The sequence below is a fragment of the Salvelinus sp. IW2-2015 genome, unplaced genomic scaffold, assembly GCF_002910315.2.
Source record: "Salvelinus sp. IW2-2015 unplaced genomic scaffold, ASM291031v2 Un_scaffold786, whole genome shotgun sequence".
Taxonomy (NCBI): Eukaryota; Metazoa; Chordata; class Actinopteri; order Salmoniformes; family Salmonidae; genus Salvelinus; species Salvelinus sp. IW2-2015.
The window spans coordinates 168,237-237,923 of NW_019942612.1; the positions used below are offsets into that span (position 1 = coordinate 168,237).

General features: G+C 43.6%; 2 protein-coding genes across 5 annotated transcripts; both read left to right on the forward strand.

Moving 5' to 3' along the window:
* The first annotated feature begins 10,333 nt into the window (after positions 1 to 10,333).
* On the forward strand, positions 10,334 to 30,710 carry LOC112068900 (scaffold protein ILK). The gene is made up of 13 exons (XM_024136122.2): positions 10,334 to 10,456; positions 12,412 to 12,705; positions 23,711 to 23,876; positions 24,552 to 24,647; positions 24,750 to 24,846; positions 24,965 to 25,048; positions 25,299 to 25,384; positions 25,563 to 25,672; positions 25,884 to 26,011; positions 29,166 to 29,287; positions 29,428 to 29,527; positions 29,801 to 29,931; positions 30,070 to 30,710. Exons 2-13 carry the CDS (start codon positions 12,617 to 12,619, stop codon positions 30,217 to 30,219), a joined length of 1,359 nt encoding a protein of 452 aa, XP_023991890.1. The 5' UTR covers positions 10,334 to 10,456; positions 12,412 to 12,616; the 3' UTR covers positions 30,220 to 30,710.
* A 1,646-nt stretch (positions 30,711 to 32,356) lies between these two features.
* On the forward strand, positions 32,357 to 47,354 carry LOC112068901 (amyloid beta precursor protein binding family B member 1). Of its 4 annotated transcripts, none has more exons than XM_070438329.1 (14): positions 32,357 to 32,492; positions 33,155 to 33,781; positions 33,927 to 34,135; positions 35,504 to 35,563; positions 35,953 to 36,029; positions 36,169 to 36,229; positions 36,417 to 36,563; positions 36,978 to 37,111; positions 41,342 to 41,456; positions 43,096 to 43,180; positions 43,270 to 43,365; positions 44,723 to 44,838; positions 44,953 to 45,129; positions 46,622 to 47,354. In XM_070438329.1, exons 2-14 carry the CDS (start codon positions 33,172 to 33,174, stop codon positions 46,775 to 46,777), a joined length of 2,043 nt encoding a protein of 680 aa, XP_070294430.1. In that variant the 5' UTR covers positions 32,357 to 32,492; positions 33,155 to 33,171; the 3' UTR covers positions 46,778 to 47,354. The 4 variants fall into 4 exon arrangements, with proteins under 4 accessions (XP_070294430.1, XP_070294431.1, XP_023991893.1 ...); XM_070438330.1 differs by having other exon boundaries at positions 43,270 to 43,350; XM_024136125.2 differs by having other exon boundaries at positions 36,978 to 37,105.
* Positions 47,355 to 69,687: the final 22,333 nt, after the last annotated feature.

Genomic DNA, 69,687 nt, shown 5'->3' on the forward strand with positions numbered 1-69,687 from the left:
AGAAAACCTGCAAAATCGGCAGAGTGTTTCAATACTTGTTCTCCCCACTATATGTAGGTAGAGTTAAAGTGACTATGCATAGATAACAGAGCCAGAGCAGCAGCAGCATAAAAGAGGGGGAGACACAATGCAAATAGTCTAGGTAGCCATTTGATTAATTGTTCAGCAGTCTTATGGCTTGGGGGTAGAAGCTGTTAAGAAGCCTTTTGGACCTAGACTTGGCCCTCCGGAACCGCTTGCCCTGCGGTAGCAGAGAAAACAGTCTATAATTAGGGTGGCTGGAGTCATTGACAATTTTTTGGGCCTTCCTCTAACACCGCCTGGTATAGAGGTCCTGGATGGCAGGCAGCTTGACACCAGTGATGTACTGGGCCGTACGCACTACCCTCTGTAGTGCCTTTGCTGTTGAGGCCGAGCAATTGCCATACCAGGCAGTGATGCAACCAGTAAGGATGCTCTCGATGTTGCAGCTGTAGAACTTTGAGGATCTGAGGACCCATGCCAAATCCTTTCAGTCTCCTGAGGGGGAATAGGCTTTGGCGTGCCCTCTTCATGACTGTCTTAGTGTGTTTGGAACATGATAGTTTGTTGGTGATGTGGACACCAAGGAACTTGATACTCTCGACCCGCTCCACTGCAGCCCCGTCGATGAGAATGGGGGSGTACTCAGTCCTCCTTTTCCTGTAGTCCACAATCATCTCCTTTGTCTTGATCACGTTGAGGGAGAGGTTGTTGTCCTGGCACCACACGGTCAGGTCTCTGACCTCCTCCTATAGGCTGTGTCATCGTTGTCGGTGATCAGGCCTACCACTGTTGTGTCATCGGCAAACTTATTGATGGTGTTGGAGTCGTGCAGTCATGAGTGAACAGGGAGTACAGGAGGGGACTGAGCACGCACCTCTGAGGGGCCCCTGTGTTGAGGATCAGCGTGGCGGATGTGTTGTTTCCTACCCTTACCACCTGCGGCCCGTCAGGAAGTCCAGGATCCAGTTGCAGAGGGAGGTGTTTAGTCCCAGGGTCCTTAGCTTATTGATGAGCTTTGAGGGCATTATGGTGTTGAACGCTGAGCTGTAATCAAGGAATAGGATTCTCACATAGGTGTTCCTTTTGCCGAGGTGGGAAAGGGCAGTGTGGAGTGCAAAAGAGATSGCATCATCTGTGGAYCTGTTGGGGCAGTATGCAAATTGAAGTGAGTCTAGGGTTTCTGGGATAATGGTGTTGATGTGAGCAATGACCAGCCTTTCAAAACACWTCATGGCTACAGACGTGAGTCCTAAGGGTCGGTAGTCATAGTCATTTAGGCAGGTTACCTTAGTGTTCTTGGGCACAGGGACTAAGATGGTATGCTTGAAACATGTTGGTATTACAGACTCAGTCAGTTACAGGTTGAAAATGTCAGTGAACACACTTGTTAGTTGGGCAGCGCATGCTCGGAATACACGTCCTGGTAATCCGTCTGGCCCTGCGYCCTTGGGAATGTTGACCTGTTTAAAAGGTCTTACATCGGCTACGGAGAGAGTGATCACACAGTCGTCCGGAACAGCTGATGCTCTCAAGCATCTACCAAGCACAATCCAAATTGCAGCTCATCATGTCACGGTGTGAATTTCAAGGAATCACAAGCAAAGTTGTTTCCGCTTTAGAGGATGAGCTTTTCCCTCCATCTACTAATTGGTCAGTCGTCTGTGGCGATCCTAAACATTCTGCTTCCCAGCTCCATAATTATGASAAGATGGCAGAAATAGCATAACATTATACATTTTAGTCATTTAGCAGACACGCTGATCCAGAGCAACTTACAGAAACAATTAAGGTTAAGTGCCTTGCTCAAGGGCACATCGGTAGATTTTTTGCCTTGGGGGTTCGAACCAGCGACCTTTGGTTACTGTCCCAAATCTCTTAAAGGAAAACTCCAACCAAAACCTATTAGTCCATTGTTGATATAGTCCCAACATGTTTTGCATGTCAGCAATCAAGTTCTCAACTTTCAAAATAGAGACTAATTTAAAATAAGTGATKGTTTTTGGGAGAACCATCAGTGCCTAGAAACATACAATGGACAACATGTTCTGCTACAGGCTAGGCTACATCAATCTAACCATATACTATTGGGTGATGGGAGAGTAGTTCAATGTTTATCTGTAACCACAATAAAATTACTAACAGTGGGAGGGGCCTGGCATTACACAGAAGTGACTGATGTGTCTGTTTAAACTGTATTGTTTGCAGAGATAAAATCCAATGGATCCCTTCCACTCAGTCAAATCCAAATATATTATTAAACTTATCAAGTGTAAATCTGTTGGCTATTTAATGGCTTAATTTTGATAATGGAATTCGGTACTAGTAAGCCACTTGAATTGATACAAATTCAGTTAGACTTGAAACAGCATCGGCTAGGTGGGTTGCTACTTTTAAAAGCAKAACTAGGTTTTGGGTGATATAACTTAGCTAAATAACGTTACTGAATGAAACAGAAATTGGGCTACTTCCACTGAAGCGGACAAGCCTAAAATGCCGGGCCTTTTCAGAGTAACGTTATGTCGAGCAGTGACCCTGGGTCGATATTAGCCGTCTCAACTCATCATAAATCGTGGAGTTGAGTTTAATCGGKTAGGTCGATATCTACACCTGCCCCCAGTCATAATGTTGTTGATAGATAAAACGAGACTACTGCATGGAGGTGTGGGTGAATGAACAGCAATGACACCTGYATAATGGTTAGTTAACACACTCTTCGAACTGAGTTTGTCTCGGTCAGACCTGCTGTGAACAATGGCCGGTTAAGTTTGCTAGCCATCTACTGTAGTACTGTTAGCTAGCGTACCTAGCTACCAATGACTGATGTTTACAAAATTAACTGACCTCTGCCAGTGATCACACTTCCTCCAAAAAACAACCAACGAATGCCCGCTGAGCTTGTTTTTCTTCCTACAACGGCGGCATGTTGTCGCAGGTTAGTTACCTACTAAGAAGATAGTAAAACGGATGGGTCGGGTGAACTCGCGAAATTGTACGTTAGTTGCGACTAGTCAACTTTTAAATAATTACAAATCTTTATGATTGAGTTACAGTTCATATCTATTCATTTTTCWAGTATTATTGATCTCCCTTTTACGTTATAAAAAATATTTGATTTTACCTTCAGTCCCTTGTTATTGCTGGTGCTTCAGTTATATCACAGATAGAACAAGGAGACAGATATTTCACTGGATGTATATATGTGAAGCATCCGGTTGACGTTTCCACTCACTACCAAATATGGTAGTGAAAGGAAGCCCACTGGAAGAATATGGAACGAGATGGATTTTGGCCGACATAAAGCATCAATTAAACATTTACTCTCAATACAGTTCTGTTCCCAAAACTAGAATATGTTATGAACAGAACGGACTAAGCTTTGTACACTTCAACATTTGCAAAAAAAAAAAAAAAAATCGCGCTGTTTAGAACTAGTGCAAAGAAGAATTGAGTTATTTCACACGCGCACTACCGAGTAGGCGTTCCTTAACGGAAATACGCAGATGCTTACGAGAACGCGCCAATAAGATATCGCTAGCGCATGCTTGGCTCTGCCCTCCTCCTTGCTTGTTCTACCCACTAAGACTAATTTGTTCACATTGGAAACGACAAGATGTGGTCTATCTTGGTTTACTTGGTTTAGTTATAAAACATCTTTGGTTACATCAGCAGGCCAGGCCCCGTCCAAACCAGACAGAACAGCAACRCTCCACACGCGCACAAATAGGATATGACATATTGAGAGGCCTCCCTACATGAAACAACTGGGAAAAACGATCTCTGACTGAAAAATCTTTTGAATGGTCATCCAATTTCATATTCGATGTCGGAAACTCGGGCTCCGACATTTCCGTCATGACTTCCACTCATCCTTTTTCCGAGTTCCCAGTTGATAAAACAAAAAAAATAGTTCCTAGTTGCACCATTAATTAGCACATGAAAGTGATCACTGACACTCAAGCATAGCATTTGAGTAGTAAGGCAAGCAATCGACTGTAGACGAAAGTCGAGAAATCAGGTAGGTGCTTTTAGATTCACTAGCGTAGCTTTCAAATGTATTGGGTTCCACAAAAACAGTCAGTGGTCAGCCAAAAGTTAAATACAATTCCATTTAAACTTACTGCGCTGGTGGGCAAGACAGTTCGTCATTATGAAGGGGAAATTTAAGACAAAATATGTAAAAGGAACGAATTATTAAACAGACTTTCCAAACATGGGTCTGTTCTAGACCAACTTCCCCCCTTCTTCTTCTTTAAAGTTTTATGGCAGACTACGCCACCTACTGTATGGGGTATTGAAACAAATAAAAAATAATATATTCCATTGCGGGGGATCTGAGATAATACAAAAATGAATCAAACAACCATCCCACTCTTTCAGTCACATTCAAATCACATCCCTATGAGGACAGAGCATTCATCAACAGGATTCCTTGTTAATGGCTCTGTAAAAATTCCCTGAGTCCCAAAAAACGCTGAGCCGCACTTACAATGATGGCTATTTTCTCTGATTTTCTCTCTGTTTGCACTGTGCAGTTGATAACCAAAGTAATAAACGCTACAAAGTCCATCTTCTTAACATGCGACATGTCAGGATCCCTCTGTTGACAAGGAACCTCTTGTGTCTCTACTCCTAATACCATTACTTATTCAACTTCACTCTTCTCACTGCCTCCGGATAGGAGACAGCCCTTACTCTTACCACCTCCGTCTCCTTCAGCCTAACAGGACACTTCAGAAATTCAGGTGCATGTTCACCACCACAATTGCAGCATTTAGGCTCAGCTGGCATATAATACTTCTCAGTCTACATACACATTACCAAATCTCATATAACCCAAAGACACCTGAGAAGGGAGAACTTCTTCWTTTTCAAGGTTTTATTGGCGGACTACATCTAAAAATGTAGTATTGCTGCCACCTACTGGCTGGGGTAAAAACTGAGATACTTAAATATATATATTTATTTGATATATGCAGTACCAGTCAAAAGTTTGGACACACCTACAGGTGCAGCTGGTTGAGAGAATGCCAAGAGTGTGCAAAGCTGTCATCAAGGCAAAGGATGCATACTTTGAAGAATCTCAAATATAAACTATATTTAGATTTGTTTAACACTTTTTTGGTTACTACATGATTCCATATGTGTTATTTCATATTTTGTATGTCTTCACTATTATTCCACAATGTAGAAAATATAAAAAATTAAGAAAAACCCTTGAATGAGTAGGTGTGTCCAAACTTTTGACTGGTACTGCATATATAAATAAAACAAACTCATATTATTCAGTCTGTAGATCCAATAAACTTTTAGCCACTTTCACAGTGATCTCCAGTTTGTTTGATGTTTTTGTTAGTTTGTCCTCTTCAATTAATCACCTGCGCAATAAATGCAACAAAATCAAACATCTTCATGATTAGTGTTTCAGGATCTCTCAACTAACTAACATCCAAAGACTCTTGGGTATTCACTGCCATAGCGTCATCATCTCTGCTGCTTTGACAGTTTTCACCGCCTCTGCATAGGATGCCTTCAACAGCCCTGATCCTTGCTGCTTTTACCTCCTTCACCCTAACAGGGCAGTCAGGGAACATGATTCCCATCACAATTGCAACACTGTGCATCCTCAGACTCTTCAACAATGCTATTCTGTTTGCAAACACTTGACACAGGGCCAAACTCTTTACATTTATGACATTGAAGTGGCTTTTGTACATATATAGGCTCACACTGCAAATCTCATATATTCCAGCTTTACATGGGTTCAGGAGAACTTCTTCATCAAACATCAATAATACATAAAGGCTTTTCTCCTTCTTTCCATTCACAGTGTGGGTTCAGCGACGTGAATCAACTATTCCTGGCATGTTCATCTTAAACCATGAAGACTCAAAGTATTGACACCAAATATGACACCTTTTATCAGTGCCCTACTCCAATAATCATAGCATTCCACTTCATGCGTCGAATACTTTGTACATCCACAGTGCTTTCTCCTTTTGTTCTTTTGACACACATGAAATCAACATCATGCCACTCCTCCACTCCAACTGCCTCCACTCCCAATGGAGTGCCCCACCATTTTTGTGCCCGCAAACAGGTTTCCCCAAAAAACATCATTGCTCATGAAATGCACTCCAACAAGGAGGCATTGTCATACCGAGGTTTATCTTGATTTACAACTTTAGCCCTTTTTAGCTCCATTCTTTGATGTTACAGTATTCCACTAATTTCTTCTATTGTCACTCGCGCCAACAGAATCAAGCAGCGCCATTGCTCTCAAACGTGTATCTCCCTAAAGCAGCCATGAAAGTATGGGTCCTCCTTCAACTTCCCCTGTGCACGTGTGTCAAATGTGGACAAAAAAGGGATAACTTGTGGGGGATGTTGCTAGTGTATGTAAATACACCCACGTTGCTAAAAGCACCTAGGGATGGTGCATTTGCGACAGCCGAAAGTAGGACACTCCAAAGGCAAGGCTCAGATCAACCTGGTAGTGTTTCCGTTGTTTCTAGAAGTTTGTCTTTATGATGTTGAAATAAACATGTCTCTAACCCCAGCCACCCTCACAAACTGAAATCATATGTGTGTAGATTGCACAATCAATTTGTGAGAGAAAGCCTCAAATATCACATTAATTTGTACATCCACTGAATACATTAATTGCGGCAAAGTTGGTTCCGGTTTCAGTCATGTCTTTGGTTATGCGGGTCAACCAAAAACACTATAATGATTGGTTGACAATAGAGCCTCCCACAATGCAGGCGATGGCTGTTGGATGAAGTTGGTGAAGAGCAACTGCAGAAACTTGCAGCCGACTGCAGTCAAACCTTCATGACCTTTGATCACATGATTTTTGTAAAGTTCACGCAGTTGACATGTAGGTGCACGTCAGACAATTTCTATCCCCATAATCCAACTCACTTTGAAAGGCGGTGACCAATGATGGTCACGGACTTGACAAAAGCGATCAGCTTGATGACTGTATATGCTGCCAATGCACCTGAGAGGAATTGCCAAAGAATTAGGATCTCCACGAGTGCTGCATTTAAGCAATAAGGCAAGAAAGGGTGTGGTATATGGCCAATATACTACGGCTAAGGGCTGTTCTTTCTCCGCGTTGTATTGTGCCTAAGAACAGCCCTTAGCCGTGGTATATCGGCCATATACCACACCTCCTCGGGCCTTATTGCTTAATTAACCCACACGTTCCCTCTTTAAGGAAATAGAACAGAAGAAGAATATGTAAAAAGTACAAATAAATGTTGCTTTAGAAATGTATTGAATATTTTATTTCCTAAATAGAAAATGCACATTTTGTGACTATTATTCTTATTTCCAATGTGCTGATTTGGCAAAACTGGTTACGTGTTAAAAAAAGTATATTCGTTGAAATATTGTCAAATGAATATTGTATGTATGTGATTCTGAAACAGTCCTTGAATCAGGAGATAATAGAATGTATCCTCTGCTCAGTTTATTACAGAGAGGCTTTCATCCCTCAAGTGTGGAGGCTCTGTCCTGGTCAGTCCTACAACCAAAGAGAATCGGTGCATTCGACCAGTGCATTCGACCAGGTCTCTCATCTTCATTAACCCTTGTGTAGTCTTAACATTCTGTATACTCCCCTTGTAAAAAATGACCCGCCTTCACTAAACCCCTAAAATAAAGCAGCTTATTTGAATTTTAAACCCCAAATCTATTTTGCATGAAGAAACAACCTGTCATTCATCACAAACTTTGTGAATATCTGGGTTTTCCCTCTTCACAATGCAGAAAGTGCATTTAATCAGTGGACACCACTCATTTTTATTACAACACACCTGTCATAATTGTTTTCTTTTTTAAAGTAGAGGTTTATTATTATTATTATTATTGCTAAAGGTACTGCATAGGTGTAAACATGACTTTTTTTWAACAAGAGATAGCCTATAGCCTAAGAAAGTAGCAGAAATGTGCAGAAAGTAGTTTTGAATGCATTTTATTGAAGGGAAACAATAACAGTCTTGAACTTTTTTGGCAACATAGTGATATATTCTTATATACTGTACAATGAGGAATTCAATTACAAAATACACATTTTCTCCCATTTTTTTAACCATACCCACCACCCACAAGGTGTATAAACAACAACAAAAATAAGAATAAAATAAGATAATAGATACAAAACAAAAACATGAAGAACATAAATCAATCAACTCTAATTAGCACATGTAGGACAGTATGCAAGTGTGTGTGCATGGACTTTGCATATGTATTTCTCACATGTGCAGCACATAGTATTTGTTTTACATTCCTTCTTTGGGGGGGGGGGGAGGGAGCAGACTTGGCATCTCCTCCTCTTGTCTGCCCCAGCTGCACCATCAGGTGGATCAGGACAAGATTCAGCCCCCTGAACAGCTTTAACAAGCATTGCAGAGGCTGCTGTGCGGGGAGGCACTCCCTTCTTTGAATGTGTGGGGTTACAAGTGCCTTTCCCAGCTGCTCCAGGAACACCCTCACTTACAGATATTAAGAAAAAAATGTACCTCTGAATGGAACCAATTTCTCATCCACTGTTACTGCAGGCCCYGGGTTGTAGAGGTATGGCAGACGCTTCACCCACTTCTCCCAGACCTCTTATAGCCGCTAGTTTCTCTCACACGTCTTGCAGGTCTTGACTCACGGTTATCAAATCGTAGCATTCTTGAGAATGTGTGACAGACTTTCAGTGGCATCGTGGCACGGAAAATCACCCTTCCACTCTCTGCATCCCAGAGACTACATGTAGCCTCGCCTCAGGACCGATACACACCCACTAAGATTAGCAGCCCTATGTAGGCACGCAGGTCAATCTCATCCATCCTTTTCCAGTTGTCTCCATATTTACGGAAACCCTCCAAATGTGTKATCTCCAGGATGTTTTCTCCGATGGCTGGTGTGATGAACATGTAGAATGTTGAGGTGATGTCCTGGGCAACTGCATGTCTTGTGGGCCCTGGGGTCATCCTTGAGACATTTTGTGCTGCCATCCTGCCCTGGTTGTCATATGGTGACAAGGACCATGTTATTTTGCTGTTCTTTAATTAACACAAATGTCTCTCTTTCAGCTTGGGGGATTTCTTCTTCATCTGAAGATGATGCATCGTGCTCTGGGTTGTATTCTTCCCCATCATATTCTTCAGATACCTCCTCCTCTTCTAAATCATTGTTCTCTTGTTCCTCCTGGACATCTGAAAAAATCAGATCTACGACCTGTTGGGCACTGAAACGTGCAGTCATGGCTCAGCAAAGAGAGAACTGGGGGGACTGCCATCTGCAGCACCTTTATAGCCTCTGACTGCATTCCCCATTAGTAAACAATGCTTTCAAGAAATGCTTATTTTGTCAGAAATTTTGTTTATTTTGTCTGAAATTTTGTTTATTTTGTCTTTGAAATTGAATCGTGTGTGGGTTTGTGGAGGGGAGATGCTGCACATGCACAAGAAACCCCAAGACAATCTGTGTAACCTGGTGGTGTACAGCTTTCATGGAAATATGAACAAAGGTGATGTTTCACTTTTTCTGATGTTGGGGTCACTCTAGGAAAAGTCATCAAATTTCAAGTTGAAAAAATATAATTTAGGGGGTTTTCTCTGCTGTTTAACATGACCCTTAAGACAACAAGGGTTAAGACTGCGTGTAGCCTTGATTTCTGAGGCATAAGATATTCTAATGTAACACAGTGGAACACCCCTAAACTGCTGGAAAGAAGGAGACAAGCAGAATGAAATTTCATATTTTTGTCTCATTAAATTCTTTGAGTGAATCAATATCTGCAGGCAGCTTGGGGGCTCTGCCTCTTCAACTCATCTGCCCATCACTGTAGAGAAGAGCTGGTTTATACTGCTCCCTAGTGGAAATTATGAGGCATTGCATTTACAGTGACGTTATTTATGACATACCTCAGCAATAATTCTCAAAGCGTAAAACTCCTTACTATCTTGAAGTTTCCCCAATATTTTGAATTACCATCCAAGATCCATGGCCACAGACAAAACAAGCTTTTCATCATTAAGTCTGGAAGGCACTTTCACTGTTCTCTCCTCAAACTCTCGTCTTCCTCCACAGGAGGACCCCCCCCAGCAGAGCCTTCTTAACGGACATGTTTGTTGTCATGTTGGGTTCGGTGAAATGAATATATAAAGCTAGGCCTTGATTAAGGTGTCATTAAAACCTCAGGGAAAAACGTGCCCTGGAGGAACGGAGGTGTATCTTCACGCAAGAAAGAATTGTCTGTTTTCCGGTAGAGGGCGCTAGTATGGGGCATTTGGTAGTGGACGAGGCCAAATAGTTTTTCTCTCCCACGTAAAACGAAGACGAGGGTGTGGACACTGGGGACGTAGACAGTCCGCTTCAAACCCTATCTAACTAACTATTTCTCACTCGAATTATCTATGCTGTTTGAATCCATTGGGTAAGTAAAATGAATGTGTATTTTTACATTGATGTATTCACACTTAAATCGTCCTATTTGTCGGGTTTGTTTGCTATCGAAATTGCTAGCTTCAGGCATCTGGTCTGAAGTCAAAGAAGAAGGGGAGGAAAAAGGGACGGTGGCCAAAGAAGCGTCAACTAACGTTAGTAACAAACTGATTGAAACTTCTTCAACGGTCTCCCTCCTTACGGGGCTTTTATAATGAAACGATGTATAAATTGTTGTTAAACAAAGTTGTTAGGTACATAGGACAGTAACTAGCCACAGTATAGCATTGGACTTTTTCAGCAGCCTATTCTCTTACACGGTTATCCAAAACTTTTAAACTACTGCTAACGTTACTAGCTAACAAGCTATCTGGAAAGCCGGGTAGGAGTAGCGGGCCAGCTAGCTTAGTGGCTAGCTATGACAAGTTCATGTTGGTCTGTCTTTAGCTAGTAATTCCTGATTGTAGCTGTATTTTCAGTGTCCACAATGGTTCACACAATAATACACTTTGCTTGAACACTGTAACTTACAAATCAAACATTTGGATTCATCCCAAATAAGTCGCATCACTAACTAGGCTAGCCAGTTATATGGCTATAGTRAACTAGTAATTGCATTTTGGGCAAGAACCGTGTTAGAATATTTGCTCTAATTTACTCTGTCAGGTAAATTATCTAGCTTTATGGTATTAGCTAACGTTAGTCAAATGGCATTTGGAATGCTCCCTAACAGCCACTGCTCATGCCATGCCATGGGTCAAGTTTCAAATCAAATCAAGTTTATTTTATATAGCCTTTCTTACATCAGCTGATATCTCAAAGTGCTGAACAGAAACCCAGCCTAAAACCCCAAACAGCAAGCAATGCAGGTGTAGAAGCACGGTGGCTAGGAAAACTCCCTAGAAAGGCCAAAACCTAGGAAGAAACCTAGAGAGGAACCAGGCTGAGGGGTGGCCAGTCCTCTTCTGGCTGTGCCGGGTGGAGATTATAACAGAACATGGCCAAGATGTTCAAATGTTTATAAATGACCAGCATGGTCAAATAATAATCAGAAGTAAATGTCAGTTGACTTTTCATAGTCGATCATTAAGAGTATCTCTACCGCTCCTGCGGTCTCTAGAGAGTTGAAAACAGCAGGTCTGGGACCGGTAGCACGTCCGGTGGACAGGTCAGGGTTCCATAGCCGCAGGCAGAACAGTTGAAACTGGAACAGCAGCAAGGCCAGGTGGACTGAGGACAGCAAGGAGTCATCATGCCCGGTAGTCCTGACGCATGGCCCTAGGGCTCAGGTCCTCTGAGAGAGAGAAAGAAAGAGAGAAGGAGAGAATTAGAGAGAGCATACTTAAATTCACACAGGACACTGGATAAGACAGGAGAAGTACTCCAGATATAACCAACTGACCCTAGCCCCCCGACACAAACTACTGCAGCATAAATACTGGAGGCTGAGACATGGGTCTCATGGTTTATTTATCTGTATGCATGTAAGCTAATATCCAGGATACGTGTTTATTATTAATATGTGACCATGGCTTGGCTTTACCAATACATTAATCTATGAAGTTAGAATCAGTCTTCACTAAAACCAAAATGATAAATTGTACGTAGCCTAACTATGTAACCCACAGTACACCACAAGGCATATGCATTGACCTTTTCTTTTCTTTTACCGTTTGTATTCTTCTAGTCCTGAGAAGCCTTCGGGAAATTGTTCAAACAGGGTTTCAAAATGTAGTGGGTTACAGCAGAGCTTGTCATCTGTCCCAGAACAGATGGTTTGAGTCACGACCAGGTGTTGGGTCAATCACAACATCTATTAGTCTATGCATTGGCTGGAAGTTGGAACAGTGTTCCCTATCATGTTTAGAATGTATTTAAAAGCAGTGAGGAATCCTTGGCTGTAGTTATATCTGGTGATTATCATCCTTCTCATGTTTGTCTTTTCAGATTTGTGCCACTGGATCGCTGTAGTGTAGCTGTACGTCTCCCGTCTTGTCCCTGACTGTAGCTGTTCTCTCCTTTTGAGGGACGAATGCACTCCAGGCCACCCCTGAATTCCTTTGGCTGCCTCCCTTCTGTATTCCAGTTCTCCCACTCCAGTCCCATCACCGCCTCTCAGTGTAAGTTAACAGAAGAAGCCGAGTGAGCCATCATGGATGATATTTTTACCCAGTGCCGGGAAGGCAACGCAGTAGCTGTTCGCCTGTGGTTGGACAACACAGAGAATGACCTCAATCAGGGGTAAGTCTAACTTATCAGTACTTTTTAAAATACATTTTTATTGTGCTCAGAGCGTCTCAAAAACAACTGTTTCAGATGTTGAATTGCATGTACAAGGATGTTATGTTACCTGCTATCAAGTCTCAGTATCAAGTCTCAGAATCATGCATGTATATAGGCATCACAGCAACTTATGACCAGCTATCAGGAAGCCACATCTATATTGGACTCACCCTTAGATGTCAAAATAAGTTGTCACACCCAAATGTTGGACTGCTCAGTCATTATTCCATAGCAAAATACACAAATGACACAGTTGCTTGGAGGAGTCATTCGAGGGATTCAGATTTAGGCAATTAATACTTTTATGTCTGTTCTTTGCCAATCCCCTGTGATGTTATGAGCCTTGAGTTGTGTGCCGATAATTAGTTCCACACAGCTGAAACGGGAAAGCTTCCAGAAATCTACAGAGACCCACCACATCATCCCATGTACAACGAGAGGACATGGATCTGTTTTGGTTTACTAGTACATAAAAAGTTGATGGCAAATATTGCTGTGTAATTAATTGCACAGTCATTGTCTTTCTTTTGATGTTGTCGTCGAGGACTGTGAGGGTTGTTTGTTGCTGGGCTCCCAGCCAGCCCGACTCCCCAACTGTGTGAACTTGACCTGAGATTTGAACCCACTGCTTTCCGGACACGTGACTTGGCCTGGAATGTGAACTTTAATTGAAGCTAAAGGATGGCAGATGTCTTGGATATGTTTTCACATGACCACTGCCCTGAAATCTGTTTGTTGACTTCCAATTTGTATTAGGTTACTGGGCAAAGACCGAGCGAAGATGCTACAACTACAAAAATAATTGGTGCTTCCTGCCTTAGCTCTTTTTATGTGGCTGTTTTCATTTGACTCTATTATAGACTGCTAAGCTATAGCCTAGCTCTAATGGTTGCATTTGGAGGTCCATTAGAAAGCAGGCTTCATCATGCATCCTGGCCTCTTCTACTGTAAATATCCTCGGGTGACTCAGTAAAGGGAAACTCGGCAGGGCTTGTCACCACTGGTGGAACTCAGACATTTCTGGAGGAGGGTGACATGAGTTCTATAGTCATGCCTGGTATCTCTGCATCCAGATAGAACCATAGAGACATAATTGTTGCCCGCAGGGCATTCTGTCTGAAGCTGTCTCATGCAGAGGCTTGATTGTTGTTGAGTACCTTGCTTAGACGTTACAGAGCAATATGCCGAGATATTTTGACCAGCTTTCATTGTTTTTTTTAGTTGTGTTCATACTGTTGTAAGTAGCCTATGGTATACACATACATGAATTGTATTTGTGTGAGTGTACACGGCCACTCGAATACGTGGCCCTTCTCCATTAGCCGATTGCCTGTTAAGTCCTCCTTATTGGTTAGGGTGATGTATATTTTTCCCTGTGGGGAAAACACATCCATACTGGGCCTTTCAGCCCCTGCAATAACTGTGATTGCATGGGTTTTTGTAGCTGACTGTACAAACATCCACATCTTCCCTGTTGAATCCCACCATGTCCTATATATCCCTATTCCACACTTTCTCAGTTACTGCTAGTGAAAGTAAAGGTGATTGTGAGCTCATTTCTGTGTCAGTGTGGGTGCACAAATGTAAATGCAAGACACAGTGTAGTGGAATGCTAAATGTCCTTACAAGGAATAACACGCAACCCTCTGGGGAACGGTCTACAACCCTCCAAAAATGAGCATGAGAAAAGGGGAGGAGTGTAAGCCAGTGAATTGTTGTGCGCTGGACATAGGAAACAAATGTGTGTGACAGGCAGAGAGAGAATTCTCCTGTGTGTCTGTGTGGGGCAGCTTTAAGACAGGCAGAGAGAGAATTCTCCTGTGTGTCTGTGTGGGGCAGCTTTAAGACAGGCAGAGAGAGAATTATCCTGTGTGTCTGTGTGGGGCAGCTTTAAGACAGGCAGAGAGAGAATTCTCCTGTGTGTCTGTGTGGGGCAGCTTTAAGACATGCAGAGAGAATTCTCCTGTGTGTCTGTGTGGGGCAGCTTTAAGACGGGCAGAGAGAGAATTCTCCTTTCACTAGTTGGTCTTTTGACCACACCCGGCACTGACAACACCTTGTTAGTCTGGGGAGGACAAGGGGACACACATCACGGTCAGGATAGAGCCATACTGACATGACCCCTACTAATACTCTGTGTAACGGAGATGACGGTGTGGATGGTTTAGTTAGTAATTACCTCTGGTGAGGATGGTGATAGTGGCAGGGGCCACGTTGACAGAGACAGGGGTCCAATCCTGCTTCCTTGTGCTGTTCATTGCAGCCGCCAAAMRATCACTGATTGTGTCCACACCTAGGAGACGAGAACGTTCTACTGTTAACAGTATCCTCAAGGTAACTGCATGGGAGGAGCCATCTAGCCATGTATGCAGTGAAGCAAAACACAGTCCCACACAGAGCACTGGTAGATGTTTTACTGCACAGTTTCTTCAAGTGCAGTTGCAAAAACCATCAAGCGCTATGATGAAACTGGCTCTCATGAGGACTGCCACAGGAATGGAAGACCCAGAGTTACCTCTGCTGCAGAGGATACGTTCATTAGAGTTACCAGCCTCAAATGGCAGCCCAAATATATGCTTCACAGAGTTCAAGTAACAGACACATCTCAACATCAACTGTTCAGAGGAGACTGCGTGAATCAGGCCTTCATGGTCGAATTGCTGCAGAGAAACCACTGCTAAAGGACACCAATAATAAGAAGGGATTTGCATGGGCCAAGAAACACAAGCAATGGACATTAGACCGGTGGAAATCTGTCCTTTGATCTGATGAGTCCAAATTGGAGATTTTTGGTGAACCGATCTCTGTATGTGTAGTTCCCACCGTGAAGCATGGAGGAGGAGGTGTTATGGTGTGGGGGTGCTTTGCTGGTGACACTCAGTGATTTGTTTAGAATTCAAGGCACACTTGATTCCATGTGTTATTTTATGACTTTTGACCTGTACTCTATATACCTGCATACATGCATGCATACATACTGAACAAAAATATAAACTCAACATGTAACGTGTTGGTCTCATGAGCTAAAGACATCCCAGAAATGTCCCATATGCAAAAAAAGTTGTTTACATCCCTGTTAGTGAGCATTTCTCCTTTGTCAAGATAATCCATCCACTTGACAGGTGTGGCTTATCAAGAAGCTGATCCAACAGCATGATCATTATACAGATGCACCTTGGGCTGGGGACAATAAAAGGCCATTCTAAAATGTGCAGTTTTGTCACAGATCACAATGCCACAGATGTCTCAAGTTCAGCCATTTAGTTTCTAACTTGTTTCTGACTGAAAAGTTCTGTTAATGAAATCCCTCATTTGTTTATGAATAACATTTGCTATTCCCTCAAGCCCTGCTCTCTTTATGTGAAACATGTAAGCATCGCATGCATCTGACCAATAAGGCCTGAACTATAGCCTAACATAATCACATCAATACATTGGTTTTAAACTGTGACCACAGTAACACGTGACGTGAAAAATACATTCGAAGCGGGCAAATGTTTACTGGTTGCTCAGGGCGGAAAGGGGAAGTCAGATCTGTGGAAAACATATGACTTAGTCGTGGAAATTACTGGAGATCAAGAAAAGGGAGGGTATAGGATCAAGCGTTTTGTGAGTATTATGTGTGCCAAACAGTTGCTGTTAGATTAAAATATAACTTTCTGACCATCTCCCTCTGACTGTTCCCGCACACTGACCAACAGTGTAACCAACCAGTAAATAAGTGTACCAGAGTCTGTTTTAACAATAAAGAGATATATGGCCTTGATTACAGCATACTAAAAACAGTTGCATGCATTTGTGAATTGTGGTTTATTGTTTAGGCTAATTATTCAAAGCTCCCTTTGTTATTTCATTTTAGAACTAAAATGCTTGATTGCATTTCAATGCATGGATGTCTCTGTATGCTGTGTGATGGCAGGAATGATTGATACAGTTGTCTATATATTGAAGTATAGGCTTTAGACTAAACAGGAAGAGCTCTTAGGCCTACAGCTCGATGGTGGTTATACAAGGATACTATACCAAGCCTACTAATGATAATGACATTACTTCATATTATTATTATAATGATCATAGTTGTAATAACAATAAGGAGATCAAGAAAAATGGGGGCATAGGAGCGAGAGCTGCATGCATATGTGTGACAAACAGGTGCTGTTAGATTACAATATCTTTCTGCCTGTTTGGTACAGTGTAAACAACACAAAATAAATCCCTGTCTGTACTAATGAGAGAGGAAAAAGTAAAGTCTTTACAGCATAGCAAAGACAAAACAGCCAAGTCTGTGAAATTGCTTTATCCAACATTTTGCCGTTGCATGAGGCTTGGTGCTCTGGGAATCAGTAGGCTATTAAACAAACACTCAAACAGGCAACAGAAGCAAGGTCTGTCTTATTTCTGTAGATATACTGTACCAGTCAAAAGTTTGGACACCTACTCATTCAAGGGTTTTTCTTTATCTTTACAATTTTCCACATTGTAAAATAATAGTGAAGAACACATGGATTCATGTAGTAACCAAAAAAGTGTTAGAAGAAACTCAAATATATTTTGATTTGTTTAAGTAGTCACCCTTTGCCTTGATGACAGCTTTGCACACGCTTGGCATTCTCTCAACCAGCTTCATGAGGTAGTCACCGAAATGCATTAATACAATTTTTTGTTGTTGAGCAAGTACAAATTCTTATTTACAATGACGGCCTACCCTGGCCAAACCCGGACAACGCTGGGCCAATTGTGCGCCGCCCTATGGGACTCCCAATCACAGCCGGATGTGATACAGCCTGTATATGAACCAAGGACTGTAGTGACGCCTCTTGCACTGAGATGTACTGCCATAGACCGCTGAACCACTCGGGAGTTATGATCGCTGATCGGAGTCTACAGAATGCATTATCAAAAGAGATTTGAATAGGTATTTTAGTACTAAATCAATGACATAGTAGACCTAATTTAAAAAGTCAGCCAATTGAGAACCAGGGACTGTAGTGATGACTCTAATGCTGAGATGCAGTGCCATAGACAGCTGCGCCACTCGGGAGCCCAATTAACAGGTGTTGTGGATTTTCTTTCCTTAATGTGTTTGAGCCAATCAGTTGTATTGTGACAAGGTATACAGAAGATAGCCCTATTTGGTAAAAGACCAAGTCCATATTATAGTAAGAACAGCTCAAATAATCAAAGATAAATGACAGTCCATCATTACTTTAAGACATGGAGGGCAGTCTGTAGAAAAGATAATGAACCATATCCCTCTCTTTGAGAACTAACAATCATCCAAATTAAAGCTAGACAATCAGTATTGATTTTATGTTGATTCTGTTATGTTAGGGCAAAATAACACAGCATTAGCCATAGCAAAATACATGGAATTGCAGGAATATGGCAAAATATTCTCTCAGCCCCATGGAGAAATGTGTGGAATTGCAGGAAATTGGCTTAAAAATGCAAAGATTTCTCTACTCTGCGAAGATGGGGAGGGCCTCTAAAATGTTCTCTTAAATTCTGCCTGGCTGACCATGCCCATTACCAAGCCCCCTGCAATGCCCACCACCAAAGCCCCATTTTTAATCGAGGAAAAACCCTCCAATTGGCGACAACTTGTCATGCAAATATTCAAAAATACGCAAAAAGAAATATATGCACATTTTCCCACCAGTGGTGTGCTTCCACCAAACGGACTTGTTGTTGATAAAAATCAGTGTGTGATGATGTAGTGCACACACTGTACCTTTTCTCTTAAGTTCTCATGTTCGATGTGTTTCCATCGCATTTTCAACTCCACTGATAGTATTGTCACAAACTGTTGCGTTAAATAGCATATGTGCCTACTCTGGTCTTGGCATGCAGATACAGTGCGGGAAGGCTATATTACATGATGAGATTGTTATGGATAAGAGTGAGAATATTTTTATTTGTCAATCATCGACCATAATAAGACCCTCTATTTATTGTAAAGGAGCATCAAGCTCATCACCGTTCACTTTCACCACCCTGTGAAGTTCATCATAACTTATTTCATCTGTAGCCTAATAAACTGCATGCTGTCCAGAGTCGTAGTGGGAGAACCACACGACATATCATCGCGTGACTCCAAGTTTACTTTGATATGATGGTTATTATATCAATATTTCCACAAAGGCGTTTCTACTGCCGTTTCTCGGATAATTAATATTAGACACAATGATCCCACCCTGTCAAACAAATTATTGGGCGCCATTTAATTTTTTTTTTTCTCTCGATACTTTCTGTTTCCATCACAGCTTTCATGATTTTTCTTTAATACGGGGTGACTTTACCCTAGATGGAAACGTGTGTGTGTGTGTGTGTGTCTTCAGTTTTTGCAGAAGGAATGCACAGAGGCAGTGGCAGAGCCATAACACCTTCCTCTCATGCATTCTTCTGTTTCCTGTACTCCTCTCCCAGCGGTATTAGATAGTGCCACTCATTTCCCCTCAACATTTCCTCATGATAGGCCAGCTAATTACAAACATATGCTAATGAATGACGTATTTTTTTGAAGTGCAGTCCGGTTGGGTAGCATTAGGCTATGTCTTGAAGTCTAATCTTCCATTTAGGCCTAATCTACAGTCGTTCTTGTTTTATGTATTACACCTATCTCCGAGTTTTTAATCCTGCACTGAAGATCAAAACTCTTAAAGATAATATTGGCTGCGTTTACACAGGCCAATTTATTGGCAAAAAAAGCTGATCAATTGGGCAAAAGATAAGAATTGGGCTGCCTGTGTAAACGCAGGTGGTTCAGACAGTCAGTGTATTTGGTCCACTTAGCATAAAAAATAGCTGACAGCAGACCATTACAAAAATGACTCCCTGGCTCTGCCCAACCCCCACTCTTCATAATGTCGTGTGTGTGGACTGTTCTGCCAGTCTGCTGGGTGGTAAAGGAGTGTCAACCATGGCTATAGGCCTACTATCTGTAGCTATAATAAAAGCACATTCAAGAATAAATCATCTTCAACATGAATTATAGTTTCACTTCTGTAGAGTTCTGCTGTGGGTGAAACCTATCATTAGGCCTAAAGTCAGTGCTGTGACATCCATGGTAATGAGTTGGAGGCTCCTTGTTTGGTGAAGAGGGAGGGTGGATTGTGTACGGTCACAGAGAATGCTGTTTATATTTAATTCCCTGGGGGAAGGGTGGTAGTGTAGTTAACCCATATAGCCCAGCACCTGACTGGGCAGAGCAGACAGTAGTCTGGGAGGGTCACTAACATAACGTTATGTCTGTGTTGAAGGGGCTGGCCCTGGACTAGGGTATGAACTGTGGAGCCAGCTGTGCCCTTTGGGCATTCCCAGCTCCCACTGGAACCAGCTGCAACTAATCCTACTGTAGGCTACAGTCACACTAAACAAGTATGAGATTTCTCAAATCACGGTCAAGCCTCTTTAATTGGTAGCTTGACTCTCATTTCTGTGGATGGCTTGTTACTTGTGAGTTTTTTTTTTTTTTTTTACAGTATTCAAATAGACTAGTGTGAAAGAGGATTGAGTAGATCCATGTCAGGCCATTGATGTTTGTCATATGATCTCACTGTGAGCTCAGCGTAGAGACAGACAGAGTGTAGACGGGGTTCTTCCGTCTGCCGATCTGAGCCCTGTTGGCAGGTGGAACTGCCTGAAGTAACCCCACCCGAGGGGGGGGGGCAGCCAGGACGGCAGGAGAAAGCCCTTCTGAAGCCCCCTGGGCAACCCTGCTGGAAAAGGTCAGCAACACCCCCTCTGTCCTGGCTCCACTGACTGACTCATTGGCCTGGGTTAGAGCCCTGCACAGGCATTAATTTTAAGCCTGAGCCCTGCCTATGCCCACAATATTCAGGCTCTACACTACTCAGGCCTGATTGCTTCTGCCAAATTTAAGGCCCTGCCCGAAATCAGAAATATATTCCTGTTAGTAAATCCATTCGCTGCCCCTTTCTGTCACTCCCTGCCAGTTGTACTAATGAGGAAACACCGTCCAACTCTCAACGGCGTCAGTGTGCATGCGCACGGCCTGCCACAGGAGTCGCTAGAGCGCGATGAGACAAGGACATCCCGGGGCGGCCAGACCCTCCCCTAACCCATATGACGCTGGACCAATTGTGCGCTGCCTCTTGGGTCTCCCGGTCGCAGCCGGCTGTAGTGACTCCTCTAGCACTGCGGTGCAGTGCCTTAGATCGCTGCGCCACTCAGGAGGCCCCACCCACATATTGTTTAGTGGGTATTGCGTATACTCACTTCTTAGTCCCCACGATGGGTATCTAAGTAGTGGACGTACACTACTTTGCTAAACTAGTATTTCTTCACACTTTAGGCGCAGCAATGTGCACATGGCGGTAGGTCTACGTGTGAATGTTCCGAAATGCACTTGGTGGGGAAACACTTCTAAAATGTGCACCGCAGTTTCATGGACAGAGATGGAAATATCCGTTAGAAATGTTGAGAGGAGAGATCTAAAAATGCAACAATTTATCATGGGTTGCTAATATGACTAGGAATGCTGCCTTTGTCTGCAAGACAAAATAAATGGAAAGAACCAATTCAACAGGAGAACGCATATGAGGAAGCCTCAAATAATTGCCTTCGTGTTTTTATGGTGGGATTTTGGTTATACGCTACTTTGAAGCAAGGTTAGACATGCCTCATAATATGAAGTAAAATGGCCAGGTTAACCAAACAAATGGTCTAGGTGCCTGTGCATTTGATTTTAAATGGTAATTAAACAAGCTTCCTGCCATCCAGGACATCTATATCAGGAGGTGTGGTAGGAAGGCCCGGAAATTTGTTAGACTCCAACCKCCCAAGCCATAGATTATTCTCTCTGCTTCTGCACAGCAAGCGGTACCGGTGCATCAAGTCTGGCACCAACAGGCTCTTTAACAGCTTCTATCCCCAAGCAGTACGACTGATAAATAGCTAACAAAATAGTTACACAGACTATCTGAGTTGACCTTGTATCCTCATTGCCCTTTTTATTTCTGTCTCTATGCCCACTCACAGGGCTCTACACACACAGACACACTGATACTCCAACACACACAAACACTCACTGACACATATGTACATACATTTATACTGACTTGTGTTTTGATCGTGTGTCAAATTGCAATATTTGATTTAAAATAATTGCAATTATATTTTTTGGGGCCTATATCGTGCAGCTGTAGAATGAAATCTGCTGGGATCATTCATTTCAATTACTGTCCTATGTGAGATCGTTGTCTGTTGGAAAGGGCCTCTGTAAGAGCACATTGTGCTCAGAACAGATTTAGCCCAACTATACAACGTCATCCACCCATATTTCCGGATGGTGTGTGTCTGGGGAGGCAGGGTCTCTGTGGGCCTCATTGAGGCTGTTTTCCCTGGAATACAGTCTCCTGTGTGTATGTTGTTGTGGAGGGTTAGGACTCCAGGAAGGGGTCTGCTTTCATCACAATACCCCCTCAGTTCTAACCCTCAGTTGTAACCCTCAGTTCTCAACCACCAGATATAAACATTGAGCACTTCTCTCTCACTGTCTTTCTAGCAAGTGCAGCAAGATTTCATTTATACGCAGATGTTCATACACCTTGGCACAAATCACWAGCTCATCAGAGCCCTATGAAATTCTGGAATGAGTGAGGAATGGAAATTTCAACTGTTTCTCTACGAGTTGACTGGGGGAGAGGGAAGGATCTGTGGAGGGGGGCTGAGGTGATGAATGCCAGTGACAGGAGAACGCAGTAGTAGCCAGAGAAATGCAGGATGACATAGCAGTTGGAGTTGTGTGTGCCGTGTGTGCCCCTGGTGAAGGAAGTCTCCCCGACCCTTATAAGGCCTGCAGAGAAAAATTGGCCTGTTGTTTCAGCCCCCCTTTCCTGACTGCCTCACTACTATACTCTGGCCAGCTCTCCCTCTGACTGTCCCTGTTTCTGTTTAGCTTTCCTTTTCATGCACACATTCTCTGCCTGGGCTGCATTCTGTATGAACAAATGTAGTGAAATGTTCAATTAAACGTTTCTTGTGCTTTTCTGAACGACCAGTTGGAAAATTGGGAAGGGTTGGAGATGCTGAGGTTGGGGGCCGCTGCCCTTTTTTAATTACATCACTCATTTCTTCAAGCCACACCCACCAAACGGAGCAAACGTACGTCAGTCTGTTCAAGAACGTTTTGCAGAAAGGTGTCGTTCAGTACAAAGCGTTACACAACGTACCAAACGTTCAATCGAACTGAACGCACTAACCCAGCTCTCTCTTGCCGCTCTGTCTGGTTGACTGTCGTTGTTACTGTTAGGTTCTCAAGGTCATTGCTGGGATGCTGTAGTAAGGCGGCATCACTCCTGTCCTGTCACTGAGGCCAGTCAGGCCACTGTCCTAACATGTGTTTCTGTCACTGTGACRAAGGCAGAGTGGGATGGGTTGCCACTGCCAGCAGCACATCTCCCCTGTCGCTTTGACTGACTGCAGGGCAGGCTGAGTTCACATTTAGTTCCTGTTAACTGGCTAGATGTTGACCGAATTTCACTATCAGTCAGGATCAGCTGTTTTTGCCCACTAGTTCGCTGCACTGCATTCCCCTGTCTACTTCCTAATTCCACTCTGCTGTTTTCAATAGATATAAACACTTTGAAGGCTTACTTAAAGGCATTTTAATGTTTTCTATATGCCATTAYGCATCGACACATATCCATTAGGCCTAGCAGGCACAGGGAGTTTTTGCCTACCTCACATTTACTAACAGGCCTATATGCTGTAAGTAGCAGTACTGAGAATCCAGATAGGCCTACACCATTACTTAGCAATAAAGAGTCCTGCTAGGCAGTTCCAGTTCTATGCTGCTGTTATATTACAGGGTTGTGTGGTGTCATATTTAGCATAAATACGTTTTCATATCATTTCCCTTTCCTCATTGCTAGTAGTAAGCAGTCTGTGGTGTGAAAGCAGTACGTTGTGATGTTAATGTGGTGCTGTATTCTGTCCTCAGGGATGACCATGGCTTCAGTCCTCTCCACTGGGCCTGCAGGGAAGGCCGCTCCAGCGTGGTGGACATGCTCATCATGAGAGGGGCTCGCATCAACGTCATGAACAGAGGAGATGACACGCCCCTGCACCTGGCCTCCAGCCARGGCCACAGAGACATCGTGGGCAAGGTGGGGCTGAGTGGACACACACTACTTACACACACCTACACACTGCACACATAGAAACAAAAACTCGAGGTCAATTAAGGTCTCTTAGGTTGATATAGCTTCCCCTATAAAAGACCAGGAAGGAACTTATGAAACCAGAGTTGATGGCTGCTCAACACCCAAACTCACTGCATGGTTAAGACTCGTCTACTCTTGTTGCAGTGCTGACATCAGTCATTTCACAGGGAGAGACACTGGCACCATTTCCCAAATAGTGTTGGGTGGATATTGTTTTTAAACTGTACCCAGTTGCAACATCGCATCTTCAACTCAAGCCTAAGCAAGTCAAAATGAAACACTTTGACACACACACACTGTGATTTGCCTTAGGTAATCAAGTCAGTTATTTTCTTTAAAATAATTGTATCTTTCTTTCTGGTCCTTCTAGTAACTCAAATCTTATGTCATTCAATGCAGTAGTGTTAGTCTGCTATGACAGGTTTCTGGTTTGGTAGTGCAGCAGACCACAGTTATGATCTGGTTTAATATTAGACACGTCACAATACCTCTGGAATGTATGAGCAGYCAGGAGAAATCCTTTTCCAGGCCTGGTGGATTACTAGCGTCACTGTATATAAACCAAACAGGATCTGGACAGCCTTGTGTTGTGTCTAATCRTGTGGTTCGGTCTCCTAGCTGATCCAGTGCAAAGCAGACGTCAACACTGCCAACGAGCACGGCAACACACCGCTGCATTACGCCTGCTTCTGGGGTCAGGACCCAGTGGCTGAGGTCAGTATGCCCCCTGGTGGCCTACTCTGGGTACTGTCTCTATTTCTATGTGAACAACAGTTTATGTACCACTGGACTTACATTGATGTCTGTCTTCCTCAGGACCTGGTGACTAACGGAGCTCAGGTGAACATCTGTAATAAGTATGGAGAAACTCCTCTGGACAAAGCCAAACCTCACCTACGTGAAGCCCTCCAAGGTATTCAACATCCCATTACACTGCATCATCCATTGTTGGCAAGAAAGCTGTGATTTATTATCTGTGTGTTAACCCTGTTACCTAATCAATGTGTGCTTTCTATTTGCCCCCCTCGCAGAGAAAGCAGAGAAGTTGGGCCAGAGTTTGACTAAGGTCCCCTTCAAGGACACGTTCTGGAAAGGCACCACCAGAACTCGTCCCCGTAAGTCCCACAGCCACAAAGCCATTTACTAGCTGCCTGCTTTTCATTACTACACTCTGAGAAAACAAGAAGTGAATATCAGGCACAGTTTGTAGGAATGAACATCCAGTAAATGTCCCACTGAGGTGCCTGATGACGTTTCCACTGCCTTGCAGTGTGCTAAATTGTGCAGAAATAGTAGTGCTTTTTGCCAGACCTCGGGCTTTAGCTATGCTCTTCATCTCTGTCCTCTGTGCGTCAATGCGTGCAGGTAACGGCACGTTGAACAAAGCAGCGGGCATTGACTTCAAACAGCTCTCCCTCCTGGCTAAGATCAATGAGAACCAGTCTGGAGAGGTATGGAGCTGTTGTTTCTACATGACTGCTGTTTCATCTGTTACTGATGTCTGCAACTCATGTTACAAAGTGATTCATCTCTGAAACACTGACACACATCAGCATATGTTTTGCATCAAGTTATACTGTATATTGTGGAGGTTATGCTGGAACTTTGTCTCAATATTTTTTTCTTTAGTTGTGGCACGGACGCTGGCAGGGGAATGAGGTTGTGGTGAAAGTGTTGAAGGTTCGCGACTGGTCCACCAGAAAGAGCAGAGACTTCAATGAGGAGTATCCCAAACTCAGGTAATAACTTTTTACCCGCTTATTGTTCATTGTAGGTGTATTTTCTCCTGTTCTGTGGATATAATGTCTGTCTTCCTCTTACACATTTTTATTTACTGACCTGTTGATCTGTATTGAAGTTATTTTGGTTTGGATTGTCCCGCATATGTCGCATCCTATATGTATATTTGTCTCTCTTTCCCCGTGTCCCTCTTCCTCGGGCCCATCCCAGGATATTCTCCCACCCCAATGTGCTACCAATGTTGGGAGCGTGTCAGTCTCCTCCTGCCCCTCACCCCATCATCATCACACACTGGATGCCCTATGGCTCCCTCTATAACGTGCTTCACCAGGGCACTGGTGAGTACCACACTAACCTGCATTGTACTAAAGACTTCCAATGTGGGACAGTACGTTAAGGTCATGGAAAGACGAGAAGGGTGCCGGAGGGGATAGCTGACGTTTTATATTGTGCTATTCTGTTTGTTTCTTTGCTTTGTTTGTATCTTATTTTTTTACTTAATTTGTACATAATGTTGCTGCTACTGTGTTTTATGACTGGAAATAACTTCTGGACATCAGAACAGCAACTACTCGAACTGGAAGATTTTTCCTTTAACGAGTCCGACACGAAGGATATACTGCTTTCTTGGGAACAGGCCCAAATTCCCGTCATTTACATGAAGAAAAGACGGAGAAAAAGGGGGCGGAGGTTGGGCTGCCTTCTGAGAATTTGTAGGCGAGTGAGTAAACCCCCGCTGCCATCTGTTCTATTGGCCAACGTGCAATCATTGGAAAATAAAATTGATGACCCATGGTCAAGATTATCCTACCAACGGGACATTTAAAACTGTAATATCTTATGTTTGAACGACAACACGGATATATAGAGTTGGCGGGATTTTCCATGCACCGGCAGGGCAGAGACGCTATGTCTAGTAAGACGAGGGGTGGGGGTGTGTTTGTCAATAACAGCTGGTGCGCGATGTCTAGTATTAAACATGTCTCGAGGTTTTGCTCGCCTGAGGGTAGAGTACCTTATGATAAGCTGTAGACCACACTATCTACCAAGAGAGCCCTCATCTATATTATTCATAGCCGTCTATTTACCACCACCAACCGATGCTGGAACTAAGACCGCTCTCAACCATCTCTATAAGCAAAGAAGAAAATGCTCACCCAGAAGCAGCGCTTCTAGTGGCCGGGGACTTTAATGCAGGCAAACTTAAATCCGTTTAACCTAATTTCTACCACATGTGCAACCAGATGGAAAAAAAACTCTAGACCACCTTTACTCTACACACAGAGATGCATACAAAGCTCTCCCCCGCCCTCCATTTGGCAAATGGTCAGATGACGTGGATGCTACGCTACAGGACTGTTTTGTTAGCACAGGCTGGAATATGTTCGGGGAATCATCCAAAGCCATTGAGGAGTATACTACCTCAGTCATCGGCTTGATCAATAAATGCATCGACGGCGTCATCCCCACAGTGACCGTACGTACATATCCCAATCAGAAGCCATGGATTACAGGCAACATCTGCACCGAGCTAAAGGCTAGAGCTGCTGCTTACAAGGAGCAGAACACTAATCCGGACGCGTATAAGAAATCCCGCTATGCCCTCTGACGAACCATCAAACAAGCAAAGTGTCAATACAGGATTAAGATTGAATTCTACTACACTATGGCTTTGACGCTCGTCGGATGTGGCAGGGCTTAAACTATTATGCYCTACAAAGGGAAACCCAGACGCGAGTTGCCCAGTGACAGGAGCCTACCAGACGAGCTAAGTGTTTTTTTTATGCTCGCTTTGAGGCAAAAAGCATGCATGAGAGCACCAGCTGTTCTGGACGACTGTGTGATAACGTTATCGGTAGCCGATGTGAGCAAGACCTTTAAACAGGTCAACATTCACAAAGCCGCGGGGCCAGATTTATTACCAGAACGTGTACTCAAAGCATGCGCGGACCAACTGGCGCGGACCAAAGCTTCTACTCCCTAGCCATAAGACTGCTGAACAAATCATCAAATGGCCACCAGACTATTTACATTGACATCCCACCATTTGTTTTTAGACTGCTGCTACTCGCTGTTTATCTATGCATAGTCACTTTACCCCTACCTACATGTAAAAATGACCTCAACCTGTACCCCCACACATTGACTCGGTACCGGTGCCCCCTGTATATAGCCTCCACACTGACTCAGTACCGGTGCCCCCTGTATATAACCTCCACACTGACTCGGTACCGGTGCCCCCTGTCTATAGCCTCCAAGTTTCTTTTTTTTCAATCAAGTTTATTTTATATAGCCCTTCGTACATCAGCTAATATCTCGAAGTGCTGTACAGAAACCCAGCCTAAAACCCCAAACAGCAAGCAATGCAGGTGTAGAAGCACGGTGGCTAGGAAAACTCCCTAGAAAGGCCAAAACCTAGGAAGAAACCTAGAGAGGAACCAGGCTATGAGGGGTGGCCAGTCCTCTTCTGGCTGTGCCGGGTGGAGATTATAACAGAACATGGCCAAGATGTTCAAAATGTTCATAAATGACAAGCATGGTCAAATAATAATCAGGAATAAATGTCAGTTGGCTTTTCATAGCTGATAATTAAGAGTTGAAAACAGCAGGTCTGGGACAGGTAGGGGTTCCATAACCGCAGGCAGAACAGTTGAAACTGGGACAGCAGCAAGGCCAGGTGGACTGGGGACAGCAAGGAGTCATCATGCCGGTAGTCCTGACGTATGGTCCTAGGGCTCAGTTCCTCCGAGAGAGAGAAAGAAAGAGAGAAGGAGAGAATTAGAGAGAGCCAAGATGTTCAAAATGTTCATAAATGACAAGCACACTGACTCGGTACCGGTACCCCCTGTATATAGACTCCACACTGACTTGGTACCGGTAACCCCTGTATACAGCCTCCACACTGACTCGGTACTGGTACCCCCTTTTATATAGCCTCCATACTGACTCGGTACCGGTACCCCCTGTATATTTTTTTATTTTTATTTTACCGTTATTTTACCAGGTAAGTTGACTGAGAACACGTTCTCATTTGCAGCAACGACCTGGGGAATAGTTACAGGGGAGAGGAGGGGGATGAATGAGCCAATTGTAAACTGGGGATTATTAGGTGACCATGATGGTTGAGGGCCAGATTGGGAATTTAGCCAGGATATAGCCTCGTTATTGTGTTACTTTTTTATTTTATTTTTTACTTTAGTTTATTTGCTAAAGGTTTTCTGAACTCTTTCTTGAACTGCACTGTTGGTTAAAGGGCTTGTAAGTAAGCATTTCACTGTAAGGTCTACATGTTATATTCAGCATATGTGACAAATTAAGTTTGTTTTGATTTGATTCATCGAATATGACTGGACGTCTGTTTTAAAGTTCATGCTTAAGAATTGGAAAAGATCTAGCTAGTCATATTACTGTACTAGTTACTAGAGAAGGAGTACAATGTTACAGCTGTTGCTAATGTGTGATAATGACTGCCATGGATCTGTTGTCTGTCAGACTTTGTGGTTGACCAGACACAGGCGGTGAAGTTTGCTTTGGACATTGCCTGTGGGATGGCCTTCCTGCACACGCTCGAGCCCATGATCTCTCGACACTCTCTCAACAGCAAGAGTGTCATGGTGAGAGGACTCACTTTAACACTACATATTCACTACAGTGATGTAGTTGTCATGTGTTTCACTCATGCTTCTTATGCCTTGGTGTATGACTTCCTTGTGTTTGAAACCCACTGTTATAATGACCTGATATACCTTGACAGATTGACGAGGACATGACAGCCAGGATCAGCATGTCAGACGTCAAGTTCTCCTTCCAGTGTCCAGGCAGGATGTACTCCCCAGCATGGGTAGCCCCTGAAGGTACATCACACACACAGCCATTTTCTCTGTTGCTTACCGCTTTTCACCTTTTTGAGAATGTAAATATTTGATTTCTCTAACTATAATGTATGGAACTCCTATAGCTCCTATCACACACACAGCCATTTTCTCTCTGTTGCTTACCGCTTTTCACCTTTTTGAGAATGTAAATATTTGATTTCTCTAACTATAATGTATGGAACTCCTATAGCTATGAACCTATGTGCTATGTGTGTGATTCTCTTCCTCTCTGTCTGTCCTGTGCCCATGCAGCCCTGCAGAAGAAGCCTGAGGAGATCAACCGGCGGTCAGCAGACATGTGGAGCTTCGCTGTGTTGCTATGGGAGCTGGTGACCAGGGAGGTGCCCTTCGCTGACCTCTCCAACATGGAGATAGGCATGAAGGTGAGACCGCTTGCTTTCAGGGTGCTAGAAGTTATAGGATTCATTACAACATGGGAATCTCAAAACACAAGTCTCAGTGTAGTCTTGTCCTTCCCAGAGTGTCTCTGACATAGTTCCCTCTCTCTGTTCTGCCCTCAGGTGGCCCTGGAAGGCCTACGACCCACCATCCCTCCCGGCATCTCACCCCACATCTGCAAGCTCATGAAGATCTGTATGAACGAAGATCCAGCCAAGAGGCCTAAATTTGACATGATCGTGCCCATCCTGGAGAAAATGCAGGACAAGTGAAAACGGCTTTTTTGCTCTGCCTTGAATTACCCTCCTAAACCCCCAGATATCTTGCCCCAGATATCATCCAGAGATGTGGTGCTTACCAGTATTGCCTTAGACCTACTCTCACTACTTACCGCTGCCCTCAATGCCACTGTAACTTAAGCCTCTGAAAACTAAAATGGCGACCGTCACTTGTTTTATTCTTGATTATGATTGATTTTCTTTTTTTTACTTATCAAGATGAGTTATCAGTACTTTCATCTACGTCACTGTCTCATCGTGTCCATGCAGGAGCTAAGAATTGACTGTTCCGACTTGTGCTCTAATCATGTGGACTGAGTACAAGCCTCTATGACAGAATAACCTGTGGAGGTCAGGACGACAATCTGTCTGTTGCACTGGTTCCTTTCTTTACCTCTGGAGGGGGTCTCACTATCTAGGGTTCAGACACTGTAAAGTGACCTGTAACCTGTTATTACTGATTAATGAAAGCTCTTACGAAAACATTATGTTGCTATATTAGCCTGAAGCCTGTCTTGTGGAACTGAGTGTGTACTGTATGGCTGGTTTCCTTTGTTTCAAGGGCAAATTGTATGTATGCAAACAGGATTATAGGACTGCTCCTGCTTAGACTATTTATCCGACCAAGCATTTCAATGTCCAGTATTCTTCAGGAAGTGCAGGGGAATGAGCAGAACCACTTTTTACACGTGCTTAGGCGTCCGCATACTAGGTTCTTGTTGCTCCTAGCAGAACTCGGCTAGGCGACCATCTGTGCCTCATACACCCTTAAGACATTTGCTTGAAAACCAAGAAAAAAGCGGCGATATTACTATTTCTCGCTCTCAGAAGCCGTACAACAACATATCCGTAACACTTCCTCAAAATATTCAGAATTAATATAAGATAAATCAAGATATATGTTTAATGTTGACCTTTTTGCAGAGGTCTTAGTCGCTCAATTTTACGTCTAAGATGTTTGGTGCAGTATTTCTCAAGTAAAATATTTTTGACTGAAAACGTGTCATCTCGTTGAACGACAACAAGTCAGTGAAGAATCCCTACTGTTGACCAATTACCAATGAAAATATGTAATTTTTAGCTACTAAACTTGCCTCGTCAAAAATGTGTGCCGAACAGCCGGGAAAAAAACAGAATGCTGCCGAACACCAAAATGAACAAAAACAATCTGACATGCTTACATTGATAGTTTTTAACGTTTCATCCACTGTATATTCTGCCCTCAGATCATTGGGATTTGTTTTCTTCAACTCCCAGCTTTGTTGAATTCTGTGGCTATGTTTATGCGTGTGGCTATGTTTATGTCTGAGGCGATTCCCAACATTTCACAGGAGAGTGAAGATGAAGTGGACAATAAGGGGATAACATTAACATTCTGCATTGTTGTAGCCCCATATGAGTTATTTCCTTCTTTATTGACCTATGTAATACTTATTTGTTTTTTAATATGCATTCTTTCTCTGTCCACCAGCTTGCTTATTTGTGCTGAATCACCGGGGTAAAAGCCAAGAACGAGCATGTCTTATACAAAACTATGTAATTTATATATAAGTATATTAAAAACAAACAAAAATAATTTATATAGTCTGAAAGATCTTGTACTGGTGTGTTTCTCAATCTGGTGAGTGATAGTGGAGGTTCATTCATGCAGCGTGGTGCAGACAAGCAAAGTGTTTATTGCAGAATTACCAGCATTTACTAGTGTTCTGTCCAACATTTTCTCAATTGGCCGACTTTTTATTAGGTCTACTATGTCATTGATTTAGTACTAAAATACCTATTTAAATCTCTTTTGATAATGCATTCTGTAGACTCCGATCAGCGATCATAGCTCCCGAGTGGCGAAGCGGTCTAAGGCACTGGATCTCAGTACAGTCCCTGGTTCGAATCCAGGCTGTTTCACATCCGACCGTGAGGAGTCTTATTAGGGCGGCGCACAATTGGCCCAGCGTCGTCCGGGCTTGGAAGTCATTGTAAATAAGAGTTTTGTTCTTAAATGACTTGGCTAGTTAAATAAAGGTTACATAAAACAACATAATAATCATAAGATGGTTGAGTCAGAGATCCATCCGTACGAGGCAACACATTGACAAATTCGTGATGTACGCCCACCCACACCGAAACGTCTGTCACAACTCTGCACAACACCGCAGCATCAGCATCTGCTGGGAATCCAGATAAACGACACATCTACGCCTTCATAAATGATTGTGTAAATATGTAACAATAACGAGAATATATTTTATCGAAGGACACATACAGCAGAAGTAAGTAGATTTGGTAGCTAATGGTGCTRATGTTGAATTGCTGTTCTTTGTGCTCGTGTGCCAATTATGGCCATATTATTATGGGTTGATGGCGGATGATGCCTGTTATTTCAGATGGTCACCTAGCTAGCAAGGAGGCTAACGAAGCTTTCCTTTTAGTTGATTTAACGTTAGCTTAAACCACAGCTGGTATGTTAAATTAGCAACAATGCAGTATCTAGCTCTTGACATTGTCATGTCAATTACATTGTTATTGAATGCTTGATAAATTAGTAACTAGTGAGATAGCTAGAGAGGCCTAGCCAACTAATATTAGCTAGTAAGTTAGCTAGCTGTCTAGCGTAGCGATGTGTCATATCTCAATGTAGCTAGCTAATGGCGCAGTTAACATTAGCTAACGTTAGCTACCTAGCTTACCAGCTAGGTATTTTCTAATTTCGCTTTAATGAGTCAACGCTAGTTAGGCCGGGTAGCGAGCTAGCTTGCTAACATTACCTTTACCTTGCTAACTTACTAACGTTACAATGTCAAACAGTTGGCTAGCCAGCCAGGTCACTTGTCTCAAACTGACTCGTAACTAAACATTCGAGTGATCAGATGGGCAAATGCATATCTTAGCTATCTATTTTCTCTCTAACCATACCCTCCTCGATTCCCTTCAGAGCTGCTGTATAGTACCATGGGTGGCCATGATGATGATGACGTATCTTATCATGTAGCCAACAACCAACATCAAGATGAAGTGCTGAAAAACAAATTGAATGACAGCGGCCTTTGGAGTGACCAAGAATCCACAGACGGCAACAATGCTAAGTGGGTCAAGGAGGGCAAGAACCAACTGAGGAAAGTAGCTGAGAAACATCAGGACCAGGACCAGAATGGGAACCAGGAGGACTTCTCCCCTCATGACACCAACGAGGAGGAGGAGCAGCAGAGGAARGAGGAGCAGACCAAATCTCCCAAGACCCTGGGCCTGAAGGAAGAAGAATCCAATACCATCCTGAAAGAGCCACTACTCATCAACACCCTGGTGTCTGTAGAGGATAAAGATGGTGAGGGCGAAGAAGACGACAAAGAGAAGGAAGATTCATCTGAGGCAGATGAAGAGGCCTGCAGTCTTATAGAGGAAGAGAGGGAGTCCGAGCAGAGGGATGCGGAGGCTGAAAGAGAGGGAAGAAATCCCTGTCTGCTGTTCTCTAATGTGAATGGAACACCAAGTGATGAAGAAACCAACTGGTCAGCACTGTCTCAGGAAAGCACTGTTGAAAGCCCTCCAAATGAAAACAAAGGTACGGGCGTGTTTGTTGAAATCAGTTGTGTGACTGTTTTGTTGGAACAATAATGATTATTGTCTAGTCTAACATAACAAGTGCTTCTCAGGTTGCAAGCGATGTTAAGACTCCTCGTTCTAACCCTCCCCTTCTCTCCACACAGAGTCCTTCTGGGACTCGGAGGCCTTTGAGGCGGACACAGACCTACCCTCTGGGTGGATGCGGGTTCGAGACACTTCAGGTACCTATTATTGGCACATCCCTACTGGCACTACTCAGTGGGAGCCCCCCTCCCCTCTGGACAAGGTGGGAGACTCCATGATGTCCTCCAGTATGTCCCTGGAGACAACACCCTGTGAGGAAGAGCCAGAGGTGAGATCTAACCCATAGGCCTTAGGGATGATTTGTGTTTTTTTTTGCAAATGTATACATAAACTGATATCACATTTACATAAGTATTCGGACCTTTTACTCAGGACTGAAGCACCTTTGGCAGCGATTACAGCCTTGTGTCTTGAGTATGCCGCTCCAAGCTTGGCACACCTGTATTTGGGTAGTTTCTCCCATTCTTCTCTGCAGATCCTCTCAAGCTCTGTCAGGTTGGATGGGGAGTSTCGCTGCACAGCTATTTTCAGGTCTCTTCAGAGATGTTCGATCGGTTTCAAGTCCGGGCTCTGGCTGTGCCACGCAAGGACATTCAGAGACTTGTCCACGAAGCAACTGCTGCGTTGTCTTGGTTGTGTGCTTAGGGCTGTTGTCCTGTTGGAAGGTGAACCTTCACCCTAGTTTGAGGTTCTGAGCACTCTGAAGCAGGTTTTCATCAAGGATCTCTCAGTACTTCGCTCAATTCATCTTTCCCTCAAACCTGACTAGTCTCCCAGTCTCTGGCGCTGAAAAACATCCCCACAGCATGATGCTGCTACAACCATGCTTCACCGTAGGGATGTTGCCAGGTTTCCTCCAGATGTGATGCTTGGTATTCAAGCCAAAGAGTTCAATCTTGGTTTCATCAGACCAGAGAATCTTGTTTCTCATGGTTTGAGGGTCCTTTAGGTGCCTTTTGGCAAACTCCAAGTGGGCTGTGATGTGCCTTTTACTGAGGAGTGGCTTCCGTCTGGCCACTCTACCATCAAGGCCTCATTGGTGGAGTGCTGCAGAGATGGTTGTCCTTCTGGAAGGTATCCTATCTCCACAGAGGAGCTCTGTCAGTGACCATCGGTTTCTTGTTCACCTCCCTGACCAAGGCCCTTCTCCCCCGATTGCTAAGTTTGGCTGTGCGGCCAGCTCTAGAAAGATTCTTGGTGGTTCCAGACTTCTTCTGTTTTAAGAATGATGGAGGCCACTGTGCTTTTGGGGACTTTCAATGCTGCAGACATTTGTTGGTACCCTTCCCCAGATCTGTGCCTCGTCACAATCCTGTCTCGAAGCTATATGGACAATTCCTTCGACCTCATGGCTTGGTTTTTGCTCTGACATGCACTGTCAACTGTGGGACCTTATATTGGAAGGTGTGTGCCTTTCCAAATCATGTCCAATCAATTGAATTTACGACAGGTGGACTCCAATCAAGTTGTAGATACATCTCAAGGATGATCGATGAAAACAGGATAGATCTGTTGTGGAATGTGGAAAAGTCAATGGGTCTGAATACTTTCCGAATGTACTGTATATGTTCTGAGCATGCTCTCCCAATTTAGACTATTTGGAGAAAAATGTCATGTTTTTGTCTGACTCTACTAGGAAACATGGGGGGACCTTTCTAACCCAGATGAAGGGACTAGTGATGGAGAGCTGTGGAAGGTAAGGGACAGCATGAATATTAATAAATACGAATGAGAATCAGGACATGGCCAAGACCTCACATTCAGAATATCCTTTAACACTGACAACACAGTAAAAAGAGAATCATTATTTTCATGTGTATGGAAAAAGTTTTTTTTATGTCTCCGATTATTAATTGGAAAACATAATTTGAAACATACTCAATGTAAACCCTCCCAACAGACACTGCGGATAAATCATTATTATGTGGGAAATAGTTGACATGGAAGCAGAAGCACTTGACATTTCATAGCTTCAACCATCAATATTTCAGTTTTAAAAACAGAGTTTAGAAAGCAGCACATTAGGATTTTGATCAACTTGGTGTTGATGAATTGACTAATTCATTGTCTTCTTGGTGATTGCAGGAGGGAGAGGTGGCATCTGACCAGAGCCTGAAGGAGTTTGAAGGGGCAACCCTGCGCTATGCATCCATCAACCTCAAGTAAGTCATGTGATAAGCCATCTCATTCTCAGCCAAAACACTCTCTTAAACCCTCCTCTCTCTCGTTCTTTCTCAAACAATAACGGACTGGTAATGGACTGTTAACTGCCTTTTTAACTGCCTTTTAACTGCCTTTTAGCTGTTCCCAATACGAGGAAGAAGAGAAACTTGATCCCCATGGCACTGACCTGGAGGCTAAGGTAAATTTGAAAATCACATTTACTCTCACTAAAATGCTGAGGCAGGAAGACTAGTCATCTGTCTGTCCCTTCCCTGTTAACATACAACTACTCTTCCCTTCCCTAATTGGACTGCGTTTGTCGGTTTATCTCTCTCCCTCTCTCTGGACCGTCCTGTGTTCTCTCTGGCCTTTATTTGCTATGACAGTATTTTGCTGTGCGCTCTCTGGGCTGGGTGGAGATGTCTGAAGAGGACATGGCACCGGGAAAGAGCAGCGTGGCTGTCAACAACTGCATCAGACAGCTGTCCTACCACAAACACAACCTCCACGACACTGCTGGCATCTGGGGAGAGGTGAGTCTGAGGAGCAGGGTCACAGGAAGGGACTGGGGTGGGCTTTTCCTGTCTGGGGGAAGAGCCTAGTGATGGGGTTGATGTCTGGGTGAAGACCTTCTGTTTACCTTGCTTTGTCTTTTTTTACCCAGCAACTGAAGCAATTACCTCTCACATTGACTGCTATTCCCTGCAGCTGCTCTGTGTTGAATAATGTTGAATACAGAGTAATTATAAACGTCCATATGGACCACTGCTTGGGAATGTCTCTTCATCTAAACCAGGGTTAAGTCTAACAGTTGTTTGCTAGAGTATTATTAGTTGTAGCACAGATGGGCACATTGAAATGTAATTTGATTGATTGCTATGCCATTCAATTTGCTGTGCATGGTGGTGATTCAGTAGGATAGTGATATGTTTGTGTTGTGTTACCAGGGTAAGGACATGCTGATGGTCTTGCAGAATGACACCATGAATCTGATCGACCCACTGGGACAGACTCTGCTGCACTCCCAGCCCATCGCCAGCATCCGCGTGTGGGGCGTGGGCCGAGACAATGGCAGGTCAGTGTCCACTAGAACAACCAGACACTGTTTGGCACCACATCTGCACTACTGTGGCAGTCAGTTAAGTGGTGTAGCTACTTTTACAGGAACAGAAAATGCTGTTTTAACTCTTTAGAAATTGTACTATTTTATATAGTGTTTATTTAGCGCTTTTTATTAGTTGTCTATCTAGTCTTAGCAGTCACCTTACTATTACTTCATGACCATCCACACCTAATTAAGATATATTAGGCACTGGGAATTACATAATAGCTGGTAATTTGTTCCATTTTCTTAAAGATTCAGAAATCGCTCCGCGTTGCTAAAATTGGAATAGTTTGCCTATTTTCAGTTTGTGACAAAACAAGCAAGTTTAGTGTAGAGCAGGTATTGCAATGCCGTCGGGGGTACGCCAAATAAAAATGTGATTCACATTTTTAKAAATATTTTCTTTTTTTCTACACATTTTCAAACGGTCCATTTATATTTTCCAACGGGGCTATACATTTGGGTGAGGTTTTTTTCTTGCCTGKGTAGCCTCATTTCACTGCCCCCCGAAAAATGAAACCATCTAGTGTGTTCAGCGAAATAACAATGTCAAATACAGGTAGCCTAGTCAAATAATTAACATCCATTCACATGAACTGTTATTCTCTCGGGGGAATTCCACTGACGGTCCGTATGTAGCCAAACGTAGCTGCTGCTCATTACATTTACATTTAAGTCATTTAGCAGACGCTCTTATCCAGAGCGACTTACAAATTGGAAAGTTCATACATATTCATCCTGGTCCCCCCGTGGGGAATGAACCCACAACCCTGGCGTTGCAAGCGCCATGCTCTACCAACTGAGCCACACGGGCTCATGTTGGTATCTGTACTGATGGCGCAAAAGCCATGACAGGGAGACATAGTGGAGTGGTAATGCGCATGCAAGCAGTTGCTCCCGACACCACTTGGGTACACTGCAAATCAAATTTTATTTGTCACATACACATGGTTAGCAGATGTTAATGCGAGTGTAGCGAAATGCTTGTGCTTCTAGTTCCGACAATGCAGTAATATCCAACGAGTAATCTAACCTAACAATTTCACAACAACTACCTTATACACACAAGTGTAAAGGAATGAATAAGAAAATGTACATAGAGTATACATACAGAGTACAGTATATACATATGAGATAAGTAATGTAGGATATGTAAACATATAAAAGTGGCATTGTTTAAAGTGGCTAGTGATACATTACATCAAGATGCAGTAGATGGTATAGAGTACAGTATATACATATGAGATGAGTAATGTAGGGTATGTAAACATTATATGAAGTGGCATTGTTTAAAGTGGCTAGTGATGAATGTATTTCATACATTTGTTCATTATTAAAGTGGCTGGAGTTGAGTCAGTATGTTGGCAGCAGCTACTCAATGTTAGGTGGTGGCTGTTTAACAGTCTGATGGCCTTGAGATAGAAGCTGTTTTTCAGTCTCTCGGTCCTGCTTTGATGCACCTGTACTGACCTCGCTTTCTGGATGATAGCGGGGTGAACAGGCAGTGGCTCGGGTGGTTGTTGTCCTTGATGATCTTTTTGGCTTCCTGTGACATCGGGTGGTGTAGGTGTCCTGGAGGGCAGGTAGTTTGGCCCAGTGATTCGTTGTGCAGACCTCATACTCCTCTGGAGAGCCTTACGGTTATGGGCGGAGCAGTTGCCGTACCAGGCGGTGATACAGCCCGACAGGATGCTCTCGATGTGGCATCTGTAAAAGTTTGTTTTTGGCGACAAGCCGAATTTCTTAAGCCTCCTGAGGCTGAAGAGCGCTGCTGCGCCTTCTTCACCACGCTGTCTGTGTCTTGGACCATTTCTTAACTTTCCACTACTGTCCCGTCGATGTGGATAGGGGGGTGCTCCATCTGCTGTTTCCTGAAGTCCACGATCATCTCCTTTGTTTTGTTGACGTTGAGTGTGAGGTTATTTTCCTGACACCACACTCCGTGGGCCTTCACCTCTTCCTTGTAGGCCGTCTCGTCGAGAGGTTCTTGCTGCCAAGGGAATGCCTGACAGCTTGAAAGACATTTTGGACACTACAGTGAAAATGGTTAACTTTGTTAAAGCAAGGCCCCTGAACTCTCGTGTATTTTCTGCGTTATGCAATGATATGGGCAGCGACCATGTAACGCTTTTAAAACATACACAAGTGCGCTGGTTATCAAGGGGCAAAGTATTGAAAAAAAAATGTAGATTTGAGAGATGAGCTTAAAGTTTTGTTTACTGACCATCATTTTCACTTGTCATCATGCCACCGGTCAGACGAGTTTCTCACACGACTGGCCTATCTGGGTCATGTTTTTTTCCTCACCTGAATGATCTGAATCTAGGATTACAGGGACTCCGCAACTATATTCAATGTGCGGGACAAAATTGAGGCTATGATTTAAGAAGTTGGAGCTCTTCTCTGTCTGCATTGACAAGGAGAGCACACAGGTCTTTCCATCATTATTTGCACACAAATCATATGAACTCAAGCTTACGGACAATGTCAAATGTGATACAGCGAAGCACCCGAGTGAGTTTGGGGCGCAATTACAAAGGTACTTTCCTGAAACGGATGACACAAACTACTGGATTCATTATCCCCTTCATGCCCTGCCTCCAGTCACCGATATCTGAACAAGAGAGCCTCATTAAAACAAGCGGTTCTGTGACAATTGAATTTAATCAGAAGCCACTGCCAGATTTCTGGGCTGTACTCAGAGAATCCTGCCTTGGCAAATCGCGCTGTTAAGGCACTGATGCCCTTTGTAACCACGTACCTATCTGAGAGTGGATTCATGGCCCTCACTAGCATGAAAACTAAATATAGCCACATACTGTGTGTGGAAAATGATTTAAGATTGAGACTCTCCAATACAACACAACATTGCAGAGTTATGTGCATCTTTTCAAGCACACTATTCTCATTAACCTGTGGTGAGTTATTCACAATTTTCGATGAACAAATAAGGTTTTATATGTAAGATGGCTAAATAAAGAGTCAAATTATTGATTATTATTATTTGTGCCCTGGTCCTATAAGAGCTATTTGTCACTTCCCACGAGCCGGGTTGTGACAAACTCACACTCATTCTTATGTTTACTAAATGTAGTGTGCGTGTGGCGGGCTAACAATGATGTAAAAAAACTACATTTGAGACTTCGCTGACCCTGGTGCTAGAGGGGGTACGCAGCTGGAGGTTGAATGTTTGAAGGGGTACGGGGCTATAAAAAGTTTGCGAACCACTGGTGTAGAGAATCAAATTGTACCATCTAAACCGCAGTGAAATATATTTTCCATAACTAAAAGTATTGTTTTCAGCTGTTTGAAACTGGGGTACAAAACCGGAAGTAAAAGATGCGAAAGCGAAGCACGGGAAGCATAGAAATAGAGCAAATACAATAGCTCTGCCGCGTCTTAGACTTGCTTTCAATCCGAATGAGATCTATAACACTTTTCTATGTGAATTTGGTCGAATCCACCAAATAAGTTACATATTGCCACTTTAAGTATTACTAAAACATGTTAATTTTCATGCCTTAGGGTTGAGTTTTCCCATCCTAGAGCTCTGGATGTGGGTCTGTTTCCCATTTATTTGCCCATTTTTAAAAACTGAATCATTTAAGGCTGCATGTACACAGGCAGCCCAGTTCTGATCTTTTTTCCTCTAATTGGCCTTTTGACCAATCACATCAGATCTTTTTAGAGCTGAACTGATTAGTAAAAACACCAATTAGTTCGAAACAGGTCTGAATTGGGCTGCTATGAGTCCAATGGTCCAATGGCAGCCTATGAGTCCAATGGCATGCTCAAATACTGCAACCCTGAGACACCACTGCCCTCTGGTGGGTTGTCCATCGTATTGCAATTACATTTACTTTCAAGGCATTGGCATTCACTTAATATCAGATTTTCGTTTTGGACTAGTGTTTTTGTAATAACTGTGATTTAACTGATCATTATTTATTTTCATGCTGCATTTTGCTGCCCTATACAGGGAAAGGTATTGTACACATTTCTCTTTGGTCTTTATGCTCTCATGTCCCATTGTGTTTTTCCTACATATAGTTTAATTGATTATATTGTCATATCTAACATGATTCATTGCAATCATTTTTGTGTTTTCTGTTTTTCTTCTCTGTTGCTATAATTCAATTTAGAGAAATGCATTTGGTTCATGTACCAGTATGTAAATGGTGTACTTTTCTGTATTTGTTACAACAGAGACTTTGCTTATGTAGCGCGAGACAACCTGACCCAGGTCCTCAAGTGTCACGTGTTCCGCTGTGACTCACCTGCCAAGAACATCGCCACCAGTCTGCATGAGATGTGCTCCAGGGTGATTCTCCTATGTCTTCTATGTCACATACACTACTGGTCCAAAGGTTTAGAACACCTACTCATTCAAGGGTTTTTCTTTGTTTTTACTATTTTCTACATTGTAGAATAATAGTGAAGACCTCAACTATGAAATAACAAATGGAATCATGTAATAACTAAAAAAGCCACCCTTTGCCTTGATGACAGCCTTGCACACTCTTGGCTTTCTCTCAACCAGCTTCACCTGGATTGCTTTTTCAACAGTCTTGAAGGAGTTCCCACATATGCTGAGCACTTGTTGGCTGCTTTCCCTTCACTCTGCGGTCCGACTCATCCCAAACCATCTCCAGTTGGTTGAGGTTGGGTGATTGTGGAGGCCAGATCATCTGATGCAGCCCCCCATCACTCTCCTTCTTGGTAAAATAGCCCTTACACAGCCTGGAGGTATGTTGTGTCATTGTCCTGTTGAAAACAAAAGATAGTCCCACTAAGCCCAAACCAGATGAGATGGTGTATCGCTGCTGTGGCAGCCATGCTGGCTAAGTGTGCCTTAAATTCTAAATAAATCAGTGTCACCAGCAAAGTACCCCCACACCATAACACCACCTCCTCCATGCTTCACAGTGTGAAATACACATGCAGCGATGATCTTTTCACCCACTCTGCGTCTCATAAAGACACGACTGTTGGAACCAAAAATCTCCAATTTGGATTCCAGAACAAAGGACAGATTTCCACTGGACTAATGTCCATTGCTCGTGTTTCTTGGCCCAAGCAAGTCTCTTCATCTTATTGGTGTCCTTTAGTAGTGGTTTCTTTAAAGCAATTCAACCATGAAGGCCTGATTTCAAGAAGTCTCCTCTGAACAGTTGATGTTGAGATGTGTCTGTTACTTGAACTCTGAAGCATTTACTTGGGCTGCAATTTCTGAGGCTGGTAACTCTAATGAACTCATCGTCTGCAGCAGAGGTAACTCTGGGTCTTCCATTCCTGTGGCGGTCCTCATGAGAGCCAGTTTCACCATAGCACTTGCTTGATGATTTTTGCGACTGCACTTGAAGAAATGTTCAAAGTTCTTGAAATGTTCCAGATTGACTGACCTTCATGTCTTAAAGTAACGGACTATTGTTTCTCTTTGCTTATTTGAGCTTTTCTTGCCATAATATGGACTTGGTCTATTACCAAATAGGGGTGGTATACGGAAGATAGCCCTACCTAATAACAACACAACTGATTGTCTCAAACGCATTAAGAAGGAAAGAAATTCCACAAATTAACTTTGAACAAGGCACACCTTTTAATTGAAATGACTACCAGGTGACTACCTTATGAAGCTGGTTGAGAGAATGCCAAGAGTGTGCAAAGCTGTCATCTAGGCAAAGGGTTGCCATTCGAAGAATCTCAAATATAAAATATATTTTGATTTAACACTTTTTTTGGTTACTTTGTTTGTTTTTTGGTTATTTCATAGTTTTGATGTCTTCACTATTATTCTACAATGTAGAAAATAGTAAAAATATAGAAAAACCCTTGAATGAGTAGGTGTTCTTTAACTTCTGACTGGTAGTGTATCTAATATACTATTTCCTGTGGAATGACTCATTTCATGATGACTTGAACATGTCTTTCTCTCTCTTTCTCTCTCTCTGTACATTCAGATAATGACAGAGAGGAAGCTTTCCAAGCCATTTCTGAGCAGGTACAATTATGACCAGTGCAAACCCATGGAGATTCCTGCTCAAGGTAACCCCTGTGATAGGGTTATAGAGTTAATTTTATAACAGACGTACAACACTAGACACTAACTCCCTTCACATCTTCTTCCTCTGCAGAGTTTCCCGTTCCAAAAAATGAGAATTTCCAACGTTTCCTTGTGTATTACCTTGGTAACGTACCTGTGTCCAAGCCTGTAGGTAAGGGACGCATGGGTAAGGAAATATTTTATTTACTTAGTTGTTAGGTAAATACACTATATATATACAAAAGTATGTGGACACCCCTTCAAGTTAGTGGATTCCAGCTACACCTTTTGCTGATAGGTGTATAAAATCGAGCACACAGCCATGCAATCTCCATACTCAAACATTGGCAGTAGAATGGCCTTACTGAAGAGCTCAGTGACTTTCAACGTGGCACCAACATAGAATGCCTTTCCAACAAGTCAGCTTGTCAAATTTCTGCCCTGTTACAGCTGCCCCGGTCAACTGTAAGTGCTTTTATTTTGAAGTGGAAACGTCTAGGAGCAACAACGGCTCAGTCGCGACGTTGTAGGCGACACAAGCTCACAGAACATGGCTGCCAAGTGCTGAAGCGTGTAAAAATCATCTGTCCTTTGTTGCAACACTCACTACTGAGTTCCAAACTGCCTCTGGAAGCAATGTCAGTGCAAAAACTGTTAGTCGGGAGCTTAATGAAATGGGTTTTCATGGCCGAGCAGCCGCACACCATCCTAAGATCACCATACTCAATGCCAAACATCGGCTGGAGTGGTGTAAAGCTCACCACCATTGGACTCTGGAGCAGTGGAAACGCATTCTCTTGAGTGATGAATCACGCTTCACCGTCTGACGGATGAATCTGGGTTTGGCGAATGCCAGCGGAACGCTACCTGCCCCAATGCATAGTGCCACCTGTAAAGTTTGGTGGAGAAATAATGGTCTGGGGCAGTTTTTCATGTTTTGGGTTAGGCCCCTTAGTTCCAGTGAAGAGATCTTAATGCTACAGCATACGATGACATTCTATACTATTCTGTGCTGCCAACTTTGTGGCAACAGTTTGGGGAAGGCCCTTCCCTGTTTCAACATGACAATGCCCCGTCCACAAAGAGAGGTCCATACAGAAATGGTTTGTCGAGATCAGTGTGGAAGAACTTGGCTGGCCTGCACAGAGCCCTGACCTCAACCCCATCGAACACCTTTAGGATGAATTGGAACGCCGACTCCGAGCCAAGCCTGATCGCCCAACCTTACTAATGCTCTTGTGGCTGAATGGAAGCAAGTCCCCGCAGTAATGTTCCAACATCTAGTGGAAAGCCTTCCCAGAAGAGCGGAGGCTGTTATAGCAGCAAAGGGGGGACCGACTCCATATTAATGTCCATGATTTTGGAATAAGATGTTCGATGAGCAGGTGTCCACATACTTTTGGTCATGTATATCTATGCAGTAAAACATCTASCAGTGCTCTGTGTGGGACTGTGTTTTGCTTCACTGCATACATGGCTAGATGGCTCCTCCCATGCAGTTACCTTGAGGATACTGTTAACAGTAGAACGTTCTCGTCTCCTAGGTGTGGACACAATCAGTGATGCTTTGGCGGCTGCAATGAACAGCACAGGGAAGCAGGATTGGACCCCCGTCTCTGTCAACGTGGCCCCTGCCACTATCACCATCCTCACCAGAGAGGTAGTTACTAACTAACCCATCCACACCGTCATCTCCGTTACACAGACTATTAGTAGGGGTCATGTCAGTATGGCTCTATCCTGACTGTGATGTGTGTTCCCTTGTCCTCCCCAGACTGAAGAGGTTTTGTCAGAGTGCCGGGTGCGGTTCCTGTCTTTCATGGGTGTGGGGAAGGACGTCCACACCTTTGCCTTCATCATGGCCGAGGGCCCCGGGGACTTCATCTGTCACATGTTCTGGTGTGAGCCCAACGCTGCCAGCCTGAGTGAGGCGGTGCAGGCCGCCTGCATGGTGGGTCACCAGACTGAACAGTGGACTCCATTATGGATTAACAAGTGGTCTAGAGAGACTGCCTGGAGGATGATATGTTGTCTATAATATAGAACATTTCATGAATGCCTGTCAATGTTTCCTTGAAGAGTATTGATCAAATCAAATTTATTTATATAGCCCTTCTTACATCAGCTGATATCTCAAAGTGCTGTACAGAAACCCAGCCTAAAACCCCAAACAGCAAGCAATGCAGGTGTAGAAGCATGGTGGCTAGGAAAAACTCCCTAGAAAGGCCAAAACCTAGGAAGAAACCTAGAGAGGAACCAGGCTATGAGGGGTGGCCAGTCCTCTTCTGGCTGTGCCGGGTGGAGATTATAACAGAACATGGCCAAGATGTTCAAATGTTCATAAATTACCAGCATGGTCAAATAATAATAATCACAGTGGTTGTCGAGGGTGCAGCAAGTCAGCACCTCAGGAGTAAATGTCAGTTGGCTTTTCATAGCCGATCATTAAGAGTATCTCTACCGTTCCTGCTGTCTCTAGAGAGTTGAAAACAGCAGGTCTGGGACAGGTAGCACGTCCGGTGAACAGGTCAGGGTTCCATAGCCGCAGGCAGAACAGTTGAAACTGGAGCAGCAGCACGGCCAGGTGGACTGGGGACAGCAAGGAGTCATCATGCCAGGTAGTCCTGAGGCATGGTCCTAGGGCTCAGGTCCTCCGAGAGAGAGAAAGAGAGAATTAGAGAGAGCATACTTAAATTCACACAGGACACCGGATAAGACAGGAGAAGTACTCCAGATATAACAAACTGACCCTAGCCCCCCGACACATAAACTACTGCAGCATAAGTACTGAAGGCTGAGAAAGGAGGGGTCAGGAGACACTGTGGCCCCATCCGATGATACCCCCGGACAGGGCCAAACAGGCAGGATATAACCCCACCCACTTTGCCAAAGCGCATCCCCTACACCACTAGAGGGATATCTTCAACCACCAACTTACCATCCTGAGACAAGGCCGAGTATAGCCCACAAAGATCTCCGCCACGGCACAACCCAAGGGGGGGCGCCAACCCAGACAGGAAGATCACGTCAGTGGCTCAACCCACTCAAGTGACGCACCCCTCCTCGGGGCGGCATGACAGAGCACCAGTAAGCCAGTGACTCAGACCCTGTAATAGGGTTAGAGGCAGAGAATCCCAGTGGAGAGAGGGGAACCGGCCAGGCAGAGACAGCAAGGGCGGATTGTTGCTCCAGAGCCTTTCCGTTCACCTTCACACTCCTGGGCTAGACTACACTCAATCATATGACCCACTGAAGAGCTTTACTTCAGTAAAGACTTAAAGGTTGAGACCGAGTCTGCGTCTCTCACATGGGTAGGCAGACCATTCCATAAAAATGGAGCTCTATAGGAGAAAGCCCTGCCTCCAGCTGTTTGCTTAGAAATTCTTGATGTGTTTGTGTCTTTACTGATGGAGTCCTGTTGTATGTCTGTGTTCTGTCCTCAGCTGCGCTACCAGAAGTGTCTGGACGCGAGGCCTCCCAGCCTGGGCTCCTGCCTGCCCACTCCCCCTGCTGACTCCGTGGCCCGCCGGGTCAGGATTGGGGTCCAGAGTCTGCTGGGAAGCTTCAAGCAGTACAGGTCAGGGTCCCAGTCCCCCTGAGCAGAAGAGAGAAGATCTCTTCCCCACCAACACTAACCCATCACAGCAGCTCCAGCTCATTCCTCTCTCTTTCTCCCTTTCCTATCGGACTCTTTTTGGCCTTCCTTAGAGAATGTCTTGTCATTAGTGTATGGCGTTATATGTAACTGAGGAAATGCTTACTTACTAGTGATTGCAAAGTGTTTTTCTATACATCTACTGTATAACTCTCCTTTAGCTTTGTACTCAAACTGAATGAGCCCTGACAACGACCCATTGTTTGTTCTGTTGCTGGGATTTCATCTGTTTGTCTCTATTTTTGTGTTTTAGCAGAAACTATGTCTGGCAGGAAGTGTTCGTATGATGGGATGTAAGTACATGTTTCTTCACAGTAGGACGTTAGGACGTATTCAGGACGATTCCACACAGAAATACATCTAATTTCTTCCTCACTGCAATTATGGTTGAGTCATGGGGCCATGCTCCTCCAAACAGTAACACCTCTTTTTCTACTGGTGTCTAAAGAAGGTCATGCAATCAAGAACCTAGTATAGTAGTCTCCTGATGTTTGTTTTCTACCATGTCAATACCCTGTACACTCCTCAGCCTTTCTACTCCTGCCCAAATGAGCTTCTTGACACTAGCCATCTAAGAGCCCAAGTAGAGTGTGTTGTAGTCTTCCGTTAAATAAGTGTAGAATCATGTGCCACGCCGTAGTGAACAACCACTGATTTCAAGGTATACTGGAGTTGTTTCCCATACATTTTCATGAACATTTGCAAGTTCAGTGCTTGTGTGCAATAATCAGACTTTCCTGTGTGTGGTGTTGGTAGAATGGCTTCCATAGGCTTATATAGCAGCACACACTGTGCTGTGGTTTCTTTAATGTAGGGGCCTGGCTATATCTGACTAGTGCTTGGCCAACAAAAAGAGCCAATGGTGAAAATAGACTTCTGGTCATGAAAAAGTGACCTATAAAATACAGCATCTCAAGGCCTCGGTTTTCCATCTGTTAGTCAACCACAGCTTTGAACCACCTCCACTGTATAGTAGTGTAGGACCTCACCACACACTGCGTGTTTTAATAGCTTAGAGGAATAACCAGGGTCATATCTGCCTGCAGCGGTTTAGTGCTGAACTCTTAGTTATTGTAACATACTAGATGTGTGCTACTTCATGGTAAAGAGGGCTGAATTCTGTACCTGTTAAGTGTTTGTAAGGCATGTCACTAGCCTGTATCCGTGTCTATCAATATAAGCTAGCTAGTAGTAGATTAGTTGTCACTGTCAGGTCCTTTCCACTGAGTAGCTGAGAGCAGGTCAGTATATGTTTCCCTGGGACAGGGATAACATTGAGAGGATGACTGCAGTGGTTTTAGGATTCTGTTCTTCCACTTTTTGCTCTGTTTGGCCCTGGACACTCTTAAGTAATGTGTGTTCTATTGGTAGTATACACTATCATGGACACTACTGAGGAGCAGTTGTGCATTTTTGATTATTGATTGTATTAGAGAACACAAGTCTGAGAATAGTTGTGGTTTTTAATGTTTCAAAAAACAAATGAATTGGGTTTGTCAGAAGTATTTAGTGCAATAGTTATTTGACCTATAACAAAATAAAACTTGTAAAATATAGAAACACTATCTGAAATTAGACTAGATTGTATAATACTATAGTGTATCTATTGTCACCGCTCACTTATCATTGTGCTCCTTTTTCTAATTCTGTTACGTTAGTACTTCCAAGGTCAACATTAAAAACAAGATGAGTGTTGGAACACTAGCTTATTCATTTATTTCACAATTTATGTAAATTAGGTGTATAAAATGTATCTGTATATAAAAGTCCCTGCACAATAAATAAATGTGAACATATCTTATTTTTGCTGTTGCATATTTTTTTGCAGAATTTGCATGTTTTTGGTGTGATGTGACTGAGTGAAGCCATGTGGATTGGAGAGATTGTATTCCAAAGAGCAGTTATTAGATTAGATCTGTCTGTAAATTATGTCTCCTTTCGTAACTGGTGGTAGAACCATAGAAATCCTCAATTTTCAATCAATGTTTTTTATCTAACAATTCCTGGCAATCCCATTAAAATGGAAGAGAAGCCAGGCAGGCTGTCAAGTCCTTTTCATATGTATGAAACCTGCTGACATTGGTTTTACCATATGTATTGTGAGAGGTGCAAGAATAGAGATAGATAGTGGACTCATTGTATCTGTGCCATTATAGCTTCTGTGACAGCCTCAAGGGCGCTGACCATGTTATCTCCATTTTGAAGTAGTCCATTTATCCCTCCTGATGACTCAGTTGGACATGACTCCAACGGGTCACCAGGATGGTTTGGTTGATGAAGTTGGAAGTCCCACCCAGTTGACTACATTAAAATTATGGAAGCCCTCAATGGCGCTGCCTATGCTAATACGGCCTTTTGGCCAATAAAGGCCTCTATCATTCTCTGTGGGTGCAATTACCATGCATGAATAACATGCAGATATAATATGCAGATTTCACCCCATGTCATCTGTTTATTCATGACTGTATGCTGCCCCCTCCTGGTGTGTTCAAAATGCCCAGGGACAGAGGCTGGAAATAGGCTGGTTATTGTTTCCGTGGGAGATGATTTTGAGGATGAAAGGATACTGTATATAGGCTGGTTATTGTTTCCGTGGGAGATGATTTTGGGGATGAAAGGATACTGTATATAGTCTGGTTATTGTTTCCGTGGGAGATGATTTTGGGGATGAAAGGATACTGTATATAGGCTGGTTATTGTTTCCATGGAGATGATTTTGGGGATGAAAGGATACTGTATATAGGCTGGTTATTGTTTCCATGGGAGATGATTTTGGGGATGAAAGGTGCACATCAAGTGGTTCAGGCCCAGATGGGTAATGGACTCTCCGTCGATACGAGGATATCTCTCCTATTCCCTGCCAGCGGGACTGCACTGCGGTGGGACACATCAAGGGCTTGGTGGTAATCGGGTCCTTTTTAAGGGATTGGCCAGCTCCCCGCCCCATTTACGCTGTGGACTGGTTGTGTGTTTGGGGTTTTGCTTGTGTTCCCTCGTCCCTCATGTTTCCGATGTAGTTTGATTAATTTGTGGCGTGCTGGCTGACAGTGGGTGGGTGTCTGAGTTCAGTGTCTTGTTGATGGAGGTGACACATATCAAAGACCTTCTACACTTTGCTACCTCCACCCAGAACGGAGGTTATTTTAGCCTATACATCTGTATTCTCAAACAACATGCTATAGATTTGATCTTGGTTATTGTTAAGTAATGTGTTAGAAAACAATATATAATATATAAGTCCTTACATGAAAATGTGCTCTTCGAAAGCAACAAAATATAATTATTTCTGTCTCTTTTGATTTTCCTATATCCCCAAATGTAATCATATTGTTCCATATGATTATGAATGTGCGGTGGTATGTTTTTCACCGTCCATGCTTAAATCCCATTGTTGTGTGTCTTTATTCCACTGTTTGCCATCACGCTGAAACACATTTCTGATGGCTATTCCACGTGTGTGAGTGTCTGACTAGATTTACTTACACGTGTGCCTGTGGTAGTCTTTCACACTGTGTCAATCACAATTTAAAGAAGTTCGGCTCACGGAGAAATAATCACAATTATAATTATTTTTATAATTATGCATACAGCATTTGTGTAATGGAGATTCATATTGAGTAATGAATGTGTAGTCTTGTGGAACGTTGCTTCTCCTCTCAGAGTTGAGGAGTGGGCTCACATCTTCACTGCTGGGCACTTTAATCACACATCTACAGTAGAACAGCCTGGATAAAGGAAGTGAACAGCAGCTTCACCTTAAACCTGATATCAAGGTCTGACAGAGATGATCGAAATCCCTGTAGGATACATCCTCCTCGTGGTTCTCATGGTGTGAATATATCCACTTCACTGAATGAGGATTGTCAAATCCCTGAGAGGCTTTCTGGTGGAAATGTGCGTTTAWTAAGAAGGTACTTTTGTTTTTCCTCTTTTTTTGAGATCTGTAGTTTCTGGTCGTCAGGAAAGAAGCTGTTGGGCTCTGAGTGTCAGTCAGGTCACAGTGAATCGATCACAACCACAGGAGAGGAATTTGCACAACACAGAGGTGTATCAACTTCACAGAGTCAGGAGGGAGAAAGAGAGGGAAGGTAACAAAGGATGGACTGCGCCAGGCAGCCTCTCTCCTGCTGAGGTAGAAAACTAGGATGTACTGGAGAGATGGAAAAAGSGATAGACAAGAAGCTGGTGCTTTGTAGGAATTCATCGTGTGTGTATTGATGTTGGCTTTCAGATGTTTTGTTTACGTTTCTACCCTTTCATGACAAAATGTAACTTCTATCTTATGACATTCTATGTGTCAAAAGCTTTTTAGTATTTTGAGGTAGCACTATACATAATGAAGATAAATGTAGGCTACATATAATGGCAGAGTTTGTCTTTAAAATGTTCTCTTCAGGGCTGATGGGTTTATGTCAACGTTTCCTTTGTCATGTGTCCCATAACATTGGTTGAATTTTTTGTCACAAATATTCAGAGCACATAAAATGCAATGTGACTGAAAATGGTTGATTGAGTTTGATTTTGGGGATGTTCATGGGGAATATATGCAAATGCATGTGTCTGGTTCTATTAGTGGAAGGTTCCTCCGGTGGTTTTAGTCTTTTGTTTCCTGTCCCATGTGCATTGAGTGAAAGGTTCAAAGGGCATATTCCTGAACCCTCTCTGGTATTCACTTTAGTGGGTGTGACATACTATTAAGTAGAGGTATTATTTCCCTGCTATCATCATCCGCCTTGGTTTTCTTCTGCTTTGCAGGAAGCTGACTTTAATTTGTTGTCGCTAATAGGGAGGCTGAATGTTTTCTTCAATCAGAGAGTGTTCATTATAGACATGAATTAATCAAAATGACAGCATATGCTTTCTGCACACGTAAAATATCTCCCCAGCATGCACTGTAATTCTCCTTATTGAATGTATCCTTGAATCCTTTGTCAGAGGAAAAGGGTGGAGACGGGGAAGAAAATCAAGATGCATTTTGGGAAAAACACGCCACAAATTGACATCTATGTGCCCTCTGATTTAGATTTCTATGCCACTTACCTTAAAACCCAGCTTGTATTGCCTCAGCCATAGCATATATATGAGCTGTGAACGACAGCGACTGTAGAATGCATGAATAGTCATTTACTTTCCACTACCAGTATGCACACACAGCCTCTGAACCTGTCGCAAGTCTTTCACAACAGACATCGCCCTTTTGTTTCCAGACGAATATGTTCTTCTCTTCCTCACCTTGGTCCTCCCCTCCTTCACCTCTTCTGTATTAAAACTGGTGGAAGTCTATTGCAGAGTAATTACTTTGGAGAACAGGAACTTATGTTCATGAGTGGATGGCGGTAAATTTTTCTTTAGTGCTCCACTGTGTCCCTGGAATGTTCCATCGTTAAACTAAGATGACAGACCAATTCCTATTCCCATATCAAACCTGTTCAGTCTGTTATGGTCAGGGATTATAGTTCATAGAAATTACACATCTAATTAGTTTGAAGGAGACACTCAAAACAGTGTCTGATACGTTTCTAAATGCAACAGGATCCTGGGAACACCCCTTGTCTGTGAGCTCAAAGAACTGACGAACTGCAGATCACATACTTCGTTTAAATCAGGATTACTCACATCTCTTTCCAGTCCTAGTGAAGCTCAGCTCATGCCTAAATTAACTTGTTGATTGGTTTACAGGTGTACTCATTAAGAGTGAGATTAATCTAGTAAAAACATGAGGCTCTTTGAGAAAGAGATGCCTTCTCAATCCCATTCTCTGTTGTATCTCGCTCCAGAGATACTCCTAGTTTCATAGACCCCAATCCTCTCGTGGCACACAGCAGCAAATTGCATCGTTACTTTGCAAATTTGTTCAAGCAATCAACTCAATCTCGCTTGGGGTACCAATCTGACAACAGGCATGATTATAATCCTGGGCGGCTCACTGGCTGTCTCCGGGGAGAGGAATGACAGAAGAATGACAATGAAGCTTGAAATGGTTTATTATATTTCCACCTTTCCCTATTTTCTCCGTCCTTCCTCAGCCCAGGACCAGACCAATGCTGTTCCATTTCAATGTCTTAGCACATCCAAACTACCACCATTTTGACACGCACTACTGTGATCGGGTCTTTGTGTTAGTAAAGCAGTCTTGCATGTGATCTTTTTGATCTGGGGGACTGAACATAGCAGCGGTCTGTTCAAGTAAAGACCTGCCATGGGCAGAAAGGAACATCTGTGATGTTTGGGAATGAGGAAAAGGCCTATGCAAAGTCAAAACTGTAGCTATGGATTAGAACTGATGACGAGTGCACCTTAGTGTGGCTGCGGATGGAGTGCGTGGTTGCGGACAGAGTGCGTGGCTGCYGARGGAGTGCGTGGCTGCGGATGGAGCATGTGGCTGTGGACGGATCGGATGGAGTGCGTGGCTGCGGATGGAGAATGTGGCTGCGGATGGAGCCAGTGGCTGCGGATGGAGAATGTGGCTGCGGATGGAGAATGTGGCTGCGGATGGAGAACTGTGGCTTGCGGATGAGTGCCAGTGGCTGCGGATGAGAATGTGCTGTGGCTGCGGATGGAGAATGTGGCTGCGGATGGAGCCAGTGGCTGCGGATGGAGAATGGCTGCGGATGGAGATAATTGTGGCTGCGGCGGCGCAATGGAGATGTGGCCTGCGGATGGAGAATGTGGCTGCCGATGGAGCCAGTGGCTCGGATGGAGGGAATGTGGCTGCGGATGGAGAATGTGGCGCGGATGGAGGTGTGGCTGCGGAATGGAGCCAGTGGCTTGGCGGATGGAGCCAGTGGCTGCGGATGGAGAATGTGGCTGCGAATGGAAGAAGTGGCTGCGGATGGAGCCAGTGCTTGCGGATGGAGAATGTGGCTGCGGATGGAGAATGTGCTGCGGATGGAGAAGTGTGGCCTGCGGATGGAGAATGTGGCTGCGGATGTGGGCTGCGGATGGAGCCAGTGGGCTGCGGATGGAGCCAGTGGCTGCGGATGGAGAAATGTGGCTGCGGATGGAGCCAGTGGCTGCGGATGGAGAATGTGGCTGCGGATGGAGAATGTGGCTTGCGGATGGAGCCAGTGGGGCTGCGGGATGGAGCCAGTGGCTTGCCGGAATGGAGAATGTGGCTGCGGATGGAGCAGTGGCCTGGCGGAGGAGCCAGTGGCTGGGATGAAGATGTTGGCTGCGGATGGAGATGTGGCTGCGGATGGAATGCGCGCGGAGACAGTGGCTGCGGATGGAGCCAAGTGCTGCGGATGGAGCCAGTGGCTGCGGATGGAGCATGTGGCTGCGGATGGAGCATGTGGCTGCGGATGGAGCACGTGGCTGCGGATGGAGAATGGCGGGGACTTTTCTAAAGATCCACTAATACCTTTAAATCAAGTCTTTCCATGTAAATGCACCAACAGAGACTGTATTAGCCCAGGTCTATTTGGGTTTAAACCAAATACATTACATTTACCTGAAGAATGGCTTTGGAATACAGAGTCAGGCGTAGCAGAAGGAGATGAAATGACCTGATGGGAGGTTGGAGAGGAGGGGGCCCAGGCTGTTGATTCTCATTTCACCACCCGTCCTCATGTCCCAGTAAGGATGTCTGAGACAGAGATAAATACTGCCAGCACTGATTTATAAGCTGTGCAGCGGACAGAATTTACCCATTACCTGACTTGGTTCACAAGGCCCACAGGTCTACACAGAGTCCACTGCAGACAGACTCTCCGACTCTCTCTTCCCGTCTCCCTCTCTCCCGCTATCCTTCCTTCTTCTCCCTCGTCCACACCACAGAATGACAATCTCCTCCCTGCTGATCCAGTCCTGCTCTGATTTGAAATTTTTCGACTAAACAGACTGTGAGCACAGTGTTGATTCTCTTTCAGAAATAATAGAGATATTGTATTAGGGTGTGTGTGATAGTGTAGTAACATGCATTACCATGAAAGCATAAACAGAAAATATTCCCCCAAATAAATATAATGATGAGACTATGAAAATAATATGCAAATGTGGGGTACTTGGCCAGTGAACATTTTGAGGTAATAAGCAGTTGGCCTTAACAGTATGCTGCGTTCAGAAGTGTGAAACTCTGAACATAATACTTTATAAACTGGGATCAATGAGATCAGTGCATTCGCTTGCTTTGAACTCATTGAGAAAGGCGATTGGCTGATGGCAAACAAGCCACGAAGTTGACTACTTTAAAATGGTGGAAGCCTTCAATGGCAATGTCCATGCAAAAATGGGTTATATCCATGATGAGTCCTCTAACTAACTCTATGTAAAAATTTGACATTGAATAGTTCAGAGCCATCATTGGATTGTATCTATTTCCTTGGATTATATATAATACACTTCCTTGGATTATATATAATACACTTCCTTGGATTATATATAATACACTTCCTTGGATTATATATAATACANTTCCTTGGATTATATATAATACACTTCCTTGGATTATATATAATACACTTCCTTGGATTATATATAATACACTTCCTTGGATTATATATAATACACTTCCTTGGATTTGATATAATACACTTCCTTGGATTTGATATAATACACTTCCTTGGATTTGGATGTAAGGACTCAAACCAGAGGTTCTTGTAGGACTAAGCTTTTCATTTCTACTGTGGATTTTCTCTTTGGACTGTTGGCTCTGACAGGATTATTCATTTGTTGATTATTGAATCATTATTTTGTTGCTTATATTAAAGCCTTATAGTTTTCATATAAAGAATACACTATTAGTGCACTGACCAAGTTCCCCAATCTTTAATTTCTGGCAAGTTTGTGGTTTATGCAAGTTACAGTGTCTGTTTTGGTTGGTGCTTGTATCTTTACTGTTTACTGTAGGTCTTTACATATGTCACCTAAGTCAATTTTGATGGAACAATGTCTATCCTGTTTTTATTTGGCCCCTTATGTCTTCGGTTCTTGAAATGCCTCCTTTGTTCAGAGGTTGAACATGAAGCCACCCACTCTCAGTTATTTTCTTGTTATGGAGAGAGTTGATGTGAGACTCCATGTCATGTTTCATTTCTCCCATCTCTAAAATCTGACCAGTGTCTGTCTGGATGCCCTCCACTGTAACCTCTGTGATATTAGGCTTCTCTCTGAATTGCCGCCTGCCGGGCGTATTACACCATGTCTATCGATTCTGAAATCGAGATGGAGCTGGATGATTTGCGGGTGACTTTCTCTTGACACACTCCGGCATGCGTTTTATAAATCAGTGATAAGAAGACTTCTCTGAGACAGCTGAATAATACACTGCCAGTGTTTCCTCGCTCTCTCTTATATATGTATATAATGTGTAGTTAATATACCAAGTATGTTTATGTGTGTACTGGCTCTGGTTCAAAGTGGATGATTGAATGTGTACATCCATTACATAGTCCATTACAGATAGTACCTGCATGTATACATATTGTTGGGTATGTAGCAATACATGGACAAAATGCTGAAATCATTTGAAAAGAGAGGTTTAGAGTATGTAGAAACAAAGTTAGCCTGCGTTTAGCATCCCGTAGCAGACAGTAGAAAATAAGATCATCTCTGCACTGCAGGCTATTGTGTTTCCTCCAGTGTTAAATAGAACTGGCTCTGCCAGTAATATGGGTTAATTGTTCTGGATGGCTGGATCACTTCCAACAGTTCATCCAATTTCCATTTAAATTGAGCCATCGGAGCATGACATGGGTGACGCTCTGCTCCGCGCGGCACTGTCACAAGCTGCCATGGGAGGCCTGGCCCACTCCTGGGCTGGATGTGGAGCGGGGAACCTTGTTTTCAGGTCTATCTGGGGGTTCTCAAGGTGCACACCTTGCCTGGCTCTCCCAATGGGGTTGATCCTTTAAGCCAGAGCCAGCCGAAAAGCCCTCTCATATAGTCAGAGCAGTGGAGTGTATATGCATTGCCACATAGTCAATCTCCTTCTGGCAATCATCACTGTTTGTCGTGACCTGCCAGTCTGTACAGTGGAGTAGAGGGGAGGCCATATGCATTCCCGTTTAGGAGTTCTATTCTCTTGCTCTTTAAATGGGAAATGTGATGATTTTCTCTTACAATATTAATCTCTTATCCATATTTCAATCAATAATTGCATGTTTAAAATCAAAGGAGGTGCACTTTATAGTGACAGATTTATGATGACTGATGCATATTTCTAAATCATGGTGTCACTGTACAATTACTGCTGAATGTTACAAACAGCTTATAGACAACACATACAGTACATTTGTCTATTTTAGCACCCTCAGCCACACCTTGCATTGGCCAGATATCCACAGTGATGTGGAGCACTGCAGTGTGTCATTCAGTCAGAGAGTCGAAGTCAGAGAAGGCTACCAGAGGGTGGGGGGGTTGTCTGACTGTAGCATTGCCTTCCTGTGAGCTGTTCTCTCTCCCTATCGCCTGTCCCCCCTCACTGCCCCTATACATCATACAGACAGGTCCTGTGCTCCTGTGGATGTGACTCCTAACAGTCATGCTCTACAGCTGAGCAAGCATAACATCCCACGGACCCTACTGTATCATCGATCTGTTCCATTCTAGAAACCACTCCCATGTCATACTTATTGTGTATCCTATCTAGAACCTAAATGGGTTCTTCGGCTGTCCCCATTTGAGAACCCTTTGAAGAACAACTTTTTGGTTCAAGGTTTAACTCTTGGAATCCAAAAGGGAACCAAAAAGGGTTCTACCTGGAATCGAAAAGGGTTAGACTATTGGGACAGCCGAACAACCCTTTTGGTACCCTTATTTCTTAGAGTGTAGAAGGGGTTGAGGAAACACCTGCAGTAAATCATGTTTCCTATCAAGCAGAGAGACCAGACTTCAGAGGTGTGTTTAGAATGGCTAGAATGGCTGCTTTGGAAAGCCTTTGTCTTAGTAGGCTATTCTCTTTGGTTGTCCCTAACCTCAGTGGGCCAGACCCTCTATCATTATGGTCTGGTTCAGTGGTGTGAAGAGGCTCCACCCTAGGCAGGGTGGTTAGTGTGTGATCTCTGGCGAGATGCTGAATTCAATTATTTAGCTGACCCGAGGGCTCCTCACCCTCAGACCTTGACCCAGGATTTTATTTGCTGGGTCATGAGGAGAAAATGGAGGCCACACACTTTACCGCTTGTGGACTAAATGACACTAGGATGAATGGGAGGTTAGGTCCACTGGGACTCACCTCTGACCTCTTCCAGCTCGCTGTGCTTAGCTTCTTATTGAGTTTGGTCTCAAGGTGCATGTAGGTTTATTACCTACATTGGAATTATTCTAACAATTGCTATTTTAATTTGAGTGCTGATTTTTATCTCCTTTTTCTCCCTTTTTGTTATTGTGCAAGGTTCAGAGAGCAAATATTTGCTTATCTGTGTGTTTGTTTTGGTAAAAGTCTGTATTCATACAGTGTGTACTGTATGTGTGCACTCACCTATGTGTAGTGTTTGCGTAAGCTTGTGTTGTGTGGTGCCTGGTGTGATGCGGGGGTACATTCACTACACGTCTGTCTGCTAGCCCAGTGAGTGACTCATTTGAATCTGGTCTCCTTGAGGTGTCCTTCACTCTAACACACTGAGCCTGAGACGGGGGGCAATACTCCCCTCCCCCAGTGATCCTCTGCAGGTTTTCCAACAGAAAATATATGTCCAGATATTTCTATTGTTCTACTGTCTGATCTTCACACAGTGTTCTAAAACAAAGCCCTGGTATGAATATTTATAGCTCCTCTGATGGGATCAATGGGAAGAAGAGAGAGAAGAGAGGGGACCTGAATAATCATCCATCTATACTTCCAGACCCTTCTCTACTCTCCATCTCTCTGAAGTGGAAGTGTTGTTTGAAAGAGGAAATAGGTGTGTGAGAGAACTAGAGAGATAAATAAAAGTGTGTACGTGTGTGTGAAAGAACTAGAGGGAGAGAGAGGGAGAAATAAAAGTGTTTACGTATGTGTGAACATGCATATATTGTCTGTGCATGTTGGCAGGCTTGGTATTGCTACCTTGACGGGGATCATGTAGTTATTCCTGTTGCAGCTTCTAGGTATTATTGATACAATAATGAAGCTACGCTAGTTTGGCCTCTGCATTCTAAATCCAGGCATCCACAACTACCCTAACACCTCAGCTTACTTTGTTTTCATTCTTTCACATCCCATGACTCCCACACTCCATCTCTTACCTCAGCATCTCTGGCTAAACTTCTGAGAGAGAGAGAGTGGGAGTGGGTTGGACTTAGAACAGACCCCTGGTGTCTTCATTAACATTCCCAGCATGGAGGATCTCAGAGATAAAAGTCAGACAGGCTGAGACAGTCTGCTCTGTGTCTTCAGTGGGTGGTGGGCACACTGCCCGGTGCTCAGTAAGCAAATTAGGTGGGCACTGTGCCCAACACTGGCTCTTTCTGACAGACAGTAGCCCTGCCACACACTCTTTAACTGCACAAGGAGAAAACCATTGATCAGAGGTGCTTGCATCTCCTTGTACTGGTCTGCAGACGAGCCCAGAGTCCTTGGTGATGAATGCCCTAGCTTCCACACCTTTTAAAATTACACTTTATCAATGGGGAATGGAGCAGCGTGTTCAGGTGGCTGAGGGGAKATTGCCTTTTTCCTTTCACCTGCAGCCAATGGTGAAGAAGTGAATGGAAAGGGATGGGAGGCCGGCTGCCCTCAGAGCTGATGTATATGGGGGAAATGAGAGGAGCAGACCTTTCAATCTCTCTCTCTACCGCCTCCTTTCTCCTTATCCTTTCTTTTTTATTCCTCCTCTCTCTCTCCCTCCATTCCCCAATGCTGCAGAGTGTTGGGGCACTGAGGTGTGTGTGTTGACAGGCTGAGCTCTGGGAGGTCGTGAGGGTGAGGGCAGCGTTTGCAGACTTGGAGACAGAAAGCTGAGACAGCAAGGCCCTGTCTGAGAACACAGTGTGCAGCACCAATACCGAGGCCAGACAGGTACAGAACAGTGTGCAGCACTAATACCGAGGCCAGACGGAACAGAACAGTGTGCACAGATATTAGGGCCAGACAGGAAGAACAGTGTGCAGCAATATTAGCGAGGCCAGACAGGAACAGAACAGTATGCAGCACTAATACCGAGGCCAGACAGGACAAGAACAGTGTGCAGCACTAATACCGGGCCAGACAGGAACAGAACAGTGTGCAGCACCAATACCGAGGCCAGACAGGAACAGAACAGTGTGCAGCACAATCGAGGCAGACAGGAACAGAACAGTGTGCAGCACTAATACGAGGCCAGACAGGAACAGAACAGTGTGCACCACTAATACCGAGGCCAGACAGGAACAGAACAGTGTGCAGCACTAATACCGAGGCAGACAGGAACAGAACAGTGTGCAGCACTAATACCGAGCCAGACAGGAACAGACAGTGTGCAGCACTAATACCGAGGCCAGACAGGAACAGAACAGTGTGCAGCACTAATACCGAGGCCAGACAGGAACAGAACAGTGTGCAGCACTAATACCGAGGCAGACAGAACAGAACTGTGGGCAGCACAATACCGAGGCAGACAGGAACAGAACAGTGTGCAGCACTAATACCGAGGCCAGACAGGAAGAACAGTGTGCAGCCCAATACCGAGGCCAGACAGGTACAGAACAGTGTGCAGCACCAATACCGAGACAGACAGGAACAGAACAGTGTGCAGCACTAATACCGAGGCCAGACAGGAACAGAAGTGAGCAGCACTAATACCAAGACCAGACAGGAACAGAAGTGTGCAGCACTAATACCAGACCAGACAGGAACGGAACAGTGTGCAGCACCAATACGAGGCCAGACAGGTACAGAACAGTATGCAGCACCAATACCGAGGCCAGACGGAACAGAAGTGAGCAGCACCAATACAGGCAGACAGGAACAGAACAGTATGCAGCACCAATACCGAGGCCAGACAGGAACAGAAGTGAGCAGCACAATACGAGGCCAGACAGGAACAGAACAGTGTGCAGCACTAATAGAGGCCAGACAGGAACAGAAGATGTGCAGCACCAATACCGGGCCAGACAGGAACAGAACAGTGTGCAGCACCAATACCGAGGCCAGACAGGAACAGACCAGTGTGCAGCACTACTCGAGGCCAGACAGGAACAGAACAGTGTGCAGCACCAATACCGAGGCCAGACAGGATAGAACAGTGTGCAGCACCAATACCGAGGCCAGACAGGAACAGAACAGTGTGCAGCACCAATACCCGAGGCCAGACAGGAACAGAACAGTGTGCAGCACCAATACCGAGGCCAGACAGGAATAGAACAGTGTGCAGCACCAATACCGAGGCCAGACAGAGCAGAACAGGTGTGCAGCACCAATACCGAGGCCAGACAGGAATAGAACAGTGTGCAGCACCAATACCGAGGCCAGACAGGAACAGAACAGAGTGTGCAGCACCATACAGAGGACAGAGAAAACCACGACCTTGAGCCGTGAGCAGAAGAAATGCATTTCAAATACATATCCCACTGTGGAGGTGGGCTCCCAGGCCCGTCTGCCCAGGGTACGTGTTCACTGATTGGCATATGGTGTTTTGCTCAAACTGGATTAAATTCAGCCCCTCATGAATTACTGTGAATGCCCGGATATTGTGCTTCAGCATTGAGAGAAGCGATAAACAAATTAGTGATTTTTTTCATATCCTTCCCTAATTGATATTCATGAATGCAGTAACTTCTGCACAAAGGGTATTGTGCAGTGAAAAGATTTAGATTAGATTGTTAATCAATGGCGACTGCTCAGTGGTCTGTCTGTCCGTGTGTGGGTGTGAGTGCGTCTGTGTGTTCGTATGTGTGCGTCTGTGTGTGGGTGTGCTGGGTGTGAGTGTGTCTGGTGTGTTCGTGTGAGTGCGTCTGTGTGGGAGTGCGTCTGTGTGGGAGTGCGTCTTGTGTGGGAGTGCGTCTGTGTGGGAGTGCGTCTGTGTGGGAGTGCTCTGTGTGGAGTGCGTCTTGTGTTGAGTGTGTCTGTGTGTGCGTGTGTGTGCTGTGTGTGCGTCGTGTGGGAGTGCGTCTGTGTCTGTGTGTGCGTGTGAGTGTGCCACAGGCGGCCGGTGGCACCTTATTTGGGAAGGACGGCTCATAGTAATGGATGGAAGGGTATAAATGGAATGGTATCCAACACATCCATGTGCTTGATGCCGTTCCATTCACTCCATTCCAGAAATTATTATGAGCCTTCCTCCCCTCACTAGCCTCCTGTGGTGTATGTGTATTTAAATAAATCTTTGGTTGGGCCCATTTGACTGAATTAGGTTTAACATGAATTATTTTGCCCTGCAGCCTCCCTATCAATGGGACTGGTGGTGGTTTGTCTGTGGGGCTTTTATATGTAAAACACATAGCACAGGGGTGCTTCCAGCCACCGGGATTAGAAAACTCTCTGTAGGGACGAGGTTCTCTCCCTGTTGTGTTTGTTTATTTCAACCATCTGCCCACAAAAAAACACCTCTGCCTTTATGTCTGCAGACAGGACACATTTCTCTCAGGGCTGTGTTTCACTCCGTACTCGACAGGATCAGAGAGAGAGAGAGAGGCATCGTTCATTATATGAGTTTGATAAAAGGAGCTTTCAGCCTTGTTTTAAAGGGTTTCTGTCCAGATGTTCTGCTCCAAAGCAGCTGAGGTTGTTTGGGATGTTTACATTACCCCCTGAGCTAAGGGAGTATACTGTAGCTGCACAATAGTGTCCTAACCATTATTTGACATTTCAGTCATTTAGCAGAAGCTCTTATCCAGAGCGACTTACAGGAGCAATTAGGGTTAAGTGCCTTGCTCAAGGGCACATCAACAGATTTTTCATCTAGTCGGCTCAGGGATTCAAACCAGCGACCCTTCGGTTACTGGCCCAATGCTTTTAACCACTGGGCTACCTTTCCCCCCTATACAGAAGTGCAACTGTATTGAACTTACAAACATGTAGTTTTAGACAATATATATAGTTTGCACTTCAGTCCCTCTACCATCCCTCTACCTKTCTATCTCTCCTGCATTCTAACAGAGAGGGCTATACCAGGTTGGCCTCTGTAAACCGTGAACAGCATGTTAGTGTGTGAGTCAGAGAGCAGTACTGCAGGTGAATTTCTCTACACCCGCAATAACATCTGCTAAACACGTGTATGTGACCAAATAACGAACCTGCTAAACACGTGTAGTGACCTACAATAACACTGTAAACACGTGTAAGTGACAATAACATCTCTAAACACGTGTATGGACCAATAACATCTGCTAAAAACACGTGTAGTGACCAATAAACGATCTGCTAAACACGTGTATGTGACCAATAACACACTGCTAACCCACGTGTATGTGACAACAACATCTGCTAAACACGTGTATGTGACCAAAACATCTGCTAAACAACGTGTATGTGACCAATAACACTGCTAAACACGTGTAAGTGACCAATAACATCTGCTAACACGTGTAATGTGACCAATACATCTGCTAAACACGGTGTATGTGACCAATAACATCTGCTAACACGTGTATGTGACCAATCACACCCTGCTAAACACGTGTATGTGACCAATAACATCTGCAAACACGTGTATGTGACCAATAACATCTGCTAAACACGTGTATGTGACCAATAACACCTGCTAACACGTGTATGTGACCAATAACATCTGCTAAACACGTGTATGTGACCAATAACATCTGCTAAACACGTGTATGTGACCAAATAACAATCTGCTAAACACGTGTAGTGACCAATAACATCTGCTAAACACGTGTAATGTGACCAATACATCTGCTAAACACGTGTATGTGACCAATAACATCTGCTACACGTGTATGTAACCAATAACATCTGCTAACACGTGTATGTGACCAATAACAATCTGCTAACCACGTGTATGTGACCAAGTAACATCTGCTAAACACGTGTATGTGAACAGTAACATCTGCTAAACACGTGTATGTACCCACATAACATCTGCTAAACACGTGTATGTGACCAATAACATCTCTAACGCACGTGTATGTGACCAATAACATGCTGCTAAACACGTGTATGTGACCAATAACATCTGCTAAACACGTGTAGTGACCAATAACATCTGCTAAACACGTGAGTGACCAATAACATCTGCTAAAACACTGTTATGTGACCAATAACATCTGCTAAACACGTGTATGTGACCAATAACATCTGCTAAACACGTGTATTACAACAACAGCTAACACGTATGTGACCAATAACATCTGCTAAACACGTTATTGACCAATAACACTGCTAACCGTGTATGACACAATAACATCTGCTAAACACGTGATGTACCAATAACATCTGCTAAACACGTGTAGGTGACCAATAACATCTGCTAAACAACGTGTATGTGACCAATAACATCGCTAAACACGTTATACCAATAACATCTGCTAAACACGTGTAAGTGACCAATAACATCTGCTAAACACGTGTATGTGTGACCAATAACATCTGCTAAACACTGTTAGTACCAATAACATCTGCTAAACACGTTGAGTACAATAACACCTGCTAACAAGTGTATGTGATCCAACAACATCGCTAAACACGTGTATGTGACCAACTAACATCTGCTAAACACGCTGTATGTGACCAATAACATCTGCTAAACACGTGTAAGTGTACCAATAACATCTGCTAAACACGTGTATGTGACCAATAACATCTGCTAAAGACTGTATGTGACCAATAACAATCATGCTAAACACGTGTAAGTGACCAATAACATCTCCTAACCACGTGTATGTGACCAATAACAAACGTGTATGTGACTAAAACACGTGTAGGACCGCAACTAAATCTGCCTAAACCACGTTATGTGACCAATAACAATCTGCTTAACACGTGTATGTGACAATAAACACCTGCAAACACATCTGTGTGTAGTGTGACCAATAACAATGCTGCTAACACGTGTAATGTGATCCAATAACATCTGCTAACACGTGTATAGTACCAATAACATCTGGTCTAGCATAAACGGTACCGTTTAGACCAGTGTTCATTAAGAACACCTACCTAATCTGCGTTAGAGTAAGCCAGATGTAACATCGGGTAGTTGACCACATACCCCACCGTGTTTAAGCAGCAAATAACGATATGTTTCTGCTAAACACGTGGATTGCACGAGACCATACATAAAATGTGTAGCAGCTTATCGAATAACACACCGCATAACAGCGTTTTAATGCAACAAAGCGACTGTGTATTATGACTATATAACAGGTCCCAACACTGACTTAAACCAACGTGTATGTGACCAAAACAACACTGTGTTAGCGTCAGATGTTATGGTCACATACACTGTTTAAGCAGATTATTGGTCCACACATACACGTGGTTAGCGATGTAAATCGTGGTGAATTTGCACCAACTACAAATGGACGGTAAGCCTGTTTAGAACATTCTGCTAAACAGAAATGAGTACTATATAATAAGGTCACATAACCGCTGTGAGTTGAGGCATAGGATGGTTATCTCAAGAGACTCAACCCATACTATGAGCAGACGGTTAGCACAGGAAGTCTGTTATTGGTCGACATGGTATGACGTGAACGTCAACAGATGTTATAATCACGCGGCGTCTACAAAAACACGTTCACGCAGAGTGTAAGTTTGTTAGCAACACATACACGTAGATCATTACAACAATGTTCGTAATGGTCTACATATACACCACGGGTAGCAGATGTATTGTCACATACACGTTTAGCAGATGTTATTCACCAAATCGATGTATTGCACGGATCTCAAGATAGAATTATATCAAAATTCGTCCTACACCAAATACACGTAAAGGTAGCAGCAACTGGTTATATTAGTGTGACCAATCATGGTATACAACACCTGCTGTAAGTTCTAGCAGATTTATGGTCACATCAAACACGCACTGCTGTTAGTGCAATTAGAAATGCCATATTGTTACCAGTGTCTGCTAAACCAAACACACGTGTTAGCAAATGGGTGTTTGATAGTCACCAATCACGGGTTAGTGCAGGTGTGTATCGGTCACAATACCAGAGTTTTAAGCAATTAAACTGGTCACATCAATACACGTGCTTGTCAGCTAGAATATGTTATGGTCAAACATACACGTTAGCAAAATTTTGGTCACTTACACGTTTACAGCAATTTATGGTTCACATAAACGGTTAGCAAGTATTGGGTCACAATACAGTGTTACAGATGTATTCCAGGTCACTACAGTGTACAAATTTATGGTCCACAACACGTGTTTAGCAGAAGTTAATAACGTATGTGACCAAATGAGAACGTCACATCACAACTCCTGGTTACGCAGATTAATGGTAACAATACACCGTGTTAAGCCAGATTATTGGTCACCAATCACCGACGTGTTATATGCAGATGTTATTGGACGGTCACCAATACACGGTATAGTAAGAATTTACTATGGTTCACACACTCTTGTACACTAAGACTTTAACGCAGTGATGATTAATTGTACGCGAACTACAACAAAATATCCGCATAAAAGTGTTTAGCAAATGTCACCTTGGTCAACATACCCACGTGTTAGCAAGAATGTTATTGGTCAAGTTACACCGGTGTTGATAACTGCCAGAAGATGTTTATTAGACGGTACACATACTGCCATGGTTTAAGCGATAGTATATAGGTCTACGTGTATGACATATCACGTGCGTAGCAGATTAGGTAAACATCCTGCCTAAACATACACGTGTTTAGAATGATTGGTACCACATACGAATTGTTTACGCAGAAATGTACTGCGCCACCTCACGGGTTTAGAACATGGTATGTTACAATGCTCACAATAACCAATTGTGACATACTGCTAACCACGTGTGGATGTGACCTAGATATTACAGGCGTCGACCATACCCACGCACTGTATGTGACCCCAACTAAGAGCAAATTGTCATTTGCTAAGGATCCACCACGTTGTATTTGCTAGCTGCAGAACTTTAACATCTCTGCTAATGACTACCTGTGGAGTACCAATAACATCTGCTAAACACTCGCCTGTATGGTGACCATGAATCACTGCTGCTAAAGCACGTTGTAAAGTGACCAAACACTGCTAAACACGTGTATGTGTAGCCAATAACATCGTGCATGAATACTACGTGTAGTTAACCAAATAACATCTGCTAAAAGCACCGTGTAAGTGACCCATAAGCATACTGCTAACACGTGTATGTGACCAATAACATTTCTGCTAAACACGTGTATGGACCCAAATAACACCTGCTACCACGTGTAATGTACCCAATACAACATTGCTAAAGACACGCATCGTTGTATTGTGAGACCTAAGCACAATCATCGGGCTAAATACCGGTCACGGTATGTTATGGTAGACACAGATTTATAGCAGACATCTCTAAACACTTATAGTGACCAGATAAATCTGCCCCTAAAGCACCTGAATGATGTATCCTAATAACATCTTGCTAAACATCGTCAGTTTGGCAATTACAGGGAGTGGACTCCAGATTAGCACCATCTGCTTAACGCACGTTATGTGACCAATAACATTCTTTGCTAATACACTGGTGTATCGGTGACCAAGCAACTATCTGCTATTATATGCGACGTGGGTATTGACCAATAAACACTCTGCAAACCACGTGTTAGTACCAAATAACATCTGCTAACACGTGTAATGTGACCAATATAACAATCTGCTAACCACGTGTAGTGAACCCAATAACATCTGCTAACACACGTGTATGGAACAAATAACATCGCTAAACACGTTATGGACTTAAACTAACATCCTGCGTAAACAGTGTATGGACCAAAACATCTGCTAAACACGTGTAGTGAAACCAATAACATCTGCTAAAACACGTGTATGTGAACCAAAGTAACATCTTGCTAAACACGTGTAGGTGACCAATAACACCTGCAAACACGTGTATGTGACCCAATAACATCTGCAAAACACGTGTATGTACCAATAACAAATGCTCAACAGTGTATGTGACCAATAACATCTGCTTAAAATCACGGTTAAAGTGACCAATAACAATCGCAAAACACGTGTATTAACCAAGTAACATCTGCTTAACACGTGTATGTGACCAGTAACACGCTAAACACGTGTCATGTGACCAAATAACACTGCTAAACACGTGTAAGTGACCCAATACATCTTGCTAAACACGTGTATGTGAACCAATACATCTGCTACACGTGTATGTGGACAAACATCTGCTAAACACGTGTATGTGACCAATAACATCTGCTAAACACGTGTATGTGACCAATAACATGTGATTTGATTTGAATTGTTGTGGAGAAAAAGGGCAGCCTATTGAAGACTCCTCTTTCTCTCCAGCGCCCCCATCATGTCCCACTGCTGGATCTATTTAAATATGTATCTTTCCCGGCAGCTGACTCTATCAAATGCTGAGGATTCCCCTGTTTTCGCCCACATGTATGTTCAGTCTTGGAGTGGATCTGTCCCCATTTCACCCTGATGTCAGTCTTAAGAATGGAAGAGGTGTAATGATAGATGAATTGGGCTCTATATACCAGGATGTGTCCCTACCTCAGTCATGGGGACGAGTATGTTTTCATGCACAGGGATTGAGTGATTCAGTGCTCTTGGCTCTGTGTGTCTCTCCCTAGCTATAACCACTCACTGGCAGGCAGACAGTGGTGAGAGATTATACACAGCTCTCTGCTGGGCAACCGCTTCCCTGGGACATGTTGCTCATTTTCAGGATTGCATTTGAATATGTGCTGGAAAGATTGGAGTCTGATGATGATTTATGGTTCACTAGGAGGATGCTGCATGGTGATGTGTGGAGAAGAGGACATTTCACTCACATTCCCATAACGGCTGTTAACATTATAGTGATAACCAACAAGAGCCAATATAGTGATCTCCACATAAAAGGTAGGGAGAGAATGACGGATCGCATCGGTACAGTCACCTACTCCTACAGGATTTCATGGTGGACTTGTTTAAACCTTACCTGTGAGTCTGGTCTTGTAACAAAAAAATGAAATATTGAAGGCATACAAGTTTTTTCATTATCTCCACTCAGATGTGGGTCATTTCACAAATGTAAAGTTAAGTGGTCATTACTGTGTCATCAGTGGTCCAAAAATTGCATTTTACATTGTGCCTTGTAGCTGGACACTGTCCATTACTCTTAGCTGTTTGTGATTAGGCTATGTGACACACACTGCATCTGTGTTGGACAGGGAGCTAGTCTCCTGCCTTACCACATCACCTGAAGGTTAAAGAACAGAAAAACAGACAAAGGAAATGGAGGGCATCCAGTCATTCTGACACACACACACAATGTTGGTTAGAGGGATGTCCTATATATCACTGAAATGAATTTGGTTTCATCAGTTGCTTTAGATTTCAGACAATTCATCTATTTGAGTTATGGTTGCTCTTAAGAAGAGAATCATGCCAGCTGTATTATCTACCTGTATTGTCTCAGCCTCCAGCCTCAGTATAACTGCACATCTCTTACGTACTGTTCTTCTCGGCTTGCTTTGTGAACATGTACTGTACACACCCATAGGGACACCAGGCACAAGGTTAAAGTAATGCAGTGTGGAAGAATTTGTCCGCTGCTTTGGGACAAGCGAAAAATGGGCAGAGACAAGCATGTGTAGTCTATCAAATCAAATCTATTGATAAAGCCCGTCTTACATCAGCTGATATCAAAGTGCTGTACAGAAACCCAGCCTAAAACCCCAAACAGCAAGCAATGCAGGTGTAGAAGCACGGTGGCTAGGAAAAACTCCCTAGAAAGGCCAYAACCTAGGAAGAAACCTAGAGAGGAACCAGGCTATGAGGGGTGGCCAATCCTCTTTTGGCTGTGCCGGGTGGAGATTATAACAGAACA